The sequence below is a fragment of the Microcebus murinus genome, chromosome 16 (assembly GCF_040939455.1).
Source record: "Microcebus murinus isolate Inina chromosome 16, M.murinus_Inina_mat1.0, whole genome shotgun sequence".
Classification (NCBI taxonomy): Eukaryota; Metazoa; Chordata; class Mammalia; order Primates; family Cheirogaleidae; genus Microcebus; species Microcebus murinus.
In genome coordinates this window covers 27,637,305-27,707,137 of record NC_134119.1, presented here as the reverse complement: position 1 = coordinate 27,707,137, position 69,833 = coordinate 27,637,305, and the positions used below count along the sequence as shown (strand labels likewise).

The window sequence follows — 69,833 nt, the reverse complement described above, 5'->3', positions numbered from 1 at the left end:
GTTTGCTCTGGGCTCAGAGAAGAGTAGGGCTCCCTGGGAGCCTCTCCCCGCTGCTGTGGTTTGAATGTGCCCCCCAAAGTTCATGTGTTAGAAACTTCATCTCCAGTGCAACAACGTTAAGATGTGGGGCCTTCAAGAGGTGATTGGGTCATGGGTGCTCTGCCCTTGCGTGTGGGTTAATGCCGTTACTGTGGGAGTGGGCTAGCTACCAGAAGATGGGTTCTGATGAAAAGATGAGCTTGACCCCCTTTCCACTTGCTCCCTCTTGTGCACTCTCTTGCCCTTCTACCTCCCGCCACAGGATCACGCTGCATGAAGGTCCCTGCCAGATGCCAGCGCCATGCTCTTGGACTTCCCAGCCCCAGAACCCATGAGCGAAATAAATTTCTGTTCATTGTAAATTACCCAGTCTCTGATAGTCTGTGATTGCATGGACTGAGACACCCTCCCTTGCCCCAGTTCAAGGCAAACAGGCCCCAGGAAGCCCACGTTTGTGAGGGCCATCTGTGTGTCTCCCAGACCCTTTAGGGACTTCCTGACAGCCAGCTGTCACAGGGCACTTCCTAGCATGAGGGGCTGCTCTGGGCACTTTTCATGGACCATCTCAGAGGAGACCTCACAGAAACCCTTTGAGACAGGTGTTAGTGTCACCTTTTTGCAGGTGGGGAAACCGAGGCACAGAAAGGCTTCTAGAGTCACACAGGTAGTAAGTGGTGGAGTCAAGATTTGAGCCCAGGTCTGAATCCCTGAGCTTTCTGCTTAAGAGGTGGTTAAAGCTGTGACCCCCTCCAAAGCCAGATCGCCAGGGGTCACGGCTGGGCTCTGCCCCTTTGCTCCCCGTGCCTCAGTTTCCTCATCTGGAAAATGGGAGTGAGAGGACCTTTCCTATCAGATGGTTGTGAGGATTGAGTGAGGGGCTGCGTCTACAGTGACAGGCAATCCATAGTCCACAACAGCTCGCTCTACTCCTACCGGATCACTGCTTCTCTGAGCGCCGAGTGCTTCTCCCGTGTGTCTTTTCTGTCTTATTTCTCTCTCTTGCTCTCTGCCATCTCTTCTGAGGCATATCTGTCTTGCTTTGAAAAGCTTCTCTTTGTCACTTTCCTCTCTTTCTCATTCCCTTCTGGGTCCTAAATCCTGGCTCTGAGTTTCTGTGCTGCAGAAACTTAAGCGGAGTACGGGCAGCCCTCTTGACCGTGGAGACCCCCAAACCTTCCTCTCTAGAAAATTCTCCTGGGGGACTCACTAAATGCAGGGTCCCGTCCACTGTAGAGATTCGGATCCTATAGGTCCAGGGTAGGGTCAGAGAATGTGCATTTTAGCCACTCCCCTCCCCTCCACAATGTCTTACCCCCACCTCCCCGGGGGCCAGGCTGGCTCTCCCAGTAGACTTTGAGACGCACCATATTTTTCCTCAGTTTCCTCATCTGTAAAATGGAGGTAAACAGAATAATTTGTCTGGAAAACAAACACATTCATTTTTCTGTCTTGGCATGTCTGTGATTTCTTTTGTCTCTGCCTTTCCCCTCCTCTGTTCCTGCTGTTTTCCTATTTTGTCCTATCTTCCTTCTCCCCACGCCCTCCCTGGAAGTGGACCCAGCTCAGAGCTGAAATGGAAAACTTGAACAAGTGTGGCCCTTCTGGAGGCCCCAAGACCAACCAAATGGCCTGTCTAGTTCCTCCCGCCCGCACCCCGGCAGTCCCCCAAGACCCAGCCTCCCCACCCTGCAGCCCCCTCGGCAGCAGAGCCCAGAGAAGATGGGGCATCCATTGTGCAGGAATGGCCCTGCTGCTATGGAAACCAGCGCTCAGGAAACGCTCAGAGATGATCCATTCCGGGGAGCCGCTTGGCCTTGGGGGAGGGGAAGAGACCAAACCGAGCCTTGGCCGTTGCCCTCCCATTACCGGCCATGTGACGCTGGGCAAGTCACTTAACCTCTCTGAGCCCCGCTCTCTCTCCCGGCCTGGGAGCAGCAGCCCCCATTAGCGGTGGGTGATAGCGGCGGCCTCCGATGACTGAACGGCACGCTGCGGCTTTCAAGCCTGAAGACACGCCAAATTGCCGTTTGCTTTCATTACCGCGGGCTGGAAATATTCTAGTGCCAGCTTGCTGCAAGACCCCGCGCCACCAAGGGCCACCAAACGATTTCCATGATAGAATTCCCTCTTGCAGAGGCGCAGGGTCCAATCTGAGCCACCATCTGAGACACACACACGCTCTCTCACATGCGGCAGCTACTGAGCTAATCTTTCCGCACGCCCACCTGACCCTGGTTGAGAAATGCTCGCACTGCGGTTCCTCCGCGAGGAAGAGAAGGAGAAGTGAACACAATGTCTGGTGATTACTCCATCAGCAGCGCCCAGTGCTCTGCAGCTGCAGGGCTTATCCGATGGTGCGTTTCCCTCCCCAAGTCTCCCAGGGCATTTCCCCTCCAAGATGCAGCCCAGGGTTCCTCATGCTCCTAGGCCTCAGTTCAAGTTCAAGGGCCTGAACTCTGATGCCCCCCAGCACCGGCCTGCCCTGTCCTCTCGCTCCCTGACATCACCCCTCTGGACTTGCGAGAGCAGCCCTGCGAAGGCGGGGCCTGTGTCTGTCGTTGCAGCCACTGGGCACCCGGTGCCTGGCTCAGCGCCTGGCACCCTGGGAGGCTGGGGAAGCAGCGGCTAAGGGCACAGGCTGCACGAGGGCTGGGAACTGCCTGCCACCCACCCCAAGGGGCATCGGGTGTGGCCCTCACCCTGTGGTGCCTCAGCTCCTCACACACTGGAGCACACGGCACACACATACACTCTCAAACTCACTCGCACACAGTAACATACACACGCCACGCTCCCCCCCATGGACACATACACCACGGTGTAAACGAGCGCCAATCCCCTGGGCGGCTGGCCATCCCATGAACGAGCCATGCACTTTCATGCCTCCTCGCCTTTGCTCATGCAGCTCCCTCTACCAAGAACCTACTTCTGCAAGTTCTTCCAGAACTCTCGGGACCCTCTGTGGCCCCCCTGTCCTCACTAATCAAATTCTTCAGAGAACACTGATCTACCCAAGATCTCGCAAGAAGTGTGCAGCTGCAGAGCCTAGGTTAGAACCCAGGCCTCCAGGGCCAGGGCCTGGGGTGGGTACACTGAGTCCAGCTGCTCCGAAGCGCATTCATGCATGTATTCAGCTAGCCAGGCGTCTGTTTGTTTGTTTTCCCAACAAACATTTATTACGCCCCAGGCAGGCTGCGCAGTGCTGGGGCCCCAGCCATGAACAAGGCCAGCGCACGGAGCCCAGAGAAGCAGACAGATGCTAAACAAGTAATTACAAGCGTGATGGATGCCACAGAGGAAAAGCAGAGGGAGCCCTGGGAGGGGACAATAGGGTGATGCCAACATCTCTCGTTCGTACAAGGTTTTGCAGCAGTCTTGCCCCAGAGGTGGTCCTCCGGCCCCCTGCGTCAGCATCCCCTGTTCAAAGCCCCCAGGCAGGCAGACTCGGCATCCCTTGGGAGAGACGGTTTCTCTTAAATCCACACCCAGGGAATCGCGTGTGAGGCTCGAGGACCATGGATTTAGAGGCCTGCGTGGGGGAGTTTGGCGGGGGTGGTAAATGTTTTCTGATCACCCACCACCTCTTGGGCTCATTCGCCTCCTGCCAGGACTCTGCGGTAGGTGGAATTAGCTCCTGTTTACGGACCAGCAAGCGAAGGGCTAGAAAAGCCCAGTGACTAGTGAATGCAGAGTGGGGATTCGAACCCAGGCCTGTCTGACTCCAAATCTCCAGGAAGGTCTTTGGAGATGGCCCAGCGCCCGGGTGCTCAGCACGCAGCCCTGCTGAATGGCCTTGCAGTTGAAGGGGAACAACCAGCCCCAAATGAGCCCAGTGTCGCTGAGGACAAGGCACCACCTGCACTTCACGGTAGAGCGTGTCAGTAACATGGTGGTGAGCAGGTCTGACAGCACAGTGAGTGGGTGTTCCGCCAGACACCTCCATTTACCAAGTGTGTGGCCTCAGGCAAGCTGTCTAACCTGTCTGGGCTCAGTTTCCCCATCTGTGAGATAGGGATGAGGTGGTTGTGGGGTGTCTCACCGCCCTGGCCTCCCTGCCTTCCCTCGCTCCGCTCCAGCCACGCTGGCCTCCCGGCTCTTCTCAAACACACCAGGCCTTGTCCCTGCTCGGCAGCTTTGCACATGCTGTTCCCTCTGCCTGAACACTCTTCCTCCATACAGCTACACGCCTCTGTGCAATGTCACCTTTTCGGAGAGACCCTCCCTGATCATGGTAGAAATTGCCCCCGTGCCACCACCCTGTGTCCGTCCTCTGTCCTCCTGCTTTATTTTTCTCCCCTGCACTGTCACCGGCTTTCCTCCCGCTCCCTGCAGGGCAATGCAAGTTGCACACTTTGTTTTGTTCACAGTTGCTTCCCCAGCCCAGGCACTTGACTAGGGCCACCCAGAGTTAACTGGCACACAGGGGCTCATGCCAGGCCTTCCGCAGACCCCCGCCAGCCCACTGGAGGTGCCCGCCCTCCACCGTGGGGGCTGGTGCTAAGTACTCCGCCCCAAGCCTGGGGACACAGCATGTCCGCAGCCATGCACACCTGCTGAGAGTGGACAATCACCCAGGGCCCTGGCCCGCAGCGAAGGCTCTGGAGAGGGGGCAGTGAATTCCCCGCCTCCTCCCAGCGCCCTGGAACTGGCAGGCAGCGAGAAACCAGATCCAGGCTTGGCAGGGGCCTGGCAGGGGCTCGGTGCCGAGGGCCAGGACCCTGCCAACCTCCCTCCCCCGAAACAGCGACCAATTGTCCCAGCGGCGCCCAAGTTTCCTGAAGACCTCCCAGCAGCCTCTCTCTCACAGGGACACCCGCTCTCAAAGGGGCCGGCAGCCTGGCTGCTTCCGGCCACGACCACGAGCGGGAGGCTGGACAGGCACGGTGGTCCCGGCCGCGCAGGAGGCCCTGGGACTTCCGAGCTGGGCAGGCACAGCCTGGTGCCAGGCGAGGACCAGGCGAGGCCGGATCCTGGGGGCAGGCCAGTCCTCCTGGCATTTGTATGCAGGTGCAGGCCCGCAGACATGAGCCGGAATCCATCAGGAGAAAATAAAACACTCAGAGAGAGCCGCCCCAGAAGACAAACTGCCACAGGGCGAAGGGAGCGGCCACCTTCGCTTGCTGGGTGCTCACGTCTCGGGCCCACTCGGAATAGGATTCACTCTGCCCCTCACAACAGGGCGATGGGACTGGGGGACTTTCGCTTCTCGGAAAAGGAAATGAGCACACGAAGGGCAAGCGGGATTTGAACCCAGTTCCTGGCAGGGCCTTGAGTACTCTGGCACACCCCAAACCTCCCTTCATGGGGTGAGGACGGGGGTCACCAGGAATCATGTTTCCATGACAATGTCTCATTAATGCCCCCCCCAGCAGCGAGTCTGAGTCCAGCTGCAGACCACCTGCCCCTGAGTGGGACGCAGGGCACTTTCTCCAAAGAACATCCCCAGGCCCAGCCCAGACCTGCTGGGGTTGGCCAACCTGCCTTTTCCACATGACCCTAGTTGATTCTGAAGCACACCTGAGTTTTAGAGCCACTGGCTTTGAGACCATTCTGTTTAGACAAAACTAGCTTTTTATTTGTCAGACGAATAGACCTTTAGAAGAGCTGCCCACATGGAATCTGGGGGTGACAATAAAAATGGCACATTAATTGAGCACTTACTGTGTACTAGGTCATCCTTCTAAGTGCTACATGCTTCTTTCACCCTCAGCAGAACTCCATAGAGGAGGTCATGTTATTTTCCCCATTTTACAGGTGAGAAAACTGAGGCACAGGGTGCTTAAGTTCCCTGTTACAAAGTTGCATGGAAAATGGCAGAGCCAGGATTTGAATCCAGGTGGAGGAGGCCCCAGAGCCTGCCCTGCTACTGCTCCCACCTCACCCCATCCTGGAGCCCACAGTCTAGCGGGAGAGGAAGAAGCATGAGCAGCTTGTAGAATTCACAGGAACATGCACTAAGTAAGGTACATGCGTGGGCTGGGGAAGCAAAGGAAAGGGCCCCCCAACCCAGAAAAGGGGGCTTATTGGAAAAGCCTTCTTAGTGGAGGCCTTTGAGAGTTGGGCTCTGACAGATGGCTAGGAGTTTGCTGGGCAGGCGTGGTGAGAATGGTGCTGCTGGCAGAGGGAAGTGATTGTGCATGGTGTGGAGGTATGTTTAGAGCAAGGCCATGTGACAGCCACGTGGGGGTGGGGGGATTGGTGACTTAGAGGCCTTAATGAAGTCCTGGCTGAGGAGTCAGACTGCACCCCAGGACAACAGAGGTGTCACCGAAGGGCGGAGGACAGAGCCCCTGCATTGGGACAGCCCGACCTGGAGCAGGGCAGGGCTGGACTGAAGTGGAGAGATTGGAGGCAGGAAGACCCATGGTTTGGGGAGGCCGGTGGGGCAGAGCCAGGGCTGTAGTAGTGAGGGACACCCTGGGACAGCCAGACAGGACCGGGGCATGGCTGCAAGATGGAAGAAGAGAGAGGCAGGAAAAGGGGTTTGTGAAAATTCTGGCAACTGGGAGGACGGGGCACACAGGTGCAGGAGCAGGTGGGGGGAGAGGGGTCCTTTCACAGACATGTTGAGTGGTGGCCCGGGGGCCTCCAGGAAGAAATCGGAGATGCCTGGGTGGGAGTCACAGGGTAAGCAGACCTTCAAGTCTGAGGCTGGGTGAGTCGTCAGGGGGAGGGGGGTCCTCAGTGCCACTCTCTCAAGTTCCATTACCCAGCCTCTGCCCATGGCAGGTGCCCACCTTCCTGAGCAACCCCTCCTGTGCCCCGCCACACCCACGCTCTCTCCTTTTCACATCCTCAAGGTGAAGGGTGGGGAGAGGACATCTGTTCCGCTCTCCTCTGAGATTCGCCCAATTGTCTGGGGGACGTCTGCCTCCTCTCTGGGTGACCCCAGCACCCGCCAGGGGCCCTGTGCATGCTCGAGGCAGTAAATGGGAAGCAGGCCAGGTGTGTTGTGGTGCTGGGGGGTCCCAGGACAGAGCTCACGACAGGACAAGCTTTGGGCGCTCTCCTACCCCCACAAGCCACCCATACTCACACATCCTCCTCGGCACAGTGTGGCTGTGAGCAGGTCGCCACCCTCTTCGTCTTCTTCGTCTGTAAATAGAGCTGCTAATATGGAGCTCTCGGGGAGCTAGGGTCTAAACAGGACCACGCAGACAAAGCCCTTGGGAAGAAGAAGGGGGTGGGGTCAAGCCCCCACCCCCCACCCCCTGCCCCCATCCACTTGAGAGCTGTGCAGCCTTCGATGTGCCTTCAGTCTCCAAGTCTGCACCATGAAAATCAGAATTGTATGTGAGCATGCGAAGAGTGAATATGCAAAATGCCTGCACACGGCGGGCCTCACTGTGCAGTGGCTGCCGAGACGCTGTGAGATTGGTGCCATGCCCGCCTGCGCTCAGCGAGCACCTCTGACCCTTCCTTCCAGGGCCCGAGCCCTGCAGGGACTGCTGGGGGTGGGGACAGTGTGCCCAGCTGGTGCCCCGGCCTCCTCTGCTGGGGCTGGAGCGGGAGGCCCGTGGGCTGGGTCGCGGAGATCTGAGCTGTGGAGCTGGCGCTGGCAACGGGAGGTATTTGCATCAGATAATGGGTAAAGTGTCTTGTTATTCCATTAACTTGTGTAGCAACGACTGCGGCAGAAGGAGGGAGAGTTGGAAACCCATGAGCAGGGCAGGGGTATGAGATCGCTGACCCCTAGCCAGCCTGGGGGCTTCTTGAAGGCACAGCAGCCTTGACAGGAGCTGCAGGGTGGTCTCTGGGCAGAGGAGTGTGGGCGTGCCTGGGCCTTGGCCTGGACGCTCAGCCCCCAACCTCAAGGCAGGGACCCAGCTGGGGGCAAAGTCCAGCAGCACATTCCTGGCTCTGCAGTGCCAGCACCTCCCTCTCTCCCCACCTACTGTTGTGCTGGGGGGTGGGGAGAGGGGTGTGCTCTGCCCATGGCCATGGTATTCCACCTCCCAAATAAAAGCGGGAGTGCTGGAGCCAGCTGGATGGGGTTTGCATCCTGCCTCCAGCCTTTGCAAGGTGGGAAGTTGTACAGGTGCTCAGCCTTGCCGGGCTTCCTATAAAATGGGATGATGTCACTATATCTCATCACTGAGACCATGTCCTCCATCCTCTGACAAATCCCACGGAGCCCCTACTACGTGCCAGGCATGTTTAGGTACTGGAGACCCAGTAGGTAACAGACTAAGTCCTACTGATGAAGTTTGCATTCCAGGTGTTGGGGCACATAAAGAAATAAATAAATAAGAACAATACTGGAAGGTGATAAGTGCTGTAAAATTGGAAGTGGGATAACCAGGGACTGGGAGGAGGGGTCTTTTAGAGAGTGATGAGGGAGGAGGTGACACTGGAACCGAGGCCCAGGTGACGTAAGCAGGCATGGGAGGGCCCTGGGTTGGGCCGGAGGAGAGGAAGGAGGCCAGAGCAGCTGAAGCAGAGTGGGCAGCGAAAACAGGACGCCCTCAGGACGGAGAGGAGGGAGGGACTGGCTGAGTTGAGTGGCGCAGAGTGGTTTGATTGAAAACACCATGGCAGTCCCAGGACATTCAGAGCAGGGGAATGGAGGACTCCCTGCACAGGAAGGGGTCAGGCAGTCACGTCGTCCAATGTGTGCAGTGACGGCATGAGCACCAGACAGGGACCCACCCAAGGTCGCCAGGCTTGTTAGGGGCAGAGTGAGAACCAGCAGCCCTATGCAACCCCGTGCTCTCCAAGCATCTGCTGAGAAACTGGCTCTGCAGTCCATTTCCTGACCCTCCTCTGGACCCCTGGGCTTCAGTAGCTACGTCCAACCTCAGCCTTTGTGCTGCCATTGCCTCTTCTCGAACCTTCCCATGCCTGCTGCAGATCACTTGGCCCCTCTCCACCCTCTTGCCTCATCTGTCCTGCAGAGGTGACCCAGGCCTCCCTGGGTCTTCAGGGTTTCCCAGAGCCGGCCGTCAGCTTGGGTCATCCCAAGGGCCAGGTCATTACCATTGCCTCCTCTCCTTCCGCAGTCCGCTTGGGAGGACTCTCAGCCTCCTGCCAGGAGAGGCTGGCACGGCTGCTAGAGCCTCACTCCACGGCGCCATGGGCGCCCAGGTAAGACTGGCCCTGGCTCCTGGCAGCCAAGCCACACAGGCTAGAACCACCTTTCCTGCTGGGACACGGCCCAGGCGGAATCCCCCTTTCTTCCTCCTGGACCAATTCGGATATGAGTCAGGGAAATTCTCATTAAGAGTTTTCCCTTCTTCCTCCCCCCTCCCCCACTACAAGGGCACAAGCAGGAGCAGCCCTGCATGGCAGAGCAGGAGAGGTGGAGCCAGTGCCAGCCGCTGCCCAGCCTGTCTCTTGCCTGGTAAGGTCACCCAGGAGTGCCAGCCAGCAGCATTCCTTCCTCTGGTCTCCGAGGGCCCGGCCCTGTGCTGGCCCCGGACTCAGAATGCCGGCTTTACACTTAACCCCAAAGCAGCCCCTGCCTCACTCGGGGCCAAGTTCAGACAAGAGGCAATCAGGGGCTTAAGTGGCTGCCAGAGAAGGCCAGCGCCTGGTTATTAAATATTAAGTGGCAAGAGCCTAGGAACATATAATTGCAAATGAGACTCTGAAGCAGCTGTTGCCAACAGCTTGGACTGGTGCTCACAGTTGGGACCAACAGGGGATTTCAAGTCACCAAGCCAGGCTGTTGGCAACTGCCCTACATTTACTGGGCACCTGTTGGGTGCCAGGCCCTGAACTGGATGCTGCAGGTAGAAAGATCGACCAGATGTGGTCCAGCTTCAAGGGGTTCCCTGTCTGGTGAAGAAAACAAAGTAAGCAAAGACTCCTGATCGCAGGTAATCCTAGGGGTGGTGTGGGCCCCAGGGAAATTCCTGGAAGCAGTTGAGGAATTGAGTCTTCAGAGGGGAAATGAGCCAACTTTGAAAGATACATTCAATCAGTTAGTCATTCAACAAACATTTTTTAATACCTACTGTGTGCCAAACAGCATAAATTCTGGGAAATAAAGTACTAAACAAGTCAAATTCTTTCTCTTTTGGCATTTACAATAGAGCGAAAGCTTGCAATTCACAAATGAATAAGGGTTTGTACCATGAAGAAGAGGTAAAGAGGAAACAGCCCATGCAAAGATTTGGAGGCACGAAGAAGTAGATCCACGGTGAGTAGGGAGTTCAGTGTGTCTGCACATGTATGGGAGGGAGAGATGGGATGGCTGGTAGCTGGAGCCTGAAAAGCTGCCAAGTTAAAGAGTTTGGGTGGGACCTGGAGGGTTTCAAAATACAGTGGAGTGTCCTCCCTCAGGGATAGTCCATGGCTCACAGGTTCCCTGGGATAGGACATAGTCTGGTGTTTTAAGCTGCCATTCCGAAACAGAGTAAGAAGAAGGAGTCACCACAGTGGACACCCTTGTGGACAGGGCTGCCTGGCTAGCTGCCCAGCCCCACCCCAGGCTGGGATCCTGAGCCCCCAGTGCTGGAGGATCTCAGAGGAGCCGAACCCCGCCCCCTACTCTCCTCGCACCTGCAGCCTGTTACACCGGCTCCTGAACTGCTGAAAACAGATCTTGGGAACATAGGCGCCTTTGTCTTCGCCAGGAATTCAGTCCCTGCAGAAGGTGGAGGGGAGGGGGAGTAATATGAGATCCCAGGCCTTTCGGGCAACAAGTCCTGGCCCAGCGAGGGAGTGAGGAAAGATTCCAGTTCAACATTCCTAAGAATGCCCCAGCTGGCTGGACCTCTCTCTCTCCACTGCCCCGTCCAAAGCCAGGGGGATGGACGAGATGAACTTTCAAGGTCATTCTCCGGCCCTGATACTATCTGAAGAAAGGCAAGAGCAGGGGGAAGGAAGAGAAGAACTGCATTTGAAGATGTTAAGATCCCAGGAGGGTTAGAATCTTGAATGTGGTCCTAAGAGCCCCAACCTGCATTAGGCTGAGATGCTAGAAATCTACAGATCTAAAATTCTGAGATTCTAGACACCTGTGATTCTAAGACTCTAACTTGATTGGGGGTAGGCAAACATCTTAGCCATCACGTCGTCCTCTTAATACAATCCACGCCTCCGGAGAGAACCCCGCACCCATAACTCCAAAGCCAAGCAGGCTTGTTTTCCCCCCTCTGCCTTTAAATTGTCTTCTCGCTGCTCGGTGTCTGCTCATCTGCACACCCCCCTCCACAGTCCCTCCTCCAAGCCTGGCAGCCACACATTTGCCATCTGCATATAACCCAGTGATTAGCACAGCCGAGCAGGAGAGGAGGGGTGCGTGCTGCCTGCCAGTCAGACGGCCTTAAGTCGACCAGGCTGCAGGGAGTCACCCCGGCTCCCTGAAAGGGCTGAGCGGGGGAGGGGAGACACACTCCTGCAGACTGGGACACACTCGGGGAGACACACAAAGGAAGGCCCGGGGCACACAGACACACAAAGACACACAGAGAGAGATGCACGGCACACACGGACATCGCGGATAGCACACACCCACACGTGTGCAGCACTCACGCACACGCAAACAAACCAAACACAGACAGACAGGCACACACCCCACAGTGACACACACCTGGACGCACAGACACGCAAAACCTCGGAGGAAGACATGCACAGCACGCATGGATATTTGCAGTGCAACACACACACACACACACCCATAGAGACACAGCCACATAGCAAAACACACCGTGTATGTACAAACACCTGCAAACAAACCCAAACAAATAGATACAGACTCAGAGTCACACAGACCGGCATGCTCCCTGGGGGCCACCAGTGCTGAGTTGTTAGCACGCCCTGCAGATGAGAGCCGTCAGAGCCGTCCTTCCCATCCCTGTCTCCCACTGCCGCTCACTCACGGGACAGTGTTTAGGGCCTACTGTGCACACAGCCTGGCACTGGGCCCCTGGGAGACCCGAGCGCTGTGACACAGTAGAGGAGTTCATTCGGGCCCTGGGAGCTCAGAGGCAGCAAGAGCACAGGTACGCACTGGGTTCAGAAAACCATTTCCAGATCTGTACAAAATGGATTGCCCAGAAAGGTAGTGAGCTCCCCACCACTGGAGGCAATCTAGCGCACCCAAGCTTTCGTGCATTCAGATGGGAGAAAATGGGTGCCAGGGGAATTGAAGGCCTTTAAAATCCCTTCAAGCCCTTATATCCTTTCTTTCTATCAATTTCCCTGGACTTCAAAACAGTAGTCTTCACAATTTTTTGTATCACATTACCTATTAGTAAAAACATTTTACACATGCACCCCCAATGTATGTATATTTGTTTATTTACAAATGCATTCTGTACATCTTTGCCTAATATGTTACATACTCCATAGAACATACACAAAAATAAAATAACTTGAAATAATGGGATAAAAATACATAGATTGCTACTTTAAAGGACAGGTAGAGTGGAAAGGAAAGTGATGTAACATTTATCGAGTGCCTCCTGTGTGCCAGACTTTTGATGTATATTATTTCTTTGACTCTTCAAAATAGCCCTGTAAAGAGGCGAGCCACTTTACAGATGAGACATTAAATGGCAGCCAGGCAGTGTCCTTTACCTCAGTCACACACCTGTAGCTGGCGGGGAAGGGGCTGAGACTTCCGTGGAGTCAGGGACAGAGCCCTTTGGTTCTGCAGGCGGCAGCTGCAGGTCGGGCGGCAGAGGGACTGTGCAATCTGCCAGGAGCCCTGAGTGACAGCCTCGAGGCTGAGCAGCAGGTACGGTGCTCAAGCCACAGGCACAGGTGGGCCAGACATGGCCGTTTCTGTCCCCTAAATCTTGCTGCTCGAAGTGGAGCCCAGAGACCAGCAACGTGGGCCGCACCTGGAAGTGTATGAGACATGTAGAATGTCGGCCCCACAGCCGACCTACTAAGTCACGGTCTGCATTTAACAAGACTAAAGTTTGAGAAGCCCTGAATTCCTCCAATTCACCTGGACTGTGACCCCACGGAGAAGCTGGGAAGAAGCAAGGCCAGCCTGAGTCGTGCTCGTGCTCGGGGCTCCCTCCTCTCCTGAGCCTGCCCAGTCCCAGGGCCATAGAGTCCCCAGGCATTTGAGGAGGCTTGCAGGGATCTGTCCACACAGCTGCCTGCAGCTCCCCGGCCTGACCCCGCAGTGGCCCCCACCCTGCTCCCAGTAAAAGCTGCGGGCCTCCCCCTGGCTGCAAGGCCCTGCGGACCTGGACCCGGCACTGCTCCCTCCCCACCTGTCTCCCCCTCACGCTTCTGTTTCCTGGCTGCCCTCGAACTCGCACCCCAGGGTCTTTGCACTGGCTGTTCCTCTCACGCAGTGTCCCTACGGCTCTCCCTCACACTTCCTTCAGGAAACTCCACTCCCCGAGCCAGACATTCCCGGAATAGAACAGCACCCCTGACTCATGAGTTCCTCCCCCTATGCCCACACCGGCATGTGAGCGCCCGAACCGTGACTGTCTCCCTTCTACCACCCAGCACAGCACCTGGCGCTCAGAAAACATCTGTTGGCTGCGGGAGGGCGGGCCACTGCCCCACCCCAGGGCCCCTCTGTGTCAGCGGCACGTGGGGCCTGCAGTGAGGACAGAGGCTTGAGACCCGGGTCAGGCTTCCTGGGGCCACCACGAGCCCTGCCCTCCTGGTCCTGCTGGGGTGGGGCCGCACCCCTGCTGGCCTGATCCCCTCCAGCCTGGCCTCTGCAATGTGCTCTCCCTGTCCCCAGCCCCCTGCAGTCCTCCCTGGGACTTCAGTGAAGACAGGGGTGCTGAACCCGGGCCTGCCGCCTCCTACATCCCTGCGGCCTATCTGTAACACTAAGGCCAACTATCTGCTCGACACCGGGGAAGAGAAACACCAAGAGGACAAACATCCGCTACTATTTTCTAACTTGGCCTGTCATGTCTGTAGGCAGTGAGACCTCAGGACACCCCTGTCCCCCTCTGCACCTCAGTCTTCTTGTCTATTCCATGGGGACAATTATTGCCTTTTTTTTTGCTGAAGACAGAATGAATGAGACTTAGTGAGAAAGGAAACTGTAAGGGTGGAATTTCAGGTTTGAACCAGCCTGGTGTTGTAGGCACTGGGGGAGGGGGTGTCAGGGGAGCATCTGGAGTAAGGAGGGGGACTAAGGGATTTGGTATCAAGAGATCCAGGTTCATGGCCCTGCGTTGCCACCCACCAGGCATGTTGCCCAGGCAGAGCCTCTGTTTGCTTATCTGTACAATGGGTACATTGTGCTGTGAGGCTCCCATGAGGTAACCTGCCAAAGGGCTCCAGAAAGAAGGCCTGGGGGGACTTCCCAGCCCACCTCCCTCTTTGCTGCAGTGGCAGTGGCAGCACGAAGGCCATGCTACCCAGAGGCCACGTCGGCTCACCAGGCCGCGGCAGGGAAAGTGGTGTGGGTTGCCTGGGCTTTCCCGGAGAGCCGAGCCGGTTCCTGCCGCGGGACGGACACTTCCTCTCGGGAACAGGAATGAAGCCAACTAGAGTCTTGGCCTCCCTGCCAGGGAAGGCAGCTGGAAGTTCCACAGGGACACCTGTTCCTCGAGGAAAGCCAGGCCAAACCGGGCCTCGGGGTGCAGGAGCCCGAACCCCTCAGAGCTGCCAGGGCCCGCAGGGACAGAGCCGCTTCCTGCTTCCTGCTGGCTCCTTCTTTCCTGAGCCCCACTCCAGGTGCGGGGGAGCAGAGGCAAAGACCCCACGTGGAGCTCAAGCCGGAGTGGAGAGAGCCTCGGCAACCGGTCAAGAACTAGACATGCTACCAAGAAAATAAAGTGGGGCAAGGGGATAGGAAGCAATGGGACCATTTTAGCTAGAGTGCTCAGGACGAGCTTCTCTGCGGGGCTGACACTGGAGCACAGACCCAAAGGAAGAGTCAGGCGGACGAGCTAGGCAGCTAGCTGGGGAAGAGGGTTCCAGGCACGGGAGCGGCAGGTGCAAAGGCCCTGAGGTGAGCGCCTGCTGGGCTTGTTCAAGGAATATTGAGAAGGTGGGTGTGGCTGGAGGGGAGTGCGGGGGAGAGTGGGGGAGGCCGGGTGGGGGGAAAGATCACATGGGGCCTTGTGGGCTGCATTGAAAACTTCGGGTTTTATTCTAAAAGATAAGAGGGAAGGCTAGTGGGAGGTGTTGATTGAAGGAGGGACAAGGTGTAGAGTTCGGGGGGAACCAGGGCCAGTGAGGAGGTGACCGCCCTAATCCAGGTGAGAAATGAAGGTGCTGGCACCAGAGCACAGTGCAGGTGGAAGGAGTGGTCGGACTCTGGGTTTGTTCTGATGGTAGAGCCACAAGGATTGGCTGACACGTCTGTGAGTGAGGACAAAGAGAAAGAGATGAGCCAAGAGGGGCCACGGTATTTTGCCTGAGAAACTGCAGGAGCAGAACTGAGATGGAGAACGTGGGACAGGAACAGGCACCAAACATCATTCTGAGCTGCCATTTGCTGGTACATATTCTCTCTCTCTGTCTCTCTCTGTCTCTCTCTCTGTCTCTCTCTCTCCCTCTCTCTCTCCTTGTTACCCATTAATCCTGTCCTCGGCCTGTTTCCAGATGGGAAGCTGAGGCTGAGACCCATCCAAGATCACCCAGCTAGTCAGGGGCAGAGCCTGGATTTGAACGCACAGCACTCAGCCACTGAGCTATACTGTCCCACCGCAACCACAGCGAGCTAGGGTCATCACTCATCAGATCCTGGTGTGCCTATGGCCTGTCAGCAGGGCCCCACAGAAGGACCTGGAAACCATGGAGCCAGCACCCCCGTGCTGATAGACACCCAGAGAGGGCACCATGGGGCGTCCCAAGCTCACAGCAGAGGCCGGAATGTGCAGAGGTTGGAAGCAGGGGCTGGGGAATGAGAGCCCATGGATTCAAAGCCTGGATCTGGAGCTCTCAAGCTGTATGCTCTTAGACAAGCCGCTTAAGCGCCCTGTGTCTCAGTTTTCTCATCTGTGCAATGGGGATAAGAAGCCCTTCAGGCCGGGGGCTTAGCAAGTGCTCCCACATTTTAGTTGTGATTGGTATTACTAGGCAGAGTCAGCACTCGAACCCAGGTCTCTCGGTGCAGGCTGAGACAGTCTGCTGTCGGCCTTTGCATCACCATCCAGGAGGGGACCCGCTCCCAGAGGTGAGGGGGGAGGCTCAGCTCAGCACAGCTGGGCTCAGCTCTGGGCGGGCGATCCTCAGAGCCTGAGACCCGTGTTTAGGGCCTGACAGTGTGGTCCCGCCCCCGAGGAGCTCAGGCGAGCCGCCTGCCTGCCTGCCAAGTTGCTTAGTCTCTGACTTTCCCGGGAAAACACTAATTACAGCAGAGCTCCCCCAGGCCCTGGCCCGGGGATCTGTCACAGCCCCTCAGCTTCGAGCGCTGGCTGCAGTCTCTGAGCAGGTGCTGTCCTGCCCTCTGCCTTCTCCTTAGGGGGACGGGCACCAGAGGAATGCACAGACCCGCCAGTGGGGATGCTGGGTGTGGGCTTGCGAATGATTCCCACCTTGGCTTGAACCGCAGTCTATTCAGCGGTTCTCAAAGCGTGGTCCCCGGACGAGCAGCCGGGGCCTCGCTAGAAATGCAAATTCTCGGAGCTTACCCAAGACCGGCTGAATCAGACACTCTCAGGGTAGGGCCCTGGCATCCGTGTTTTAACAGCCCCTCTAGGAGATGTTCATACCCGCCCAAGTTGGAGGATCACAGCTCTGATCCCTGCGCAGCTGTGGCTGAGGGGAGGGCCCGCAGGGAGGGATTGTGAAGCGGGTGGGCTGAGGCACAGGCTCAGGGGGACCCTCTTCAAATCTGGGCTCTGCCGATTCCTTACCCTGTGATCTTGAGCAAATCACTTTTTTATTTAATACACATTATCGGCAACCTGCTGTTCACTGTTGAAGGCCCTGGGGCTGCAGCTCTGAGACAAAACAGTGGTGGTAGCCAATATCTTTACATATATTAATTCATTCAATCCTTATAAGAAACCTTTTAGGTAGGTTCCTATCATCACCCCAATCTGGGCACGGGAGGCACTCGGATCGTCAAAGTAACCTGCCCCACAGCTGGGGGGGGGGGGACAGCATGCAATAAAGACACAACACTGGCAGGTCTTGACGCATGCTACGAAGACAGAGTGGGGAGGGGGGCATACTGGGGCAGGGGTGGCCTCTCAAAGTCTCAGCTTTCTCACCTGTAAACCGGGGGAATGATTAGCACCCTCTGCCAGGTGTGGTATGAATATGTCACAGGAACAAGTCTGCGAAGCATAGTAGATGCTGAACAAATGGGAACTGTCATTTCTTTGGAAAACTGTTCAAATCCTGACTGCTTCAGCCATCCACTCGCTGTGTATTCTGGAGGAGTCTCTCCATCCCTCAGTGTGCCTCAGTTTCCACAGCTATAAAATGGGAGCGATGGCAGCCACCCGGGAGAAGGGCTGTTGCGAGCCTTGGAGGGAGCCTGCCCTGCGCAAGGATCAGAGGACGGGGCGGGCTCAGCAAGGCCACCCCCAGCCCGGTCAGCAGCTTCTCTCCAGGGCAGTTGGTTCCCGGTCCGGGCTGCCCGGGAGGCCATGCTGTTTTTATTTTTATTGTTCTGGCTTCACAGCTGAGGCTTCTAACTCCAAATGGCTCTTCTTGCCCAGAAAAATAGGTCGTTGGCAGCTCCAGCCTCCTGACAGTCCCCACACAAAGGCAGCCTGGCGGGCCTGCCTGCTGACGCCAGCCCAGGGTTACGGGAAGCGGGGAGCGGAGCGTGGGCAGGGCCGGAGCTGGGGCCGCGCAGGTGCCACTGTGCCCGGGGAAGAGGGGCCCTGCTCAAGTCGCATTCTGTCTCTGGGCTCGTCTCCTCACCTCTAGAAACCCAGCAGCCTTGCTGAGGCTCCCGGGAGACGAAGACTGCCGAGGGCCCGGCACGCACAAGGGCTGCAGCTCCAGATGGGCCCCGGCCATGGCTGCTTTCACATCTGTGTCACCACTGACCCCCTGTGTCAGGGTTGTCCCTGTTGTTTCTATTTCACAGATGAAAAGACTGAGGCTCAAAACAATTTTTTTGCCCGAATGGCAGAAGTCAAATCACAAAGTCTTAGCTTAGCCCCATCCCCCTCTCCTGGTGCTCATTCAAGTCCCTCCAGCAGACCCCGGATGCCAGGCTAGGGATGCGATCTGACCTCTATGAAAGGGTCCCTCGGGCTGCTGAGTGAGGAACAGGAAGAACAAGGTGGCAACAGGCCACCCAAGTGAGAGAGGCGGAGCTTTGCTGACAGATGTGCTGGCAGATCGCCCTCTGGGAACAACAGAGAAGAGTCCAGGCTCCCATCCCCCCTCCTCAGTGAGACCTTCCCTGCCCATTTCAAACTTGCACCCCAGCCCTCTCATCAGCGCTGGGCCCCTTCCCTGCCTTATCTTCCTGTAGCACCTACCTCCATCTGACACACGGAACACGGTACTGAAGGGCTTATTTCCCCTACTAGAATGTCAGCTCCTTGAGGGCAGGGATTTTTGTTTTTCTGTTTTTTATTTTTTTACAACTGCTGCATCCCTAGTGCCTGGCACATAGTAGATGCTTAATAAATATTGTTGAGTGCATGAATGAATATGCATGAAGGCAGTTCGATTTCAATCTAGGGTGGCCCAGACCGCCTGCTATGGGGGTGGCTGAGTCACACCAGTTATGTGCCATTATCTCTCAACATGACCTCAGGCAAGTTGTCCTTCTGCCTCAGTTTGCCCATCTGCCCATTGGTCTCAGTGACCTCTCAGCCTTGAGACTGGCCAAGGGTGCTTTTTATGTGGACAGAGAACAAGGCTCAGGGGCCCCTCTGGGGACAGGGGCAGGAGTGAGGATGAAGGGCCCCTGTGTTGGGAAGCCCTGCTGAGCGCCTTTGCCAAAGGTGCTGTGCATAAATAGCAGGTGCTTCCATTATTATCCTTCCCTAATCCCCAGTTTCCTAATCCCGGGCAGGTTTGTGTGTGTGTGTCTTGGGGAATGGTGAACAGCAGAGCCTTCTGGAAGCCCAGGGCAGGCGGCGCCTCTTCTCTGACCTCATCAGCAGCCCCTACCCCACTCCCACCCCAGATGGACTCTGGTACCAGATTTTCCCAGGAGCCTCATTGGTCACCTTCACGGTTCCAGCCAGATGGGGCCGAGGAGATGGAGACTTGCCCTGCCCCCCACCTCGGATGCCAGGATGACCCCAGAACGATCTCCTTCCTCATTGGTGCCCGAATCCACGCTGCCCTCTCCCCAGCCCACTCTCCACTCACAGTGTGGCCTTTAAAACACATAAATCAGCCCACAACCCTCCCCTGCTGAAAACCCTCCAATGGTTTCCCATCTGCAGAATAAATGCAGATAAACCGAGGCCTTCAAGGCCACCCAGCCGCCAGCTGGACCACCCTTGCCCCTCCAGCACACTTTCCTCCAGCCAAGTTGGCCTCGGGGCCTGTGTCTGTCCTGGCCTCTCTTCCTGGAACACCCTTCTCCCCAGGGCTTCACCTTTCTCTCCCTCCTGTGTGGGTCACTGTGATGCTCTCCCACATCTGACGAAATGAAAAGCCCCCTGCACTTCGACGCCGCCCAGAACCCTGTGGGTTCCCGGGGACTGTCATCAGATCCTGTACTTACTTCCCAAATGCCTACGTTGCACTTGGTACGAGCGTGGTTCTTTTTGAAGTGCGGTACAAATATCAATTCATCTAGTCCTCACAATAGCCCTTTGGTTGATATTCCTGGGGCCTCATTTCAGATGGGGAAGTTGAGGCCAAGAAGCCATAGGGTATTTGACAAGTACACACTGTTCACAACAGGTGGCCGAAGGGGAAGGGTTTGAACCCAGGGAGTCTGGCCCATGCTCTCAAGAGCTGCACCCTGCCTGCTCCCATCTGTCTCAGCACAACAGCAGGACCAGGCATTTGACCAGGAGGCGGGGCGGGGGTGGGGGCGGGGCAGGGGTGGTCACTTTTGCACAGGTCTCTAGCCTGGGAATCAGAAATTCAAATCGTATTCCAACCCCAGGCCTTGCTGTGTGGCCTTGGGCAAGTGTACTCCCTCTCTGGGCCTCAGCTCCCTCTCCATTTACAGCCTGGGCCTTCTCCCACCTTGCTACATTTATAGCCTCTTAACTGCCACCGTGTGAAGCAAAATTGGTCCTCTCCAAGCTTATTTCCAACTCAAAAACCCTCCAATTAGCAGAGGGTCTCGAGCTGCTTTCTGTACCCACAGCGCAGGGCCTTCTTTTGCCACATGCCCCCACCGCTGTCGCCCCCACCGCTGACCCGGCTGCCACGGGGACACAGTGTTCCCTCAAGAGGGGGAACACAGGCTGCTTTCTCCACGGAGGGGTTCTGTCCTCTCCAACTCCAGGCCCCTTGCCCATCCAACTCCTGTCCTCCCATCTTCCTCATTGCCTGTCATTTTCCTAGAGCCCCAGCCTTCAAGGCTCCCACTCTCCCCCTACGCCCCTGCCTGGGCCTTCCCTACCCCCTGAACCTGCCCTCCGAGACAGACCGGAACCAGGCCGAGCTCCCACCTCCCGGGGAGGCCCCTGGCCCTTCCCAGCCACAGCCCCTTCCCGCTACCTCTCCTCCCTGCGCCTCTTTCCCAGGCGGTACTGAAGTCCTTCCTACACACACGCTATTTTTGTACCATCACTCTCTTCTTCCTCTCCCCCTTCCCCCTACATTCACTTACTTCCTGCTTTTCCTTCACCTCCGCCCAGCCCTGGAAGAATCGGGCGCCTCTGGCCGGCACCCACCCCGAGAGGGCCTTCAGCTTCGGGGCTCAGGGGCAGGGCACCTCGGGGAGGGGCAAAGGCCGACACGCACCACCCCCACCCCTCCACGCCCCCTCTGCTCCGCCGCCTCCAGCCTGTCGCCCCAGGGCACGGGACTAACGGCGGCGAGTCCGGAGGCGAGGGGAGGTCGGCCGCAATTTCCCCGGTCCACCTTAAGAGGACGGTGTAGCCAGCTCGCGGCGCTGACCTTAGAAAAACAAGTTTGCGCAAAGTGGAGCGGGGGGCCCGGCCTCTGGGCAGCCCCCGGCGGCGCTTCCAGTGCCCTCCAGCCCCCGCGGGAGGCGCAGGTCCGAGCCTGGCGGGCAGCGGGAGTGCAGAGGGGGCCGGGTCGGGCCGGGGGCGAGCCGCGCGGGCTTCCGAACTGGCACACAGTCGGCGCCCGAGGCGCGTCCGGTCCCGAGCCCGAGCGGGCTGCGGCGGTTCGCGCGGCCGCCTCCGGGGGCTGCAGCGGGGGCCCGCGCGGGGGTGCAGGGCTCGGCGCGGCGCGGGGGGCGACGCTGCCCTCCGCGGCCCGGCGCGCGGCGCGCAGCCCTCGCTCCCTCCCCGGGGCGCGCTGCTGGAGGGCGCGCAGGCGGGCGCTCGCTCGCCGAGAAGGTGCCGCCGGGCCGGAGCCCCGCAGCCCCGGGCGGGCGGGAAGGCGCGAGGAGGAGGAAGAGAAGGAGGGAGGGGGCCGGGCCGCCGGGAGGGTGGGGGCAGCGGCCGGGACTGCGGGCCGGGGGCGAGCCGAGCCGCCCGCGCCGCGAGGAGCCCGGGCGGGGCAGGTGGGCAGCGGCGGGGGCGGCTCCGCGCGGCCGGGCTCGGCCGTGCTGCCCCTCGCCCTGCCCGCGCGGTCCTCTCTCCCGCGCTGTCTGTCTCGATCTGCGCGCCGCCTCGCTCACTCCTCGCTCTCGCGCTCTCCTCCTCTCTTTCTCCCCCTCGCGCCTCTCGGTGTCTCTGGCTCTCTGCCTGGCTCCCTTGGGTCTGTTTCTCTCTCCTGCCGCCTCTCCCTGGCCGCCCCTGGCTTTATTTCTCGCGCGCTTGGGGTCTCTTCCCCTCTCCGTCTCCCGATCTCTCTGGGGGGGGGGGTCTCCGAAAATCGCGGCGGTGACGGCGGCTCCTAAGCCGCTCCAGGCGCCCGTTCGGGAGAGGGGGGGAAGCCCGGCCGGGAGGGGGAGGCGGGGGGAGCCTTAGTCACTTCCCCGCTCCAGCCTGCGCCCGCCCGAGCGCGCACTCACGGCCGCTCTCCCTCCTCGCTCCGCAGCCGCGGCCCATGGAGCCCGCCGGCCCGGCCCCCGGCCGCCTCGGGCCGCTGCTCTGCCTGCTGCTCGCCGCGTCCTGCGCCTGGTCAGGTAAGCTAAGCACCCCCTGCTCCCCACCGCTGCCCTCCCCAAACTGCGGGCTCAGGCCTCTCCGACTGACACCGGCATCCACTCTGCCTATGCTGAGCAGTAATAGGGGGAGGGATGCCTGTAACCCGGGTAATGGGTACAGAAACTGAGGCCCAGAGAGGGCCAGCGATGTGCCCAAGGTCACACAGCTAAGGATAGAACCTAGGTCTCTTTGCTATGAGGGTCTGTCTCTGTGGATTCCGACTACGTGCAGTGTGCTGGGCGCTGGGACAGAGGAGATGAGTTGGTGGCCCCTGCCCAGTCCGTTGGGGGAGGCTGGCTGACGGGGGCTTTCTGAGCAGGGCGCCCTGCCTTCCCTAGCAGCTCTCTGCCTAGACTTATGCTTTCCACATGTTTGGCTTCAGGGGCGGAGGGGGAGGGGGTGAGGGCAGAGGTCCTCCCAGTGCCGCCTGGAAAGGAAGGAGACAGGCTGTTGCAATTAGGAAAGAGTGAGCTCTCCCTCTGGTGCACGGAGTAAATCGCTGTTTGTATATGGGGGGGGAGAAGAAGGGGGGGCGGTAACCCAGAGTGAGCTGCTGCGATCAACAGATCCTATGTGAAAACGGTGGATTGTCCCTGTGCTTGCCAAAGCCTCTCCCTGGATGTCTCCCTCCTTGAGGCTCTCCCGGCTCCGCTTCCTCCTGCCTTCCCCAGGCTTCCAGCTCCCTGCGGTTCAGGTGCTCTGTGGGGATGTTACCTGTGGCTCTGAGCATGTCTTTCTGTTGGCCTACATCAAACACCTGGCTGTCGCCAGCAGGCGGGCTCTGAAGGCTACTGTGTGTGTTCGCCAGTGGGTGAGGTCACCATTCCGGAGTCCTGCTTCTTAAAGGGGTTTTGCAAAAACCGCGGGTCTCCTGGGAGGGCGTGGGGTGGGCAGAGAAATGGCTTTCCAGGAGTTGGGAGGGAGAGAAGAATGGGGATCTTGTTTTTTGGCCTCTTAAAGCTGTGTTGTGGGCATAGGGGTTTCTGTACCTCCCAGCATTGAGAAGGGAGGAAAAGATGAGGTCAGTATCCAGCCCCCCCCCTTTGCATTTGCCTAGAGACTGGTAACCACCTGATAGCAGGGAGAAAGGGAGAACTAGCAAAGAGTGGGCGGAAGGAGAAGTGGGGGCCAACAGCAGCTCCCCCTTGCCCTGCAGTTCCCCTGAACCCCAGGAATCCACATAGACATCCCCCCACCCCACCCCAGTTCTTTTCAGTTACAGTTGGGTCCTTGCTAGGCGGAAGGAAGCACTGATAAATTTCATGTCTCTCCAGTGAGTGGCATCTCCTATCCACTCCTTCCTGTCTGAGCCGGCCATTTCTACCCTGCAAAAGTCCGAGTTCCTGCCCTGCCGCCCTTCCTGGCCTGGAAATGCACAAGCGTCACTTGCAAGTTCTTAATTTTCCTGAAGTAGGGAACTGGGCCCAAGTTAATTTCTAAATGTCTATTCCAGACCCTTCTCCGACCAGGAGCCTGTGGCTCAGTCCCTGGCAAATGAACGGTGACGCTGATTGACAAGTGTTCAGATGGGCAGCCTGCCTTTCCCAGGGCACTGGCTGGGAACACCAGCACCTTTCTTGTGAGCAAATCTCCCCCTTTTGCCTATAAAAACAATCTATAAAATGGTAAAGATTGGGCCATAAAACTTCCGTTCCAATCCATTCAGCATCAATAGCCTGAAAAAGTGGGAGCAGCAGAGGGGCCAAGATTAGCTTTGAAATAAATAAATCTTAGGAGGTAAAAATGAGTTTCTTGGGGAAGGGATGGGATGTGACCCTCACAGTTCAAGCCTCCCAGCATCCTTCACTCTGTTCTTCAGGGTCCTGGTCACACCCTGGACCCAGGGAATGGAATTCACCTGGTTTGGCTGAAGAATGGGGCTTTGGGACACCCCCTCTGTAGCTTCAGATATGGAATTTACGACAAAGTGGAAGAGAGACAGGATACAAGGGCAAGAAGGTGGAAGGAGGCAGTTGTCCAATTTTCTAAGAAAATGGATTTGTTCGAGTGAGAAACTCAAATGTCAGGCTTAGGAAAGCAGCCTTGGATCGAATGACTACGAGTGTCTCGGGCAGAACTGTCAGCCTGGGAGGTGTCACATGATTGCTGTGGCTTCACATGATCACTGTTTGGGGGGGAATGGGGCTGGTCATGTGGATTATCTTGGTTGGGGGAGGCAAGGGAAGAAGTTTCTAAAGATTGCTTTCAGCGCAAGTGCTGCCAAAGGGAGATTCTAAAAAGATACCAGTGAAGTCACCAACCTGTGTTTTTGGAGCCAATGTGAGGCCTGTTTCCCAAAACAGCTGCACTGGGAGCGACTCTCAGCCTGGGAGAAGGGCAAGGGCTGGGCTTGGGGACTCTGGCAGCAGGGCCGGACACTGAACCTGCTGGATGCTTGCTTGGCCCCACCTAGGCCTTGGGACCTCTGGGTCACCCCTCGGGCAGACCTCGGATGAACCGCCATTCACTCCTTTGCTCTGGTTGGGAGGAAGCCAAGCCAAGTTGGGGTTCAGGCTTTCGGGGGACAGCTGGACCCTCCAGTGAACCTCTGACCCTTTGGCAGAGGGTGGCATGCTGGTACTTTCCTAAATGGTGAAGTTAATCTCACTTCCTCTTTCTTAAGAAAGCGGGGAGGGTTCGGCTTGATGCAGTTCAGGCTCTTGGAAGGTCCGTAACGCCATGGTGTTCTCTGGGTACTTTCTGGCCACTAATTATTCTTTACCAACCCCATGGAGGCTCATGGTGTGATTCATTCCTTTACTTGCAGTCATGCAGCACGTGTGAAGTGCTGGTGTGGACCATGTGTTGAAAGAAGGGAGGAGAGCCAATGCTCACTAACTAGTTAACTGCGTTCCGGGCTGTATGCTGTGTCTGCAGCATCTCATCAGCAAAGATGAGTCAGCTCTTCTCCCCATTTTTCAGATGAGGAAAGTCGAGTTCCAAACTGGGGATGCAACTTGTCCAAGTGGTAGATGAGCTGGCATTTTGGATACTGGCCTTCCCGAGCTGGGTGGCCTGTGAGGGAAGACAGGATTACTTTGTCGGAGCTGGAGAGGGTGAGAGAAGCCCCCTCTGGGTGTAGGTGGAGGATGGTGGAAGAGTTTCTTTTCTGGGCAGAAGTTTTTTGACTGAGTCAAAAGCATTTCTCTGAGAGACCACGGTGGATGGAAGAAACACTGACAGCCCCTTGGTCCTCCCAAACGACAGCACTCGGGGAGTGATGCGGCTCCCGTAGAGCCCCCCCATTCTAGGCTGCCGAGCTCTGGAGCCCCTAGAGCTGGAATATTCCTCCCTGCATCTTCCTGGTGCCCTTTGCGACAGATGGAGAGGGGGTGTGCGAGAGGAAGGGAGTCTAAAAGTGTTGTGCGGATCCCACACGCGCTCGCTGCTTCCAATGGCTCCGTGCGACAGGTTATTTTCTTATTTGTAGTCCTGGACTGACGGAAGGTTTCCCCCCCCCCTCTCTCTTTTTAAATGTGCTCAGATTTCTGGCCTGTCAACACAGCCCAGATCATGTCACTCCCCGGCTCAAAACTGTTGAGTAGGTCCAAGTTTTCTTTAAAAAACAAAAAGCTGCAGCCAGGCCTGGGCTTCGTCCCCGACAGGCCTGATTTCCAGCCACGTGTGTTCCCACAAGCTGACCTCTTGAGATGTTGTCAGATAACTGGACTTCCTCCCTGCAGACTAGGGCTGCGCTGCCGGCTCCCCAAGCGCATAAGCACCCAAAAGACCCTGAGAAGGCCTGCAGGGTAGAAGCCCACGTTGGAGCACGTTTGCTCCAGTGTTCCCTGAACATATGAACGAGAGGCGTGTGGTTTGTAGAACGCCCATTAACATGCAGCCTAGCCCAGTTTGGTAAACACTTTTGTACAAATCCATGCCCTCAGCTCAACTCTCAGCTCTCTGAACCTGCACCCTTGCTGCTCCTGACACCCGAAATGCCCTTCCCTATACCTCCTTGTCTTCCTGTGTCCACGTCCTGAGCATCCTTCAAGGTTCAGCTCGTATTCCTCCCGCTCCAAGGGACCTCTTCCTCTTCCAAGCCTGCCCCCCAGGATTTTATCTGCTCCTTGTCTGAGGCTACTTTTTCCTTCCTCTTTGTTTTGTCACCATCTGCATGCCCTTTCACCCTTACACCTGGGTCTGCCATCTTAGCGACTAGTTTAGCCTGTCCGTGTGGAGACGCAACCTAGCCTCGTGCCGAGACAGCTCTGAGGCCCAGGGGGCCAGTCGCAGCCCTGCTCCTTGCTTGGATCATTGACCCAGGTTCTCTGTGCCTCATTTGGGCCATCTGTAAAAGGGGAGTAGCATCGACATCTCTATTTCATGGATTATGTCCATCGATGCATGTGTCATGCTTGAAGCCGCGCCTAGTGCGTAGTAGGCTTTCTCTGTGCATGTTAGCCAGTGTTGGAATCATCGTTGTTTTGTTCTGCTTTGATTTCCTCATCTATAAAATCGGGACTGGCTTTTGTAAAGCGTCTAACACAGCTCCGTGCACATAGTAGGTGCTCGGAGAACAGCAAAAGCTGCCAAGTGAGCGAATGTCCTTCAGCCGGGTGCCTTGGCCGTAGCTATTATGCTCTTGGGGGATGAACAAATTGAGCAGAAACGCAGGCGGGTCTAGCGTGATTTCATTGCCGTCCCTGGGACTGAGCGCTGTGAGCGCAGCCGGCCTCTAGGTGTCTCTGTCTGATTCCACAGGTCTGGAATGGTGGATTCCCAGACCTGGAAAGCCGCAGGGGGCCTGAGAGAGCCTCTGTCCTTTCATCCAGCGCCTCATTGTGCAGCCCAGAAAACAGAGAAAAGGATTGGCCGCGCTCACGCAGGGGCTCCATGGCAAGGCCTGGGTGGGACGCCAAGCCTCCTGTGGAAAAGGCCAAGGCTTTTTAAAACTAGGCTCTTGCTGGAAGTTTCCACTGTTCAAGCCAGAGATCTGACAAGATCCTGAATTTCGTGGGAAAATACTAAAGTAATAATAATAATAATAGGAACCATGTGGGTTTTCTGCTTACTGGGCTTGGCACTTGGAGGGTGTGATCCCCTGGTGCTCACAGCTACCCTGGGTGGTGTGCACCGCCACCATCGGACCCCAGGGAGGAAACCGAGGCTCAGAGAGGTGAAGCGACTTGCCCAGGGCCACACAGTAAATGTCAGAGGAGGATGACCGCTCAGATCAGCCTAGTCGCAGAGCCTGTGTTGTTAACTATTGTGCCATCCCTTTGACATCACTTAGCCTTGCTTGACAGATAGGGAAACTGAGGCCTGGGGATGCTGGCATCCTGCTCTCCTGGTGCTCCTCTCATGTTTCTGTGGATCAGCGCATCCTCCCAGGAGGTGGGGACAGCAGGTGTCCCCAAGATGTGTTTCCGTCCCCACACTGGAGAAGGAAGCGTGTATTTTCACAGCTGAAACTGCTTTCCTGCTGACTTCTGGTGTTCCTGGGGCTGGTCTTCCGAGGGAGCCCCCAGAGACGGATTTTCCCTGCCAGGTGTCTTACCAGGCCCTCGGTCCAGAGAGATGCAGAGCAGCCGAGGTGGAAGTCAGAAGTCACGCAGAATCGGTTCTTTGTGTCTGTTAGATTTCCTGGCACATCCATCCGGGGCGCGGGGGGTTAGATGGCCGCCGATTAGCGCCAGGAGCCCAAGGAGATCAGGCACTGGGATCGGGAGGGAGATTGCGAGTCGGCTGAGCGATGGGCCTCCCGGCCAGGAGGGACAGCCGAAGCAGAGGGAGAGCGAGGGGGTGGCGCTGCCAGGGCCACCCTTCTCTGATGCCCCATCCTTCAGGCTGCCTGTCAGCGCACAATGTGCTTGGCACACGCTGAGCCGTGAACACATGTTTTCTCTTCCTTATCTTTTTATTTTGGAAAATTTCAAACATATGCAAAGTAAGAATGATGTAACAGATTCCAGCTCCGACACGGATCCTCTGTGTGCCATTCTCGGGGAGTTTCGTAGAGCACATGCCGCTCTGATGTACATCCCTTCGTGTGCACTGCTGTCTGATTCTTCCAACAAGCCAGAGGCATGGAGTCCTTCTTCCCCACTTTACAGATTGGAAACTGAGGCTTCCTGAGGTCAAACTGGGTTCACCCCAAGGCCACAGCGCCAGTGAGAGTTACAGCCAGGATCCAAGCCTTGGTTTACTCTTAACCACTTTGTGGTTGTCATTAGTGTCATTTTAATAATAAATATTCATTCAACAAATATTTTTTAGCATCTACCATGTGCCAGGGGTAGCTGTAGGTGTTTGGGGGATATACGAACATGAACAAAACACACGAAAACACCTGCTCTCAATAGAGCTGGCATTCCAGTGAGGAAGAGTAAACACACACAAGTAAACAAATTATGTCAGGTGGTGCTGGGAAGAAAACTAAAGCAGGACGAGGAAATAGACAAGGTGGGGTGGGGACAGACCTGGATAAAACTGAGGGAACAGCCACAGGAATATCAAGGGAAGAGCTTTCCATGCAGGAGGAACAGCATGTGCAAAGGCCCTGAGGCAGCAGCCAGCTTGCTATGTTCCAGGAATAGCAAGGAAGCCAGTGTGGCTAGAGCAAAAGGAGACAGGGGTGGGGGAGTTAGGGAGGTCAGGGCCAGACCAAGCGGGGTCTGGTTTGTTGAGCACCTGACATTGAACATGCCTGGCCACGTGACAGGAGCACTATACGTTACCGTATTTAATTCTCACCACTGCTCTGGGAGGTGGGAACAATGATTATACCCATTGGGCAGAAGAGGAAACTGAGACTCAGAGAGGTAAAGTGACTTGCGCAAGGTCACGTGGCTTTTAAGTGCAGAGCTAGGATTTGAGCCCAGGCCGTAACTGCGGCAGCATCCCCGTCACCGCTCTCCCTGTCCACCTTGCCTCCCCCGGTCCCTTCACCCATAGCAGCCGGAGTGAATCAAGTCATCCTTCCCCCTGCTCCAAACCTTCCCGCGGTTCCCACTGCCCTAGGAATAAAATCAAAGTGCCTACCGTGTGGCACTTTCTGGACCACATCTGTCGCTCCAACCTCCTCTCTAACCTCCCTGTCCTTCCTCCATGGGCTTCAGCCTTGGCAGCCTTCATTCTGGCCCTCTCTGCACCAGCTGCCTCCTCACCTCAGGGCCTTTGCACGTGCTTTTCTCTCCTACTGGACCCCCTTCCCTGGCCTCTGCTTCCTCCAGGTTTGGGCTGCTGTCTCACATCCTCAGAGGCTTCCTATCCACTCCCCTCCGAAAGAGTTTCCCCTCATGATTCTCAGTCATTGTGCCAAATTTGTTTGTGTCCTATAGTGCTCCTACGTATTTCTGTATTTCTTTGTTTCGTTATTTCAGCCCTGCCCCCCCACTAGGATATAAGCTACATGAGAGTAGGGACTATGGCTAGGTTATTCACTGCTGGGCTTCCCAGGACCTTAGCACAGGGCCTGGCGCACAGTAGGTAGGTTAATTCATGTTGGTTGAAGGGAGGAACAAGGTTGGTACTAAAATCCCCCTTGTAAAGAGGAGGCTCAGAGCTGTGAAGTTGCACAGGCAAAGCCTGTGCCTTGACTGCCACGTGGTCCCACCTCTGTGGCTGGGGCCGGGGACCTTTCCCCAAATCCCTGCCCCTTGCACTGTCACGGGGGCCCTAAAACATCGGGAAGCACGAAGACATCAGTGCCAGGTGGGGTGGGGGGAGGTGGCCAAGAAACTCCAGAATTTGTACTTAAAATTCCGGCGACACGAAACTGCTTGCCCTGCTTTAGACACCATGATGAATGAGCAGGCGCTGCGCACCGCGCGACGTGACACAATTAGCGCTGCACCCTTGGCCGGGGTTTGGTTTGGAGGGCACAGCTCAGGGTCAGCCCCCCCGGGGGTCGTGGTTGCAGAGGCGTCTGGTGCAGGCGGTGAGGCCGGGCAGAGGCGGAGTCAGGCCACTCAGCAGCCCCGCGCCCTTGGCCACACGGCTGCTCCCCGAGCCTCGTCCGGTCGCCTGTGAAATGGGGGTGGTGACAGCCTGTCTTGCCGGGTGCCCGCGGAGGCTCGGTGAGGCCTGTCGTGCTCTGGGCAGTGTCGGTGCTCATTAGCCATCGTTACCGTTCCTGTTGTTGCTGTGCTGTCATCGTTGTGTGGTTTGGGGCCGGAACAAGCAGGGGGAGTCCCCACTCTGTCGTTTACCAGCAGGGAGATCTGAAACTCACTACTCTGCCACTTCCTGCCTCAGTTTCCCCTGCTGTGAAGCGGAGGCTTGGTTTGGTTGCTCTCCTGCAGGTCCCTTCCGGCTCTGGCACTCCCGCCCGACGCCCGTCTTGCCCCTGGTCTTGGTGACTCCCCACCCTCCTTCTCTGGCAGGAGAGGCCGTGGAGGGAGCACTGTGGAGGGAGCACCGCGTTGGACCACGAGCCTGACCTGGAACGCGGCCCATGTCTTCCCCACCCTGAGCCTCGGTGTCCCCTTCTGCAAAATGGGAACACTACCACTGTTTCCTCCCAAAGGGGGACGATTGAGGGTTAAGGGAACTAAGAGCCGTGAAAAGTGCTTTTCCGAGCTGCAAAAAGCTCTATAAAAGGAATCAGTGAATAGTGTCAGCTTGGGGAAAAATCCCTTCAGTCCGGAGACTGTCTGCTGTCGGCAGCAGAGTGTGCTGAAACCTTGGCAAATGTCGTTTAATAAATGCGTGTCGCTTTTAAGGGGGCCTTTATCTCTGCTGGGAAAATGCGTGCGCGTTCTTGGCAGCCGGAGCTTCCAGAAGCCTGAGCTGGAAGGGACCCGTCGCAGGGAGACGCGATCCCACGTGCTGGCTGCGGGCTCCGGTGTTTGAATCCCACCTCTGCCGCTTACCTGCCTCTCTGGGCTCAGCTTCCTCACCTGTAGGAAGGGACCGGTGACGGCAGCCGGCACTTGCTGCGCTGGGCTGTCGTGAGGGCTAAACGAGAGCTTCCCGGTGTCTGGGTGATCGTGCATCGCTCCCGTGAAAGCCCGGCCGGGCAGCACCAGGGCCCGTCTCGGGGGGATGGCTGGAGCCTGGAGGTTGGGAGGACACCAGCTGGCTTCTCAGCCTCTCTAGCCCTCACTGCAGGCCTCAGTTTCTTCCTCTGTAAAATGGGAAGGCGGGAAGGAGGTCCGTAGGCGGAGGAGGCACCCGTCCATAGAAGGTGGGTGCCGTCAGTGTCCTCTGCCTGCTCGCCCAGCCCCTTCTGGTCCCGAGGCCTGTTAAGCACGAAGCGTGTTTGTTTGGAGCTCACATAGACTGACGGTTCTCTCCTCGCTGCTCTGCAGGCAGGGTCACAGGGCGGGCGTCGCTCCATCGCCTCCTGCTTCTGTCTAAACCCAGAACAGGCTCTTGAGGGCCTCTGGCTGTCCTTGCCAGCAGGGTGCTGGGCCCGCTCACAAGCCCCTTTCTGGAGTGGCCTCGTGCACACGTGGGGCAGAGCTGGTCCCGCCTCGGAGAGGATCCCGAACCTCTCAGGCTGAAGGACGTGATCATCTGTCACCCCCTTCACCTTACATACCCGTGGTGACAGCTGCCCGCACTGAGTACTTACTCCGTGCCAGGCTGGTCAGCCCGTTTCATCCTCAGCGTCCTCAGCGTCATTGTCATTGTCCTTATCATCATTCCCATTCTACAGAGCAGGAGCCCGAGTCCAGGGGCTTAAGACATTTCCTGGAGTCTCGGGGGTAGCGGAGTTGGAATCCAAATCAAAACATACCTTCGACAAGCCTGGGGAACAAAATTCAGTCCCTGCTGTCACAGGACATATAGGTAAGTCTAGGGCAGGGAAATGGACACTAAAAAAGTTAAGAAGAAAATGCACAGTATGGCAGGTGGAGAGGTACATAGAAACATAAAGCTGGTGAGGGACATCGAGGGGCACAGCGTTCTAGACCAGGTACCCAGGGATGGCCTCTCAGATAGGCCTGAAGGCGGTGAGGGAGCCAGACCCGCAGACGTCCAGGGCACGCGCAGACGTCCAGGGCACGAGAGTGTCCGGCAGAGCGATGGCAGGTGGCCCTCTGGGGAGCGGAGAGTCTGGCGTGGTGGAGGAAGAGCAAAGCCGTGGAGCCACAGGACCACCGTAAGGATTCTGGGTCTCATTCTTGAGTGCAGTGGGGGAGTGTTTTGAGCAAAGGAGGGATGTCCCCTGACTTAGGGTCAGAGGCTCCTCTGGCTGCAGGGGACATGGGTCGCAGAGAGGGGATGCGGAGGCGAGGAGGCCAGTGCGGAAGCCCCGCCAGGGTACAGGTGAGGTGCTGGGGCGGGGCTGGGGAGGGAGGGGCTCAGAGTCTGGCCGGGCCTTGGAAGTCGAGCCGGCAGGATGCACTAAGAGACGTGCTGAGGGCTCGGGAGGAAGAGGAGTCGAGGAAGTAGTTCTCGGTCCAGCACTTCTGACCACTGAGCACTGGCCTTGGGGAGGGAGAGGGTTGTATCTCCTGTTTACGGGGGAGGAAACGGAGGCTTAGAGGACAGCGAGTCTGCCAAGTCACCCTGCTCGGGATCAGACATACAGGTCTTCTGGCCCCAGAGCCCGAGCTCCAGACCGTCCCGGCGCCCTGGGAGTTTACCTGCTCTGGGGGGTGGTGGGGAGGCACTAGGGTCTGTCCTTTCCCTGCAAGGATGTGGTACAGCGCCCGGTTCTCTGTGTGGCCTGGAGCAGGGGCGAGGGAGAGAGCACCCGAACTTGCTGGGCCCAGCCCCCAGCTTGTGTGGACCCACTGGGTCCGCATTCTTACCAGCTGCAGTGCAGGTAGCAATACAGGGGTACCCACCATGGCACCTGGGTCATCTCCACCCAGTGGGTTTGTCTGGTGGTGCCAGCTGAATGCTCTTAGTGATGGCCTGCTCTTCAGATGGGCAGCCAAAACCATCTTTCAGGGTGCTAGATTAGCCCAGTCCCAGGCTAGCCCCATCCCAGCTTGCTCACAGCCAATGAGCATGTTCCACGGACTTTCCCCTGGTCCCAAGATTGTGCAGGGCCCTTTGTCTCACCTCTGTGTCTTTGCTCACATGGTAGTTCCCTCCTCCTGGAATGCCTTCCTTCACCCTGGCTTCTGTCAGCCTTCAGGACCCAGCTCAGGGGCCACCACCTCCAGGAAGTCTTTCTGGATCTCACCCTCTTTTAAGATGCCATTCTAAACCTCTTGCAACACCGATCACCCTGTGTGTGGTCATTGCGTTGTCTAGCCTGCCCCACAGACTAAGGCATTCTCGAGGACAGAGGCCTGTCTTACTCAGCTCTGTGTTCTGTGGCATCTAGGATGGGACCTAGAAGAGTAAGGTTTGAGAGGGCATGAGTGAATCATTCTGACTCCAGAGGGAAGTCACTATCTAGCCATGGCTGTTGAGCCCTGAGCTCCCCACTTGGGAACTGTGGAGTACACATAGCCATCCACTGGTACAGTCTCCTCCAGGAATCCAGCCCTGGGTACCTCCTGCCTGGGTCGTGAGCCCCAGCAGGGCAGTTCTGGCTGGCCTGTCCCCCGAGGTGCCCTGTGGCTGGCACATAGTAAGCAGGTGCTCCGGAAAGGTTAGCACCTCCTATCAAGGGCAGGAGCCTGGGCCAGGTGCCACGCAGTGCCTTGCGCACCAGGAGCCCATGGTAGAGTGGAGGGAAGTGTCTCTGTCACCCCTCCTCCTCCTCCTCTCACCACTCTGTGCGTGGAAACTCACACGGCAGCGGCATCCGTGCCAGGCGCGTTTCCAGCTGGTCACACTCCCAAACACTGGCGTAAGGACACACGGGGTGCACACAGTGGTCCCCACACGTAGCTGTCTGCTCTGTGTCAGTGCACATGCCCTCACGATCACACTCACACGTGCATCACTCTGTCGCACATGTGCCCACCCGGCACACACCCGGCACACACCCGACACACACACACACGTGCATGCCGCTCCTACACCCTCCCACCTTCCCACACACGCCCCAGCCACCCACAGTGCAGACGCTCCTGCTCCTGTACGCAGTTCACACCCCGCACCCGTGCTCTCTCCCCCCATTCAGACTCGCTCCTGTGCTGCTCTCTGACATGTTCCCGCGCACACACCATCTCTTTCACACGCTCACACTGCACACGGCCCCCTGTGCCTGCCCATGTGTGTTCGTGTGTGGTACTCCGCACATCCACGCGTGTATGTACACACTGCTGTTTCACTCTGTGTGTGTACTCTTTCACGCATACTCAGCACACTCATGTTCACATGTTTTGTGCACTCATGCACGATGTCCTGTGTGTATGCTTTCTGCACACTCTAGTGCACTCATGGTCGTGTATTATAGGCGTATTTGCACGCTCCTGTACTACGTGCTCTTGCACACAGCATTAAATCACAACGCAGAAGATACAGGGGGCAGCACCGGATGAGGAGCTACTGCCTGCGAGTGTGGAGTGATAAACTGCAGCCCCCTGAGGATGGCAAATAATGATCGTGGTTAGGGAAGGGGGAGGCGGGTGTCATTGCAGCCACCTTAGAATGCTCAGCCCCAGGCAGGCACTGCCAGAGCCTCCCAGGCCCCAGGGCTCCTTGAGTTTGTGGAGACCAGAGGGGTGGCACATCCCCGTGGCTCCTGTGCTGGTGGCCGACTGCTTCTGGGGGACAGGCAAGCTCCCATGCAGTGGCAGGGAGCACCCGCCGGGGTGAGTCTGGCTCTTGGGAACTGTACTTGTCAGCTTCGTTCTATCCACGCGGGTGAGGCAGGCCCCTGGAGGCTCACACCCAGGGATCGCCTGGCCCTGCCTCCCTCCCGCAAGCTTCGCTTCTAACTTGATTTGTTTTTTCCATTAGAAAAGCATCTATGCTTATTTTTTCACTTCTTATGAAAATCGTTTTCATCTTTTCTTAATCTCAGAAGCCACACATGAACATTCCTTTTAAAAAGTGAATACATTTGTCTAACCCCAGTGGTCTGTTCCCAGCCCCCATCTTACCGCATCTCTCAGTGGCATTTGACACAGCCACTGATCACACCCTCCTGGGCCAATTCAAGGAACAGAAAGGAGACAGTGGGGGCAGCGGGTCAGGGAGGGTCAGAGATGGGGTTAGAGGTGCCAGCAGGAACCATTTGCCTAGGGGCTTGTGTTCATTCCAAATGTAACCATTTGAGTGATTTCTTCAAAGTCTATGTCCACCCCTAGCGTGCAAACTCCAGGAGGCTGGGGACACAGCCATTCCACAGGGCACACAGCCCAGGGCCTGGCACATGGGAGGATCCAGTGATTCGTCACTGACCACTCCACGCCATGGGCTCCACTTGTCCTTGGACACTAGCTCCTCTTACAACAAAGGCGCAGTTGCCACCTTACCACACCCACTGTGCTGCCTTCTCCCCTTAGAAAACGTATTCACGTGTTTTGTTTTATTGCTTTTGTTTTATTTTATTTCCAAAAGCAATAAATGTTAGCTGCAAAAAGACTTCAATATATGTAACATATTACTTATTATTATATAAAGTAATAAGAAAACATGCCCTCCCCCATACCACCCCAGTCCTCTTTCCCAAATGTAACAGACTGCAACATTGCAGTGTTTATCTTATCATCCTAGACCTTTTTCTCTAGACGTGCAATTGGTCAGTCAGCCAGCAAATATTTATTGAGCATCTACTCTGAGCAAGCACAGTATCAGGAGCTGGGAAATAGCAGTGAACAAAACAGACAGAATCCCCGGAGTTTTTCAAATCATAGACACATCTGTAGCATACGTATTACATGTATCAGTTTTCTTAAACTAAAGGAGATACTGTACATGTTCTTAAGTTTTCATCCAGTTTGGAGAATCTGAAAAGTACCCAAAGTAGAAGGAAAAAAAAAAAGAAAAACCCATCAGTTTTAGATTCGTGATCCCAAAAGAGTTGCATTTGATGGCTTTGGATAGTACCTTGCAGTTGCTTATATATAGTTTTATTTTACAAAGTATGATCATACAGGAAAGTACAGTTTTCCCTTCGTCTTTGTTTCTTATACAAGTAATGCAAACTAAACATAAACAAAAGCAAAATTCTATGTAGATCTTACCGCTCAAAATTAATCATGGATAATCCTCAATGCCACTTTTGCCCCCAAAACTAGAAGTTTGGGGTCACACTGAATCTGTTACTTGGCAACTGACTCCGATCTTGTAACACATTTCCACTGTAATTCCACACCATCCTTTCCATAGCTGTAGACTTGGCCGTCAAGTGGATTTACCATAATGGGGTCAACCCATCTCCTTTCCCTGGATTTTAGGAAACCTTCAATTTCTCATTTTTATAAGAGCGCTTAGATTAATAAAGCAAACTGTTTGCACATATCCTCAGTTATCTGAAGGTATGATTTCACATTGTTTTTCTTCACTCATATTTTAACTACATCAAAATGTTGATTGCAGTTACCTTGGATGATATTTTATGAGATTATTGCTTTGTTTTTATACTTTTTTGTTTTCTCTAAATGCCTTGCAATGAACAGGTTTTATTTGCATAACCACGATATTATTTAAAATTACACCATGCAAATTTCTATATTACCACGGTTTTTATGGTAATGACTTGTTATGGCTGCCTGTAATTCCACGTGGGGGATAGGCCGTAATTCACTTAACCATCCCCTATCATCGGCCGTTCGGGTCTCTTTCCAACTTCGGAAAGATCGTTATGCAGGAATGTCACTCCACATCTAGGGTTATATCCTTGTGGAACAGCCCAGCACAGGCTGGTGAACAGATTTCACACCTTTGGTTCATCCTGCCAAACTGCTTTCCCCGAAAGGATGTTCCAATTTCCACTCCCACCAGCAGTGCGTGGGAATAGCTGCCCCGCCGTCCTCCTCTCGCGGAGACAGTCCAGGCCCCTGGACAGCCTCGCCCTGCCAGGAAGGAAGGAGAGAGGAGGAAGCGGTTTGGTCAGCAATGCCAGCGCCATGACCCCAGGCCCAGAACTGCAGGAGTGATTTTTAACAAGCCCGTTTCCCAGAACAGAACCTGCCGAGAAGAAGAAAAGCAAGCAAGCGAGAAAAAAAGTCTCTGCTGGAAAAAAAACACACACATACACAGATTAAAATAATATTTGGCACTTACGTCGCACTTTTAAAATTCTTCAAACGCTTTATAAACACTAGCTAATTAATTAAGCTGCCTAAATCTGGCTGCACTTGGTGGAGAGAGCTTGAGAGGAGCTAAAAAAAAAAAAAAAAATGGGGGAGCCAGCCCTACACAACTCCAGATTTTATTGTCGCCTGCCCGGGGTGTGATTACAGGCCTCCGGCTGCACCACAAGAATAGCCCTGCTCCGACATGCCGCACGCCTGACTCCGCAGCCGCCCCGCCTCCCCTCCCTCGCTGCTGACTCACGCACAGCCCTGGGTGGCGGTATTGATAAGGATGGGAACTGCCAGCGGGCTGGGCCCGGGCTCCAGCCTGCACCCTCTCCTGGACTTGTGGGTAGTAGCTCCAGTTAACAGATGGACCAAGAGACTCAGAGAGGACATTTGCCCAGGGTCACGGAGCACGTGAAATCATTCCTTCCTTCCTCGGTTAATGCATTCCTTCAGCACGTGTTAATATTTATGGAGGAGCCAGTGTATGCCCGACACCGTTCCAGGCAGGAGGTTGGAAAAAGTCCCTTGTGGATCCTATATCCTTCCTTAGGAAGATGATGATCCAGAGAAAATCAAATATATAAATAATACAGCTAGGTGATACTAGTAGGAATGGGACTGAAATTTAAGCAGCACCACGGTCCTCGGGACTGTGCTGAGGGTGGACGCTGGAACCCCACTTTATGGATGGTGGAATGGGGACCCTAGGAGGGTGGGGACCCGCGCTGTTGCCCAGGCCTGTGCCTCCCCCAAGCGGCATTTCCAGTTGGTCCAATCTCCCATGCTGAAATGCAGACCCATCCGGAATGTTCAGTGCTGCTGGCGCTGCCGCTGGTGCCCCAGGGTGGCCACCTGCCTCTGAGGGCCTTTCACACACCTGGCCACCAGCCCACCCCTGTCAGCCTGGCTGACGCTGGCCGAGCCCCTGCCCACCGAGGGCTCTGGTTTCTTCCTGTGCCATGAGGGTCAGGCACGCTGCAGCTGGCACTCGGAGACTCCACTCACCTGCGTGAGAACCGGGCCCTAAGGGAGACCCCTGGCCAGCGTCAGAGCTGGGTGAGACTGGGAAGGGGGAAGAGGCAGGGCAATGGGAAGATGGCCCTGGGACTGCCACGGTGAGGGCAGACTGGGGTCTGTGAACCTCTCGTTCCTTGGGTGCCCCACCCCTGCCAGCAGAGTGGTGCCAGGCCACAGGCTGGTGGGCAAATTCGCAGGGTCTCTCCTGCCCAGCCAGAGCTGGAGGGGCTGCTCGGGGCATCTGCTGTAGCCCTGCCTGATACACAAGGCAAAGCTGGCCCAGCTCAGGGTGGGACACGGCCACACCGAGGGTCAGTGCAGAGCCCATCTGGGGCCCCTGTGTACCAGGCTGCCGCTCCTGCCTCACCCTGCTCTCCCCGTCTCTGTCTCTCTCACTCCGTCGCTCTCTCCATGTGTATGTGTTTCTCTGACGTCTTTATGATCTGTCTTTCTTTTTTTGTCCCCTGTACCTCCGCCGTGTTCAGGATCTGGGCGCTGGCTGCCTCGCTCTGAGCTGTTCCCACTCGGCCCCGAGCATCTGCAGCGTGTCTCATGGCAGCCTCATCCTGCCCGTCGTCTTCCTGGCCGTGGTCTCCCCAGTCTGGCTCCCCGGGGTCCCTGTCTCATGTGCCCCTGTGGCCTCTGATTTGGGGCTCGGGCCCCTCCCCAGGGCCAACCTCTAGGACTCCTTCCAGCTGCCCGGCCAGGAGCCCCTGAGGCCGGGGCTGGGTCCAGCGCTGTGTGTCCCCATCACCCAGTGGGGACATCAGTGCTCACAGGGGCATCAGCGAGGGTCGGTGGGAGCGAAGTCTGGGCAGCAGCCCCCTCCCAGTTTATTCATTATCTGTGTAACAACAGTCCCCCGTGCCCAGCTCCGTACCTGTGACCTCGTTGTCTGAACAAAGCAGAGGCCTAGGGCTGTTCCACCCATCCTGTAGGTAAGGAAGTAGCAAGGCAGTTCCATCCAGGTCCGATAACTCCGAAGACCAGACGCTTCTTTCTGCCACTGGCCTGGCCTGGCCTGGGCTTGTGTGGACCTCTCGGGGATCCCCCGAGGTGGGGTCGTAGTCAGTATCCCACCGATGAGGAAACCGAGGCTGAGAGCAGTACAGGGACCTGCCCAAACTCAGGGCAGCTCTAACATTTCCGCGGCACGTGCCAGTTGCCGCACACTCTCGCAGGAGTACCCGCTGGATCTTGTCAGTCACCTGAGTGTGCCCCAGGGTCACACGGCTGAGAGCCACTGAGCCAGGACTCCCATGCTCTCCTGCCTTCCCGCTGCCCAGCACAGCTTCCCCACTCGGGGCCACCGACTGGGCCAGGCTGGACCCCGAATCTGAGGCCTGGTAGAGCCCCACACCCTCGCGCCTACCGCCGAGCCTTTGCCCGGCCTGTTCCTCTGCCAGAAACACGGGTAGGTTCAGATTGGGATTCCAGGGTCCAGCTATGACTCTTCCATAGAGGGCTCAGCCACTCAAAGCCACACTAGTTATGTAACTTAGCCCTGTGTGCCTCAGTTTCCTCGTTTGAACACAGTCTGATGTTACAGGATGGTTGTGAGGGTTGAATGAAGTGACACACGCGGTATGCCATGCTCAAGGCCCACCCAGGGTGTGCACACGGTCAGTGAAAGTCGGTGTTGATAAATGCTTGAGCAACGCACAGGATGACACAAGGAGGAATAAACGGCTGCTCTGTGTGTCCCTGCAGGGGCGGCAGGAGAGGAGGAGCTGCAGGTGCTCCAACCTGACAAGTCGGTGTCGGTCGCAGCTGGAGAGTCGGCCACTCTGCGCTGCACCGTGACCAGCCTGGTCCCCGTGGGGCCCATCGAGTGGTTCAGGGGGACTGGGCCAGGCCGAGAATTAGTCTACAGACAAAAAGACCCCCAGTCCTCCCGGGTAACGCCTCCTACAGAAGGCACGAAGAGGAACAACACGGACTTCTCCATCCGCATCAGCAACATCACCCCAGCGGACGCCGGCACCTACTACTGCGTGAAGTTCCAGAGAGCATCTCCTCACAACAGGGAGCTGAAGTCTGGCCCAGGCACCGAGCTGTCTGTGAGTGGTGAGTGCAGCGCGGCCCCTTTGTCCTGCGGGCTGGGCCAGTGAGTCAACACTAACGCCCCCAGTCTGCGAGCCGCACTCAGGTGTGCTGGTGCGTCCTCATGCTCATGGTCTGATGTCACCCTCTGCTACGCAGCAGGGACGCTGAGGCTGGGGACGTCATGCTCCTTGCTCCAGGCTGGCGGCTGGGGACGGGCAGGAAGGGCTGAAGGGCTCTGCCTGGCCTCACCGCCCCCGCCCTCCCTTCCCAGTCTGGCCCAGCCCTGTGGTTCCCCGGAGGAGGGAACTGACACAGTGAGTGACTTGCCAGTCCCAGGCCACACCTCGCCCGCTGCCTCCAGACAGCGCTGTCCCGCTCAGGGTGGCCGAGTCTCCTCTTCATGCAGCAGACACTGGCCGAGCACCTACTATGCGCCGGCTGCGCCCGGCTGCGTGGAAATAGCAGTGAGCCCGCGCCAGTGCTCCTCCCCGGGAAGCGCAATCCCTCCCTTCCCATGAGGAGAAACCGTCCGGGGCAGGGCGGGGGAGGGTCTGGTTTCCGTTATTTGGTCGTCTGAAACATGTCACTGGGAAGGCCCCTCAGAGGCGCAGGCCCACTGTGGACCCGGTGCCCTGTGGGAGGAGGTGCGGGGGCGGGCGTTCGCTGTGGGTCTGCGCAGAGAACTCTCGGGTGACTCAAGGGCTGGCTCACATGTCACAGAAAGCTTCGAGTAGAGCTGGGTCGTCTCAGAATGTCCCCCACCCCAGGGAAGACGTCCCACATGTGGTGACTTAGGGGTTCCCCTGTCGAAGCAGCAAAGATGCTCATTCTGGGTTTCCTGCCAGAGGCCTGGGATCCTCGTCTGTCTCCTGCGTCCTGGAATGTCAGCACAGGCCGGACCTTCAGGCCACCCAGCCCAGCCCCCTCTGCAGAAGGGGACCCTGAGGCGAAAAGATGACAGAGGCCTTGCCCAGGCTCACAGGGGCCGTTAGTGACGGGATGGGGACCACAGCCCAGATCTGACTCCAGGCAGCCTCCCTCCTGGCCTGGGGAGTGGCTCTGCTGTGTGGCGTTGCAGACACTCCATGGTAGCGACATGTCAGAATGTACTTTATACTCTTCTACGATGGATGTTACGTTGTCCCCGTCCTCGGGCTGGGTGGATGGCCCTGCGCACCCGCTGTCCTGCTCAGGCGCACCGTGCCCACCGGCAGTGGCCTTGCTAGGTCAGAGGCCGTGTGCGTTTTCACTCATGTGGCTATTACAATACTTTCTGTTGGATGTCGTGGCATTCAGGTTTCCCCAGAACCCCGGACGCAGGCAGGAAGGCGGCTCTACCCTGAGTTGGCAGGTGCTGCCGTAGGAGACACAAGTTCCCGATGGCGCCCTGCCCGGCCATCCCGGCCAGGAGGTGCTCAGCGTGGCTCAGAGCTGCCGCCTCCCTAGGGGCTCAGCGCCTCGGCCCTGCCGGCGGCCCCACGGGTGCCCTGGTGAGACGGGGGAGGCGGCGGGGCCAGGGAGCGGCAGCTGTGCCAGGTGCTGTCTCCTCACCTGCCATTTTCTCCTGGACCCAGTGCTGCGGGGGAGGGGCCAGTGCTGCCCCTTTTTCAGATGAGGACACTGAGGCTCAGAGAGGGACCTGACCCGAGAGCAGAGACGAGAGCCAAGCTTTCAACCCCGCCAGCCTGACCCGCAGCCCGGACTCTGCAGCTGGCAGCCGTGCCGGCCAGGGCGTGGGTAGAGGCTGCAGCCTTCTCCACCTGAGCCCTGCGTCTGCGGCTCTGCAGCAATGAGCGCGGGAAACAGCCCAGGTCCTGCGAGGGCGGGAGGGGCTGCGAGCCCCTCGGGAAGGTCCTGCAGCCGCCACGTGATACACGGGAGCTGCTCCCGCGGGACCCGGCTCGGCAGGTGGAGCCCTCGGGCCCCTTCCCTGCAGCACCGGGCAGCGGGTCCCTCTGCAGCCGCAGCCCCGGCCACGCGCTGCTGGCGCTGGCACTAAGGACGAGGAGGTGAGGCCTGTCCTAGAGGGGCCCGTGGGGGCGAGAGTTTACATCCTCCCCTGGGCTGCCAGGAGCCACCGTCCCCCGTTTCTGGCCACAGGACACCCAGGCCTGGCCCCCAGGTGGGGGCTTCTCCCCAGCGGTGTGTAAGTCCATATGTCAGAGGGAGAAGGCGGGGGTCGTGTCAGGGCACTTGCTCTGCTGACAGATGTGAAGGCTTGGGAGGTCAGGACATGCCCACTGGGACACATGGGGACAAGGACACAGTGCTGTCATTTCAGCCTCGGTTTTCTCATCTGTAAAACGGTGACGATCATGGACTCCTGTAGGAGAGTGGAAAGGGTGTGAGGTCCTCTCTGTAGATCTCCGGGCACATCGTAGGCACCCCCAAATCTAGGGGTCCTTTCAAGGTTGTGTGACCTTGGCGACCCGGCTCCCTTTGCTGAGCCTCAGTTTCCCCACATGTAGAATGTGAATGATTGTCCCAAACCTTCCAGATGTCACGGGGGTACAGTGAGCCGGGGAGAGAAGAGACCTCAGTGAGCGGTGGGGGCATCTTCCCGAGGTTGTGTGGTCTTGGGCAGGTCTTAGCTTCCCTGGAGTCCTCAGTTTCCCCATCTGTGACATGTGATGGTCATGTCACCCTTGGGGGTTCTGTGGGGACTGGAGGGGATGTGTGCAGAGCCCCGGGTCGTGACGTTGGGGTCATTATGAGCATCCATGGCGCCATGGCTAGGAGAACGGGCTGGAGCCCAAAGCCTGGGCCACGCCCCAGCTCTGCCCCCGCCCAGCCTGTGACCTCAGAGGAGGCCCTGCACCATAGTGGGCCTCGTGTCCTCACCTGTGGGTGACAACAGCGACCCACAGAGCAGGGCAGGGCCCGAACGAGTCAAATCCATCAAGTGCTCAGGGCAGCGCCCGGCGAGCAGTAAACGTTCAGTGACCGTGTGCCGCATTACGCCGGAGCCCTGAGACTGGGACGGGTCCCCTTCCTCTCCAGGCCTCGAGGATAACGGGACGGGCCGTGGTCGGGTGGCTGTCACTCTGGGCTGCTCTTTAGAATCACCTGGGAAACTGAACGAAAACAATCCCCAGACTCAGGCTCTACCCTAGAAACGCCAACGTAGGTGGTGTGGCAGGGCCCGGGCATCTGGCGTTTTAGTGACTCCAAAGACTGACATGCAGCCAGGGCTGAGGACCCCTGAGAGAGGCCCTGAGGTCACAGAGGACAAGCCGGGTCCCCTTCCCAGAACACATGTCCTCCATGGTGCCAGGTGTGAGAACAGCTGTTCCAGGTGTGGGGCTGCAGAACTGCACGTGCTGGGACAGCTCTTTGGAGGCCACAGCGGCCTGGCCAGGACCCCCAAGGAGCAGGCGCGGGGCCCTGGGAGGGAGCCCGGACGAAAGTCCTGCTCGGACCCAGCCTCGGTGGGGGGAACCTGCCCGTCTTGGAAATGCCCGAGTCCACACTGGCACTGGAATCCCGCACGCTCCCGGTTCAGCCCCGGAGCCTCCCTGCCACGACACGGCAGGGTGTCCCTGAGGACTCTGTTCCCTCCTCCCTCCAAAATGCGTCCGGCTCGTGTCAATGGGATCTTGTCCGTGTTTTGACAGCCAATTGGCCAACCTCGTTTCCCGAGGGGATTGTTCAGGAAAGTGGGGAGACTCTCACGCGCTGGTTTCTGTCCGGCCACTGTTTGGTTTCGTGGCAGCTGCGGGGAGCAGGACTTGGGACTTTACTTGGTGTTTCCGCTCTGCTTTCTTCTGATGCCTAAAGAATAAAGGTGTAGTTTCAGAGCCAGTGGGGACCAGGTCTCATGATAACAGTCATAGGAGTTCTTTATTAAGCACCTACTGTATGCCAGGCTCTGTGTTTGCATTTGTCCTCACTCATCTTGCCAGGGTGGGGTTTTTATCCACTTTGGGCCCTTGGCCAGCCGGGCCCCTCTCTGAGTGTCATCCTAAAGGTGCTCAGACGAGGACCCCTCTCAGGCATGGGGGAGGATCACAGAGCTGGGGGCACAGAAGGGGCAGCTGGTGTCAGGCTCCCAAGGAGAACTGATGACACCTTCCCATCCATTTAGGGACATCCAGGCTGCTGTGTCTTTATGATGTGACTTCCTCAAGTGACAGCCTCCTTACTGTGCCCTCAAAACGTTTGATGGGTGTTGGGGAGCAAGTGAATGTTTACAAATGCAAATATGTGTAATGTGCACTTCCTGGAGACTTGGAGACTGCTGTAGAAGGTGCAGGGTGACAATTAGCAATTTGGAGACACTCTTAGGACCCATGGGGTGGGGGAGAAACTGCCCTTGTTGTTCTGAGTCACCCATCTGTGTGCTTTCAGGACAGAAAGTGCTTTTGCCTGCTTAGGTTTCTTGATTCTCTGTCTCTTATAATTAGTTAACAATTAAGAAATTAAACACCTTCAACTTTCTCAGCATTCCATGATCTTTGTTTTCCATCTAAATCTGACCCAAAAGAAGACCACAGGGTTAGAAAAGCATCACTTTGCTCTCTCCCTTTCAAATTCAGGGCATGACACAAATAGACCCTTCTGGAATATTTGTGGAAAGAATGAAAAATATAGATTAAATTCATAAATACCTTAAGGGAGAACTCTGCATATAAGTGGAGTCCGGGTTAAAGATAGGCCTGTGGTTACTTTTGTGAAGCATCTTCTGTGATTTATCCAAAGCAAAACTGCCTCCATTGCCTCAGTTAATCCTCCCTGCACCCGGGGAAGGAGAAATGCTGCTGTCCCATTTCACAGGCCACCCCTCTCATGGGCTGGCCAGCTGGTGCCAGCTCTCACGGCAGTGCCACTTTGCCACTTGTTCCTGGCGCTGACTTCTATGATCACTCTCTGGGGTTGGGAGGCGTCCGGGGAGGCCGGCTAGGAACAGTTAATACCAAGGGTGAGACCAATCAGTAACCTTGTTCCCGTGCCGAGAGGGGTGGAAATCACCCTGTGCAGAGAGAGGGCTTTGAACTCAGGCCTGGAACTCCCTCTGGGCCCTGCCCCTCCTCCCTGTGTGTCCTCCCTGGTCTCTCCCCTCTGGGAGCCTTGCCCCCTGCTGTGTAGAGTGAGGACAAGGACACCCCCCACCAGCGTGATCAGAAGCACTAAGAAATACCGTCCCTGAAGGTCCTTGACGGCGTCCCACACTTACCGTTTGTGACGGTCATTGCAATCATGTCTCCTGTTTGTAAATGCTCTTTTTTAGCCAAACCCTCCGTCCCTGTGGTCACGGGCCCTGCAGCAAGGGTCACAGCTGACCAGACGGTGAACTTCACCTGCGAGTCCCACGGCTTCTCCCCACGAGACGTCAGCCTGAGGTGGTTCAAAAACGGCAATGAGCTCCCAGACGCCCAGACCGACGTGGACCCTGAAGGGAAGCGCGTCTCCTACCGCGTGCGCAGCACGGCCAGGGTGGCGCTGAGCCCCAGAGACGTCCACTCGCAGGTCATCTGCGAGGTGGCCCACAGCACCTTGCAGGGGGCCCCTCTCCGCGGGACTGCCAACTTGTCTGAGACCATCCGAGGTAGAGCCCCGCCCAGCCCCCCGCCCTCACTTGCCTGCCAGGCCTGCTCCCCGCCCAGCTCTTGCTCTGGGGCTTAAACTGCCTGGACCCTAATTCCCACCTTCCCGCCCACCCACCACGTGCCTGGGTGTGCCGCTCTCTTACTCTCGCTCTGATGGCGCCTGCAGGTGAACGCCCACCGCGTGCCGAGCACCCGCCTGGCAGGTGCGTTTGTCTCACCAATAGCAGCTGCAGTTACCGAGCGCCGGCTGTGAGCCAGGCCCCGTGCGTTTGGCAATTTCATCTATTTTGCCACAGTTGCGACATTCTGACTGCGTGCTGGGTTGTGCGTGTTGATTTCACTCATTATCGCCCTAATGGTGCTACCAGTCCTTGACCACCTACTGTGTGCCCAGCATTGAACTTAGTACTTTCACTCATATGCAGAGAGTACCTTCCATGTTTGAGCACCTACTGCATGCCGGCCACTGTCCCGGGGGGTGCCCGGGCCCTGGTGGTGGGAGCTGAGTCACCTAGCCCGTCCCCTGTGGTCTGCTTGTGCCGTGAGGTCAGCGCTTCTGCCCTGTGCTGTTTCAGTTCTGCCCACCTTGGAGGTCACCCAACAGCCCACGATGGCAGGGAGCCCAGTGAACATCACCTGCCGGGTGACAAGGTTCTACCCCCGGAGCCTACAGCTGACCTGGTTGGAGAACGGAAACGTGTCCCGAACAGAAATGGCCTCGACCCCCATAGAGAACAAGGACGGGACCTACAGCTGGACCAGCTGGCTCGCGGTGAACTCATCTGCCCACAGGGAGGACGTGAAGCTCACCTGCCAGGTGGAGCATGACGGGCAGCCGCCGGTCAGCAAAAGCCACGTCCTGGTGGTCTCCACCCACCAGAAGGAGCAGGGCGCAGGTGCCACCCCTGGTGAGGCTCCACTGTAGTTGACCCAGCTCTTTTTACATTTTATCTCAATTTTATCCTGTTTTTTAAATGTTAAAAGTAGTGTGTGTGCTTATTATAGAATAATCTGGAAGTCTGTAAACATAAGGCAGAATTTTAAAGTCAGATCAGTTCCCCCAAATTCCACACTCCACCAGTCACCACTGGTATGAGTTTGGTGCACATGTGGTATCTGTTGACATAAATATATATTACGTGAGGAGAGAAGGGAGGGAGGGAGATGACCTGTTCATGCCTCTTGCCTTCTTCACCTGACAGTCATTATGCCCCTGTTTCTTGTTGGCCTACCCCCTCCTCCCTGCTCTTTCTGACTCTGCTTGGTTTGCCAGCTGCCACTGTGAGTCTGCTCCCCTGGGAGTGGGGTGGGGCAGTCAGGGTGTTTGCAGCTTGTCTCAACTGCAGTCATTACTGCAGTGAAGGCCGGGCACAGTGGCTCATGCCTGTAATTCCAGCACTTTGGGAGTCCACGGTGGGAGGATCCCATGAGACCAGGAGTTCAGGACCAGCCTGGGAAACATAGCAAGATCCTGTCTCTACCAAAAATTTTAAAAACTAGCTGGGCATGGCAGTGTGTGCCCGTAGTCCCAGCTACTTGGGAGGCTGAGGCAAGAGGATCGGTGAAGCCCAGGAGTTTGAGGTTGTTGTGATCTGTGATCATGCCACTGCACTCTAGCCTGGGCGACAGAGTGAGACCCTGTCTCAACAAAACAAAAACATTAACAACCGAAATACTGGAGTGGACAACCTTGTGCATATTCCATCCTGCAATCAACTATTTCTGTGGGTGGGACCATCTCCCAAGGAGCTTTTCTAGGCCAAACACATACTCATTTACAGCGAAAACACTGCTGTCTCCTGAGAACATGAGGTGTCATTTCCTCAGCCCCCTCCAGTGTGTTGTCGGTGTGTATCTCTCTTTGTTCAAATGGCAGCCCCTGGTTGGCATTTCAGTGCCACCCTGGAATGTTCCATCACCTGTCATCGGCATGGCTGGTGCCTTGTACTTAGTAGAGACCCTTGAATGGGATTGAACAGAGGACATTTCCTTCCTCGATGCACCCTCAGGGGGCTCTAAAGAAGCCCAGGGTCGTGTCTAAGTGGCCCTTTGACTTCACCGAGGCTGGGTTTTCTTTGCATCAGGAGACAGGGCGTGTGGATTTCCACTCTGGCTTTGTCACACACTTGCTGTGTGACTTTGGGCAAGTCGGTGCCCCGCTCTGGGCCTCCGCCTGTTTGTGGCAGTGTTTGAGGAGATGAGCTTTGTGACCCTGCAGCTCTGAGTGTCAGCTGGAAGGGTCATGACGGTCTTGTCCAGCATTTGCTGGTGCCCAGCAGACACTCAGCAAATACTTTGAGAGGCGATGAGAGCATTGGCTGGCTGGTTGGCTGGTTGGTTGTTTAGTTAGGTAGGTAATCCTCAGAGTGAGGCAGTGGGGTAGAGATTGCTGTTGGCTCCAGTAACAGAAGAGGATGCCAGGGTAGGGGTGAGGCTTAACTGATGTGTCCAAGGTCACACGGCTAGTCAGGGGCATTGATTTGAACCCACATTTCAGCCCCTAACTACCACCGTGCTGTAGTCGGGGAGCCCCCGCCTGCGTCCTGGGCCAGCCACAGGCTGTGCTGGCTCAGAGCCCCTGTGCCCACTCCTGAGCTCAGCGTGCACGGCCCAGGTCCCGGACCCAGGTCGGGGATCAGCCCTGCGCTCTGCAGAGCCTGGCAGCCGGCAGGCACATCCCCCAGTCCTCGCTGTCCCTCCTTGCCCCACCCTGGGTGACACCCAGCTGCTGACTCAGAGTTTCAGGTGGATCTGTGCTGCCCCTGTGGCCGCTCTGCGGCTCACTCCAGATGGGAAGGAACGTGTTTCTCTTCCTCAGGAGAGAGACTGCTGCTCGCAGCCTGCAGCTGTGCTTCCTCTGTGGCTGCCAGCAGCAGGTATTTTCCCTCCTGGCGCCACAGCGTGGCTTTCGTGCCGCTCGTGGATGGCCCTCGGGGGCAAGCGTGTGCAGACCATGCGTGTGCCGTGTGGCTCGAGACATCGAGGAGGCCCAGCCAGATGTTCTCGGTTAACGACGCCTGCTCAGTGGTGAAAAGGAGCGGCGGGTTTGGGTTTTCTCTGTTCTTAATCTGCATACGTGAAGCCGCTGTTCCGTGTGGTCCCCAGGCGTGTCTAACAGCAAGGACTGGAGCATCTACATCGTGGTGAGCGTCGTGTGCGCCTTGCTGGTGGCGCTGCTGGTCGCGGCCCTCTTCCTCTTCCGGATCAGACAGAATAAAGGTGGGCACCTTCCCCTCCTTCTCCCTGAGCGTTTGCCCCTCGACTGCCCTTCTCGGGGGAGAGGCCACTAGGAGCTTCGGCCTACAGTAGCTTAAACCAAAGGACATCAGTGACTTCCAGTAGCAAGTCCAGGGCGGGGGCAGCAGCTTCACCAGGTTGGAGTCTGGGTGTGTCACTCCTTGGCATTTCCCTCGTGGTTATAAGAGAGTCGTCACTGCCCCGGACCCCATGTCCTCCCAGGGCCACCGCTCGGCAGGGAAGCAGGGCGCTGCCAAGGCGGCAAGAGGGAACTTGGGGACCCTGGTTAGTGGTCTCAGGGAGGAAACCGTCTTCCCCAGGAGCCGCCTGGAGGGTCTGCCTTCCTCTTACACGCGCAGGTCAGGTGCGCAGCCTGGACAGGAGGCTGGAGGGAAGGGATGATGACTGAGTGGGTGACCGCATGGAAGGTGTTAGGAAAGTGCCTGGCATACAGCAAGTGCTCAGGGATTGCCAGCTCCTGTTGTCGGTATTGTATGTGAGCCCAGAAACATGAGCCACCGCCCTGGAAGGTCCCCCTCCCAGTGGCAAGGTGTCATAACCTTTGACTGCACAGCCTGAGGGCACAGGTTCAAACCCAAGACTCATGTCCCCCTTGTTTGTGTGTGTGCACCGTGTGTGTGTCTGTGTGTGTTGGGGGGCCTAGGGGGTGTTTCTGTGGCAAGGACTCAGGCTTTGATGTCAGACAAACCAGGGTTTCAGACCCTTGATGTATACTCGAAACCGGGCGTCCTCAAACTACGGCCTGCGGGCCGCCTAGCACATTCATCCGGCCCTCTAGGTGTTTCTGCTGCCTCTGCCTGTCCTGCTTAGCAGCCGACTCGTCCCAGGCCCACAGTGCACATTTTCAACGGTCTGGGGGACAGGGACCTGGCCCCCTGTTTAAAAAGTTTGAGGACCCCTGCTCTAAACAGTCAGTTTGGCCTCCACAAGCCTCAGTGCCTCATCTATAAAATAGGTTTGGCAATACCTATCTTGGAGAATAGTTATGAGACCCAGATAAGCTCATGTGAAATAGCAAGTCTGATAACATTCTAGAACCTTGATAAATACATACTCTCTTTCCTGCTCTTGGAGGAGAAAATTTTCAGCTGGTATTTCTGAAACCTTTTACTATGAGCAATAGAAATACATTTCACATCTCAACCCAACACACACACACACACACTCACACACACATGCACCTTTATATATAAAATTGAAACACTGGTATTTTCTTTTTCATCATATGCTATTCTGTTTTCTATTTAAAATGCTGGTTGTCAGCCACTGTGAGCCACAGCCTGCGCAGTGCCATCCTGGGCTGCCCTTCTGCAGCCGGGCGCACAGCTGAGCTTGACAGGCGTGTCCTGCAGCAGCCACTCGTCCCTTCTGTGCTGCCTCCACCTCTGCCCCCAAGTCCCTCCCTCCCGGGCTGGCTGCAGGGACTCTGCTGGGAGGGGCTGGCCTCAGGCTCCCATCCAGGAGGGCTGGTGTCAGGCCCTGCCTCTGCAGGTCTGCAGGGTGTCCCACCTGGAGTGCTACCCAGTGGATTCCCTGAAGTTCTCGCAGAGCCCTACCCAGGAAGGCCCCTCCTTAGGGTGGGGAATCAGGTCTCTTGCCCACCAAGGGGGCCAAGCCAGCCTGTGGGCTGTGGGATGGGGCATTCATGGTGGCTGTTGGTGAACTCTTAGCCCTGGGCTCCAAGCTAGGATCCTGGCACATGTGAGCTCACTACTGTGGGGTTAGGTGCTGCAGAGGAGGAGTGGGGTTTGGAGAGCTGCCCACGCTGGTGAAGGCCGCCCAGCCTGAGTGGCGGGTCCGTGTGCAGAGCCCAGCTCCCAGGCACAGGCCCAGTGACAGGGACAGCTAGCACTCACTCAGCAATTCTGACACTGCTCACAGGGATTTACCTGTAGTAACACAGTCAGTCCTCACCACAGGCCTCGTGGGTGATATTACTAACCCCATTTTACAGATGCGAAGACTGAGCCTTGAAAAAGTTACAAAGCTTGCTCAGGGGCTGACAGTTAGTAGATGGTAGAGCCCAGATTCAAACCCAGGGACCACTTTCAGGGGCCACTCTGGAGGTCACCTCCCTCCACCCTAATCAGATGCTCCGTCTCCCGCTCTGGGCCCTGGAGGGGTCCTGCCATCCTCCACCTCTCAGGACTCACAGTGCAGTGTCCTGATTTCAGCTCAGCACTTGCCAGCTGTGTGAGCCAAGCTCAAACGGTCCCTTTGGTGTAAGGTGGGGGTGATGGGCATCCTGTCCCTGCATCCCCAGAGACGACTTATGTCCATCACTTTGTACCCTTGTCAGCTTCCACTCAGATGTCAGATTCAGAGCTGCAGCCTCCCGGCCGGCCCGGGCTCACCTGAAGACCCGGTGTCTGCCCAGACACCGAGCGTTAACCTGGCAGCGAGAACCCTCACGCCGCGGCAGCCTCCTGCCCGTAACAGTGCATGTTGATTTTTAATTACAATTTTACAGCAAAATGGGAGTCAATGGCTGGTGAACCCTGGAGGCTTCTCTGTGGGTTGCCCCATATCACAGGTTTAAAGCCTCTGAACCAGAGGAACGCTTTCTTTCCTCCCAAGATCCTTTTTTGGAAAGTGGCGATATAAATAAATGGATATTCAGCCCAACACTGCAAGTTATAGAAGCTCAAAGAGGGCAATGGACCCACCCAGGGTCACACAGCAAGTGAGTTGGTGGCAGACCTGAGGTTCGCACCTGATCCCCGACTCTCAGCCCTGCTAGAATCTGTTCTCTGCAGTGCAGGGCCCAGACTGGAGGGTCTCCGCAGAGGTTTGTGGTTGAATGGAGGTGAGGCTGAGACAGGGAGGGCAGTTGGTCCCTCCCAGGCTAAAGGCTACTTTTGGAGCCTTGGCAATTCCCGGAAGTAGGAAAGCAGGAAGGCCTAGCCCGCCCCTCAGGGGCTTCCTTGGTGGGAGAGAGTGGACCACCCCACCGCATGGGTGTGGGCCTTCCTGTGGTGCCAAGGATCTGATTGCATTAATTCCTCCCCACATCCCTGGAGGCAAACCTTTGCCTCCCCAAAAAGTTACATAAGAAAACTGCGCTGCTGCTTAAACAACTGACTTTTGTTTCTTTTCTCTTTCAGCCAAGGGTTCCACTTCTTCTACCAGGTAAGTGCGTCTCGGGCCCAGGACGCTGTTGCAGTAGCATTCGGTGGCTTGACAGCCCGGAAACGCGCAGTCCATACCCACTGACCCTCTCGAGTGCCTTTCGGCTTTCCTAGTTCTTTCACAACCGACTCGCGCCAGGTTTGTCTCTAATCGCTGTCCCACGGTCTGCGGCTGAGACCTCCAGAGAGCTCTGTCCCCACGACATCCTGCCCCCCCTCCAGATGCACGCTCCCAGATCCGAGTTGTATACTTTGCTCTTTCCTTTGTTTAGTAAATATTTATGAGTACCTTGTTGTGGCACCGCCCTGGGAGTGCCGGGGTCAGCAGCCTGGAACCTGTGCCCTCCCGAAGCTCACCGCTGGGCAGAGGCCCAGCAGGGACTTTCCGTCACAGCCGGTATGTTCGCTTGCGGTGATCTGCTGCTGGTCCCTGCTGTGCGGGTCAGCCGGTGACACAGCAGCGAGCAGGAGCCAGCCAGGTCCTCGTGGGTCTCAGATGCCAGTGAGGGGAGCAGGCAGCTGGCGTGGAACCATCGATAACGTCGGGCGCAGCAAAGGGGTGGAGGGGGATGGGGGTGAGGTCTATCTCAGGCAGAGGAAGGGGCCACTCCTGCAGAGGCGATGATAGGAACAGGGACCTGAAGCGGGGGGGGGGGGGGGGGGGGGCTGTGGTGGGAGGAGCAGGCAGGCAAAGGGCCTGGGGCGGGATGTGCACAAAGGAACAGACGAGGCCTGTGTGCTGGGCTAGATGGACGGAGGGGAGGGCAGGAGACAAGCTCGGGGAGACGCAGGTCCTCGCTCCCTTTGCAGAAGCCCAGGCAGCCAGATGTGTCACGAATCTTTTGGTAAAAAGGCTTTTTCCGCTTTTAGGAAGGGCTTTGATTTGCACCCCCAGCAGAGCAGGGGCAGCGGCCCCGCATCTGCCGTGTGACTGTACCTGCGTGGGACGTGTGGACGTGCCAAGGGTGATAAATAAATAACACTATAAATAGCTTCGTGTTGGTTCAGGTCAGGTTTTGCCACCACATGGTTGTGTCGATGTCTTGATCTTTTTTAGCGCTGTCTGGATTTCAGAATCACAGAGCAGGGACGGAGGCTCTGGGGTGGGGCTGGTGGTCGGGGCTGTGGCTGTCGGAGGCACTCGGGGTCTTGCCCGCAGTGGGATGGTGAGCCCAGGATAGACGCGATCTGGCTTTTGTTTGGAAGTGTCACCCTGGCTGCGTGTGGAGCCCAGGCTTAGGAGTGAGGGTGGAGGCAGAGAGGCCGGTGCAGAGGCTACTGCAGGGGTCCAAGCAGGAGAGGACGGTGGCCTGGGCCAAGGTAGGGGGTGGGCTGAGAGAGAGTCAGATTCTGGGTGTCTTTTGAAGGTGGAGCTGAGAGGCCTTGCAGATGGATTGGATTTAAAGTCAAGGACAGCCTCAAGGTTGGGGCAGTGGGGTGCTGTGTCCTGCATTGGGGTGGAAGGGATGGTCGTGGTGACGTTGCAGATACCAGGCAAAGCGGTTGCACGTGGTGGAGCGCCTCCCCTGCAGAGGGGGCTCTGGGAAGCATCGGGTGTCCTCCTCCCGCCCAGCAGCCTGGTCTGAGCCCTGCCCAACCTCCCCGACCCTCCTCCCTTAGCGAGCAGAGCTGCCACCCCAGCAGGACCAGGCTCTTCACCGCCTCCCAGGGAATCGTGTTTTCCTACAGTCATGCCTGTGCCTGTCGCACTCCCACACCTCGAACACTCTTGCAAGGACAGGATTCGTTTCCATCCTTTGCCAAAAAACCTGCAGTGGCTCCCTGGGGCCCTCAAGATAAAGTCCAAATGCCTGTTCCCTACTGACTTGAACAGTTTCTCTTCTGGCCACCCCCGTCCTCGAGTATGGTGGCTCAGCCACTCTGTGCTCCCTTCCCTCCTCCCACTTGCTGGCCCTTGCTCTCCCTCCTCCTCGCCCTGGTGCACTGGCCTCTCCCCTGCTCACGTACCACTAGGGTGCCATAGCTCCAGGGCAGTGGGCACAGTGGGCTCTGCAAAGGGCACCCACTGGAGCTATGCGACACGGTGGCCAGAGCGGGCCCCTCCTTTCACCCGGGCACCCCGGCTCTTCCTTCTGAGCTCAGCTGGGCATCCCCTCATGGTGAGGGGGCTTCTTGTGAGCCCACCTGGTGTGTTCAAGGTGTCTCTGCACCTGTCCCCATTTTATAATCCACCCCTCTTAGGGCAGGCGCTGTGTCCCTCATGTTCACTGCTACTAGCTGCTGAACTTGGCACCACGCCTGGGTTGGAATGGGTGCTCGGTAAAGGTGTGTTAAATGAATGAATGAATGAATGAATGAATGCCATCCCAGACTGCTGCAGCACTCCCAGTCTCTTCCTTCTCTGAGTCCCTCAAACACTTCAGCTCAGTGGCTGCACAGCCCCAAATCTAGAAGGACCTGCTTTTTTGTTTTGTTTTGTCTCTCTCTCTCTTTTTTTTTTTTTTTTTTCACTTCTCCTATCTCCCCAATTAGACAGTGAGTTTCTGGAAGAAAAGGATGTTGTCAGTAATAGTAATGACAGTGGCAGCAGCAGCAGCCACCATTTATTGAGCACTTACTGTGCTCCTGGCACGGGCTGCGCCTTTGCATATGTTAGCCCATTTGTGATTTTAACTACTGCAAAATCCCCGTGGTTTATTTACCATCCCTGTTTTATAGAACGGTGGCTCTCAAACTGGAGTGTGTCGCAGAAGCCCCGGAGGGCTTGTTAAAGCGCGTTGCTGAGCCCCACCCTCGGTGCCTCTGATGCAGAATCTGTATCACTAACAAGTTCTCGGGCGGCGCTGATGCCGTTGTTCCCAGGGGTTATTATTGTCCCTGTCGTATGGTTGGGGAAACTGAGGCCCAGAGAAGTCGTGTGACATTCCCAAGGCCCCGCAGCTGGAAGGTTCGGGAGCTACGGCCCCAGCCTCGGTCTCTCCGGCACCGACACTGGCGCTCTTCCTCACTGCTCACGGCAAGCGCTACTTGCTACCTGTTTCTTCTTCCCCAGAGAAGCCAACCGTTTTCTGCCTGTTTTTCAGTTTTCCAGTGTGAGCCTACCAAGGGAGCCATGAGATCGCTTGCTCCCTTTCATCTCTCTAAACCAAAGCAATAGCGAGTGAGTGGCGGCGGTGGTTTCCCACGCAGCGGCCGGCTTCAGCCTCGGCTTGCTGGGATCAGACGCTTTGCAGAGGACATCGGTGTGGGCAACGGTGGCACTCGGGGAGGCTGCCGGGGGAGGGGGCCACTTCGAGCTCAAAGGCTTTTCAGGCTGCAGGGCCGGCGGAGGGATTGGCTCTTTCTAACTCCCTGGGTTAGGAATGTACAGGCAGAACGTTGTCTGTAATCTTCCCCAGCTCAGACAAGAGAAAAATGTGTCTGTGCTCCCTTAATTGGGCACTGGGGTTCATTCTGTCGGCCATTTGTTCGCTCATCAGACGTTCACTGCGTTTATTCTTGGAATATTTAGGGCTTCCCCGATTCTTTCGTTTATTCATGGGGACTGAGCCCAGCTTGGGGCCGGGCTTTGAGCTGGGGGCTGCAGAGGGGAGCAGAGGAGACACGGCGTGGTCTCGTGGCACTTATGAGCCAGTAGGAGAGATCCTTTCCTTCCTTCCTTCCTTCATTCAACACATGCATGCGGATGCTGGTGATGTGCCCACCCAGGAGCAGGGGTTGGGGTTTCAGCAGTGGGTGACACCAGCCCAGCTCCTCCTCACACGGTCTGCTGGGGACACCGGTTGCTGAAGATGCCGGAAGGGCAGAGAGCAATGTGGTGCAGGGCTGTGCTGGGAAGGGGACGCAGCAGAGCGGGTAGCTGGGCGTGGGGCCATCGGGGCTGCTTATCTGAGGGGGTGACGTTTAGAAGATGAGCGAGAAGGCTCCCGCCATGGAGATACCTGTAGACCAGAGCAGACCAGACAGAGGAAACGGCCAGTGCCAAGACCCCAGGGCAGGAGCAGCGGGACGTGTTCTTAGAAGATGGAGGAGGACAGGGCAGCGGGAGCAGAGCGCGGGCAGGAGAGGGACGGGGACTAGAGCGGTCGGCGGGGCAGAGCTCGGGAGCCCCACCGGTTGGGATCCAGAGATGATTTCACCATGTGGAGAGAAGGGGTTGAGTGTTCTGAGCAGAAAAGTAATGTGACGCCGTTGATGCATTCTAAATGTGGCGACTGCAGTGCAGCGGGGCAGGGAGAGGGGCCAGGAGCCCGGGGAGGAGGCTCTTCGCGTCTGGGGAGCCGGGATGGTGGAGGGGACGCAGTGGCTGGGTTGGACAGATATTTTGGAGGTGGAGCCCGCAAGCCGCCTTGTGGTGAGTTGGACAAGGGTCATGACGGAGAGAGGAGAACGGGGGTGACTCCCACATCTCCAGCCTGGCAGAGCTGTTCACTGGGACAGGAAAGACCAGGGCAGAGAGGGACATGAAAAAAGTGGGTAACCAGTTACAGTCTGAAACACTGCTTGGAGAGAGACGAACCCAATGTGGAGTTTGGGGATTCAGTGAAGGTTTCTCTGGGAAAGGGGTATTTGAAATAGCATCTGAGGGAAGAGAAGGAGTAAAGGAGATGAAGAGGCAGGAAGGACTGGGTGTGCAAAGGCCCTGTGGCAGTCTGGCATTCATTCCCAGTCACTTTTTGAGCACCTGTGCCCATGCAGTGAGGAAGCATGGCAGACAGCAGTGCACAGCAGATATGCAAATCTGCAGGGACCTCTGAGATTGCCACAAAGGGGCAGCCCCGCCAGCCCAGCACTGCTGGAGAGGCCTTCCCAAGGAGGTGACACCATAGTTGAGTCTTGAGGGAGGCCCGAAAGTTAATCAAGAGAGAAGGTGGTCAAGGGAGTCATTCATGGCTGTTGTTGAAGCATGAAGCGCCCCCTGAAATATGTGGCAGGTGGCTAAGCGGGTGCGTGAGGGCAGGGGAGTGAAGGAGCCAGACCACGTGGGGCTCCGAGCAGGCTGATAAGTTGGACTCAAGCCAGAGAGCCAGTGGGGAGCCCCAGCAGGGCTGGAAGCCGGCGGGGTGTGGCTGGATCTGTGTGGTCACCCCTAGCAGGCGTGCCCCCGTTCCTGGAGGGCTGTTTCTGCAGCCACGTGGGGCTTGCCATGGCCCCAGCACTGCCTGTTGAGCCAGGCACTCGTGCCAAATCCATTAATAATCCAATGAGCAGTCCAAGCCCCATTGCTCACTTCTGACAGTATCCAGGCTGACGTCCCCGGCGTTGCCAGCTTGGGAATTTACACAGCTCCTGCCCGACCGGTGGCTGTGGCTTGCTCGTCACCTTAACCCTGCCCTCCCGTGAGCCAAGCCTGGCCTCCAAGGACAGAGTCAAGTGCACGAACAGCTTCTTTGATTAACCAGCGCACCCTTGGTCTCTCTCTTTTCTTTTATTAATGATAACACATAGATGTTCACAACATGGAACATTTGGAGACTATGAGAAGCTAAAATGAAGAAAAAATACCGTGCAAAGACCACCGTGGTTAGCGTTTTGCGGTGTTTCCTTCCAGTGTTACCCACACATTTTTCATAATTGAGATAATCCCACAGAGAATTCCGCTTTTTCACTTATCGTTTTAATGCAATCATTTCTAATTTTAAAAAAATACCGTCTTCTAAACCTTTTAAATCTTTATCTGTGGATTTATCCTAATTTCCTTAACCAGTCCCAATTGGCAGAGCCCTGAGATGTAAACCTCCCTCCCCCATCTCACCCATGATAAATGCCTTTGTGCTGAAAGCTTTTTCTATATTTTGAATTCCTCCAAGAGAAGCGCAAGCATGAGTCAAAGGATGAGAACACCTTCCAAGCTTTAGATTTTGCCAGCTGCTTCCCGAAAGGTTGTACTGGCTTCCCTCTCCCACCAGCAGCACATGGGAGCGCCGGTTAGTTTCGCCATACCTCCCCCAGCACCGAGTATTATAATTTTTAAAGATCCTTGCCAGTAGAGTAGGTTAAAAGAAAAAAAAAAAGAGAGAGAGAGAGTGCATTGTTTAAAATTCCTTTTTAGTGAGATTGACTCCTTTGTCCAAACATTTGATAAGCAGTTGTATTTCTGTTGTAAACCGTTCACCCTTGTCCTTTACCCATGTAGGAAGTGGGACCGAAATGTTATGCTTATCAATTTGCATGAGCACTTGAGATAGTGAGGGTATTTTTATCTGTGTGTCTCTTTCCTTTTTAGGTTGCATGAGCCGGAGAAGAACGCCAGAGAAATAACCCAGGTACAGTCCTTGGTGAGACGCCCTTCCTGGGAATCTCCATGGTGTGATTTCTTTGCATCCACCGGAACTGCAGATCCGGATCTAAATTAAGACTCTTGCGGGCAGGGGGTGGGGTGTGGAGGATCTTACATTCCTAACGTCCCCTGTGTCCCTAGTGCGGCCCATGGCACAACTCCGGGGGGCGCTGTTCACAATATGTCCTGCGTCAGTGGTGCCCTGGAGCCAGGCTGCATCCTCCCTCTGTGTGGACTGTCCCTTCCTGCCTCTGCATGTGCCCAGGACAGTCCCCTCCGCCACACCACTGTCCCCAGCCCACTGCCACCGCCTCCCTGTGGCCCGGCTCTTACAGAGAGGAACAGCCCAGCACATCCTGCCAGGGCCTCTCTTGCCTGTGCCGACGAGAAGACCCATGTCATTAATGACCTCACACCAGGGCACACTCCCTGTGGCTGGTGACGTCTGATCCAAGTTGCTGAGGCGATGCTGCAGGCTGCATGGTTTCGGACAATCCTGGCCCTGCTTATCACTGGGGACAGTGTCAGACCTCAGAGGCAGAGGGCTCTTCGGCGTCTTGTAACAAGACAGGCCTTGCTCTGAACCCAGAACGAGGGAGTGCCAGCTGCCCTTGACTTTCCCCAGGGCGTTGTCATCGTTTTAGAAGTCTCTGTTGGAGGAGTCGGGCTGGTGACGGTATTTCTGGACCCAAACGCCTCCGTCTGCTGTCCTGACCCACGGGGCACCCCACCAGCCCTGGGCACAAGCTCAGGTTGTAATTAGGAAAAACCAAACAATCTCCAGTCATGGGAGAGGGAGGCCTTCTCCTTAGTCATTTTACGTCTGGACTTCCTTCTGGAATCTTCTGGGGGAAAGAGGATGGTGAGAGGAATTGGTCACCGAAACCTGCAGGAAATTCACATTCAGCAAAGACTGACCGCACACCCGCCCTGTGCCCCGCAGTGAGCAGGACAGTCAGGCCCCTGCTCCAGTGGAGCTGGCGGTTGTGCCTCAGTTTCCCAGTGCCAGGGGCCAGTCCTAGCCAGGCAGAGAGTCTCGGCCTGTCCACGTGGGCTCCCAGACAGGAGCGAGTGGGCACACCCGGGCTCGGGACAGAGGAGCTGTGTCCTGAGAGCACAGGCTCAGAGTCTCGCAGACTGGTCTTTGCCACCTGGGTGACGTTGACCAAATCGTTTAACCTCCCTCCGCCTCAGTTTCTTCACCTGTGAAATGGAATCAATAATCCTTCCTGAGCAGGGTTGTCGCAAGGCTTGAATGGGGTGACTAGTGTGATCACGTGGCGCGTGTGGGCCCCGAGAGCTGAGATCAGCTGTTACTGTCACGCAGCAACTGGAAGCGAAGCCGTGGCAGTCGCGGGTAGCTCCACGCTGCTTCTGCCCCACAGGTGCCGCGCACAGAGGGAGCAAAGTCATAATTCACGATGGGCAATTCCAAGGCAGCAGTGGCAGGTGACGAGATTAACACAGGGGAGGTGTTGGGGTTTGCTAAGTGACTGATGATTGCTGGCGTTCATCGAACGTAAACGCTCCGTATGTGCCAGGCTCTGTTCTAGGTGTTTCGCCTCCACAATCTCATTTGATCCTCTCAGCAGCCCTGGCAATAGATACTATTATTATCCCCACTTCACAAGGGGGAAACTGAGGCCTAGAGAGCTTAAGTGAGTTGCCCAAGTCCCTCGGCTAGAGAAGGTGGAACCAGGATTCAAACCCAGGCCTTCTGACTCCAGAACATCCACCACCATGCTCCCCGGTGGTCGCGTTCTCGCACAGCCCCCGTTCTCTGCCCCCCAGTGCCAGCTCCATCCTGAGCGAGGCTGACATTGTTGCCATCCACTCTGTCATTCATTCAACGTGGGTCAAGCTGCTTCTGTGCCAGCCTTGGTGTTTGCACCCTAACAAAGGCGCAGTGCGGATCTGTTGAGTAAACTAGTAAATGAATGGAAGTCCCCACCGCGGATGCAGCAGTATCGACTCAGGCACCCAGAGGGGCACAGGCCTGGGTGGTGGGCACTGTGCTGGGGCGAGGGGCTGAGGAGGCGCAGAGCAGGGGCCCTGGGGCCAGCCAGGGGAGTGGAGGGCAGGGGAGGGCCTGGGGCAGGCCACGCTTCAGCTGACATTTACAGGGTGGGCTGGGATTTGCTACAAGAAGGGGCCGGACACTCCAGGGATGGACGTGAGACAGGGGCGAGCTGCAGGTGGCTCAGGCTGGGAAGAGGCAGGAGCAGGAGGAGGGACACTGAAGCGAAGCTGTAGGGTGACCGCAGGCATGGGGGGAGGTGGATGGGAAGGGGCAGGGCTGGAGGCAAGTGTCTTGGGCACAGAGAAGAGGGGACCTGAGTGAGGGCTGAGCCCGTGCGGGCCACAAGGAGGCAGAAGCATCCGGACCTGGTACCCCGTCCTGGTGGGCAGGCTGAGGGCCCCCCAACGACCTTCTCTCCGTCTCTTTCAGATCCAGGACACGAACGACATCACCTATGCAGACCTGAACCTGCCCAAGGGGAAGAAGTCCGCGCCGCGCGCCGCGGAGCCCAACAACCACACGGAGTACGCCAGCATCCAGGCCAGCCCGCCGCCCGCGGCCGACGACACCCTCACCTACGCCGACCTGGACATGGTCCACCTCAACCGGACCCCCAAGCAGCCGGCCCCCAAGCCCGAGCCGTCCTACTCGGAGTACGCCAGCGTCCAGGTCCAGAGGAAGTAGACGGCACCGCAGCCGGCTCTAGGGCCCGTCCCCACGGGCTTTGTTGTCCCACGTGGAGCAGCCGTGGTGAGCACAGCCAGCCCGGTTCCCGGAGGGCCGGGCCGCGCGGGCCCTGGGACCAGGTGAGGGCGGCTCTCAGCACTTCCAGGGCCCCCTCGGCCCCTCATCGCCACACATCTGGGGGCTGACGTTGCCAAACCAGCTGGGGGACCGACCTGGCCAGAGCCGCCTGGGGTCCAAGAACTCTTGTGCCTCTTTCCATCAACACGTGGGTCTCGGAGACCCTTGGCTGCCTCCTTGATGCTCCAAAGCCTGATCTTCCAGGGTGAGGAGGACAGAACCCCACCTCCACCACCGCCGCCACCCAACTGGGGCTTTTGGGGAAGACTGTCCCTTTACGCCGAACTGCCCCACCCACCCACAGAGAAGCTGGAAACAACTCTGGAACCCACGGCCCGTGACTTGGTGAGTTTGCTGCCGACGGTCCTGGCCTCCCCTGTCCCTGGGCCGGAGAGCCACAGCCCTGGAGGAGGAGGGGACCCTCCAAGGAACGCCCCTCCCCCAGAGGACCTGGCGACAAAACCCTCCTCTCCCTCGGCCTGCCGTGACTCCTGGGCCCGACTGTGACGCCCCACCTGGACCCGCCTCTCCTCTCTAGACCCGAGCTTGCTCCCCCAGCTAGCACTGAGCACCTCTCGCTGTGGACGCCTGTAAATTATTGAGAAATGTGAAACGTGCAATCTTGAAACTGAGGTGTTAGAAACTTGATCTGTGGTGTTTTCGTTTCGTTTTTTTCTTAAAACAGCAGCAGCATTATCTTGGCTCTGTCACGTGTTGACGTGCGTGGTTGGGTCTTGTGAAGTCCGAGGTTTAGCGGCTTGTCCCGGCGGGCTTTTCTCACAGCAGAAGCTGAGTCCCTCCCAGTGCGGGAGCCCTGAGCACGGCGAGAAGGGTCCGTGTGGCCGCGCTCTGGGGACGCTCAGCCTCCGCGTTGGGACCGCCGTGGCCACGTTCTCGGACCAGCCGCGGCTGGCTCTCCTGCCTTCCGTGACCCCACTGTGGTAAGTCCATCCTGCCCGGGGCTCTCTTGGCTGCCTCTTGTCCAGACCCAATGCTTCAGCCTGCTCATCTGTAAAGGGGGGAGAGTAAAGGGGACACCCCTCCCCACCACTTCTCACAAGCACTTTAGGGACGTGCGGAGGCCCCTGAGCCTGGCCATTTGCCCCACCCCTTAGCGACTGCCCCCTTCCAGATCCTTGAAGGAGGAATCTTCCATTTCTGCTCTCAAACCCTATGGGGATCAAACTGGAATGAATCACAGACAGGCAGGAGGGTGGCACAGCCGTGAAGCCGGGGCTGACCCGCCCTCTGTCCTCCCTCTGTCCCAAGAGGATGGGCAGAGGCTGTGACCCGGTCACCCTTTGATCCCCGCCCTTCCAATTGGGTGTGAGGGCCTGGCTGGGCCCAGGGCAAGCAGATGTTGCAAGCCCTGTTTATTCACTCTTAATATATAACTCGTTGGGGTGAGATGTGCGTGGCCCCCTGGCCATGAGATGCCCTAGGGGTTGATTCTTGGCTCAGGCTGTAGAAGTGACATGCTGAGCCATCCTGCCCATTCCTGGAGTTCCTGCAGGAGGAACTTTGGAGCTCAGCAGAGACCCAGCTCTCTGGGGGACGGTGACTTGGTGTTTTCCATGATGGCATCCAGGAAGGAGCTGAGCCAACAGACCATGTGCACAGCTTTGGCCGTATGAGCCAGAGCTCTTCTGGCATCTGGGAGCCACAGTGGCCGTGGCCACCTGGCTCGGGCTGTTTCCAAATTCCAAAAGATTGGCTTGTAAACCTTCTTCCTCTCTTCTGCTCAGAGACAGCACACGCGTGTGCACCCACATGCACGCACACATGCATACAGAATTGTAAAAGAATGTTTTCTTGGTGCCATTTGGATTTAATTTTATTCTAATTCTTGGAGGGGAAAATAAGGGAATGAGGCCACGGAAGACATATAGCTTTAGCTTCAGCCTGGCAACCTGGAGATTCCCCATACCTTGTGTATCGAACCCCAGGGAAAGGAAGAGGTTGAACCAACCCTGTGGAAGGAGTGTGGTTTCGGGAGTTTATTTCAAGACTGCTGGGAAGGAAACAGGCCCCGTTTTGTATATAGTTGCAACTTAAACTTTTTGGCTTGCAAAATATTTTTGTAATAAAGATTTCTGGGTAATAACGACTCCTTCAGGTGTTGAGTGTCCTTGTCTTTGTGAGCGGCATGTCCTGGGGCCTCCTCGGGGGGCTGGCGTCCACCTGTCCCCAGGCTCAGGGCTTTGAAACAATCTGCAGCGTGTGGTCCTCCCACTTAGGTTTTACGGGCTCACAAGGAGTTTATGTCAGCTTGGGACAAAAGTCCAGACAGACAACTCAGTTTGGATCCCATCTCTGCCAGGGCAGAGCTGTGGGCATTTGGACAACTCACCTCTCTGAGGCTTGGGCCCCTCGTCTGCACAAGGTGGGCAGTAATACCCCGTGAGCGTCCCCGTGGGGATTAAAGGAGGCACCAGGCACTGAGGCCAGGCCTGGCATGGGCAGGCCCTCACTAAGGGTTGGGTCCTTCCTTCCTGCCTAGCCCCGCTCAGTTGGGTCTGGTGGCTCCTCACCATCACTGGGGTCTTGGACATCTGGTTCCTTCCGGAGCCTCACTTTCCTCCTGTACCAAATGCAGAAATCTAGTGCTCGTCCTGTAATACCCTTGCCAGATGACCTATGTCACGTGCTGGTGTATAGTAGGTGTTGAATAAATGTTAGCTTCTTTGCCCTCCCTCCATTAGATTATTAATGATATTGGTGATAATTATGTAATAAAGTTCATGTATTAATATAGTAATATTTAGTGGTTACTATGTGTCAGCCTTTTACATTCACTCCTTTCAAACTTATAATTTGATGAGGTCAGTAATGTTATTAACCCCCTTTTATAGACAAGGCACAGAGAGGTGGTATGACTTATACAGCATCACACAGCTATGTTGCCCCGAATAGGATCAATGGCATAATCATAGCTCACTGTAACCTCAAGCTCCTGGGCTCAAGTGATCCTGCTGCCCCAGCCTCCCAAGTAGCTAGGACTACAGATGTTCACCATGATGCCTGGCTAATTTTTCTATTTTCAGTAGAGATGGGGTCTCTTTCTTGCTCAGGCTAATCTCAAACTCCTGAGCTCAAGCGATCCTCCCACCTCGACTTCCCAGAGTGTTAGGATTACAGGCGTGAGCCATCATGCCCAGCCTTTATTGTGGTTAATTTTGCAACCAGTGCTCAACACGTGATGTTATGAACTCACTGGTTAGGCATCAGGCACTGAAGTCAGACAGCTGGAGTTTGAGTCTCAGTAACATCCATAACAACCACCATATAACATAGGAACTTTTATACTCTGTTTTACAGCTGGGGAAACCAAGGCATAGAGAAGTCATTTCCCCATATCCCATGGCAGAGCCCGGGTTTGAAGCCAAGGAGTCTGACTCTTTCCCACCACACTGTGCTTATTGCCTCATTTAATTCTCGTAACTATCAGATGGCCATGGTTGTGCCCATTATGCAGAGAAGGAAAGATGAGGCTCCACAAGTGCATGTGATGTGGCCAATGTCACACAGTGAATCTGTAGTGAAATTGAGGCTTGAACTCAGATCCACAAGCCTACTGGGGATCACCCCTGCACCCTTGGCCTGCTCCATGTGATCAGGGAGCACCGGGGGCTCAGAGAGGTCGCCTGCCTCACAGGCCAGGGCCTTGGCTGTGGCTCTGACTGAGAACTCAGCAGGCTCCTGGCCCTCGGCCTGAGTTCAGCTCTCCGCCTCCCTCGGGGCCCAACCCGTGAAGTATGTGCAGCGCTTGCAGGAATGGGGCGTTCAAGGCACGAATCCAGGCCGAGTGGGCGGGGAAATGCCGTTCATTTTCTGGGAAGGTGGGGGATGGCGGGGGACTCGGGGGAGGTATTTCACGCAGCACCTGGGCCTGGCTTGTCCACGGCTCGGATCTCCAGGGCTGGACGCTAGCAGGCGAAACGAAAGTTGATGGGAGCTGAGTGGCCCTTTCTCTGCCCACCAGGAAATCAGTCAAGCATTTGGCATTTATCGGGCACCTCCTCGGGGTTCCTCGAGCTGCAATGGAGAAGGATCAGACTCCCTCCCTCCATGAGGACCAGCCCCAGGCCCCTGCCTTCTGCCTGAAGCTCTTGCCCACTTTACATGATAATCAGGAACACCTTCACCTGGCCTTTGGGATCTGCATGCCCAACCGGAAAAGTCCCTGGGGCTTCTAGCACATTCCCAGCAGCCAAGATTGGAATGGGGGGTTATGTATTCAATTTTTACACAAGCACATACTACAGGTCATGCACCCCTAAACTGTACAAACACTCGCTTATCTCACAGCAATTCACTTCATCCTCTTAACAAACCTGTAAGTGGGTACTATGATTATGCCCCATTTCCTACAGAAATGGAAACAGAGATTGAGCATCTTGCTCTAAGGCTGCCATCTGGGAAGTGGTGCCACTGCGGTGTGGCCCAGTAGGCACTGGCTGGGCGCGATGGGAGGCGGGGGGGAGGGGGGCTGCCGGAGGGACAGTGGGGGTGTTCAGGGCGCGCTAGACTCTGTCGCTAGCCAGGAAGCACAGCGTAGTCTCACCACCAGAGCATCAGAGCGTCAGGGCAGAACAGTCACCTGCCTGGTCACCTCGCCGGGGCTCAACCTGCCACTGCAGGGCTCCCCAGCATCCTTTATGCACCATAGCAGCGTCTTGGTTCGTTTTCTAAATACAGGATGATGACATCGAGGATGTTTTTTTAAAAAGACATGAGTCCCGGATGTTCAGAAACAGGCGAGACCTTGGCAGCAGAGGCCCGAAGAGCTGCTGCCCTGGAGGGAGGACCCGGAACGGTCGGGAGAGCGGATGTTCCGGGTCTGCCCGGGCAGTGGTTACGGGGGGGGGGGGGGGGTTTGCGTGTGCGAAAACTGGAGCTGTGCATGTCCCTGGGTATGTCATACCTCAAATGTTTAAAAAGATGGGTGCCCCGTTCTCCACGCCGCCCCAACCTTTGATGCCTGCCCCAATTTGACAGTTTTTAAAAGATGGTGTCAATGCCTTCTCTTTGGTCCCTGAACGCACCCCAGGTGAGGGGCCCAAGGAGTGTTGTTAATTTGAAAGACAGCATCCCAGGGACCAAAATAGCACATGAAACGGTGAAAGAAAAGATGCCAAACTGGGCCCGAGAACAAGGACAGCTACAAGGATAAGCCATTATCTGTCATCACTTCGTCTCCTGGGACTCCCTTCGTCACTCTGCCTCCTCCTCCACCCCGGGCATCAGAGACAGCCACACCAGAGTCCTTGCCCGGCGACCTTGGGCACACAGTGGCCTCTGAGCCTGTTTTCTCACCTGGGAAATGGGGGTGGTAGTGGTCTTCGCCTCGGGGGCTGCAGGGAGGGGCAGATGAGAGAAGGGACTTAAGACTCTTTGATTCTGGTGGTTTTCTTTCTGGTACATTTGGTAAGTTTTCCGGTGGGCCCGACTCTGCCACATATATTATACCGGGGCTGGCAGGGGCTTGATGACAGAGGTCTCTCGTAAGCCTTTTCTGCACCAGAGACCGGCTCCCGCACGTGCAGGCTGTAAGTTTAGCTCCTGCAGACAGGCGGCTCGGGCTCTTCCGGCCGAGAGTCTGCGCTGAGGGTCTCTCCGCCTCTGGGGTGGATTTGGGGGGAAAAAAGACGCTGTGCAGCAGTGTGGTGCAGACAGCAGTCACTACACACACGAGCACACGTGCACTCACACACACAATCACATGCACATTCACGCCCACTCACACATTCACACCCACACTCACACACTCACACCCACACTCACACACTCACACACTCACACATTCACACCCACACTCACACACTCACACACTCACACCCACACACACACACTCACACCCACACTCACACACTCACACATTCACACCCACACTCACACACTCACACACTCACACCCACACACACACACTCACACATTCACACCCACACTCACACACTCACACACTCACACCCACACACACATACTCACACATTCACACCCACACACACACACTCACACATTCACACCCACACACACACACTCACACATTCACACCCACACTCACACACTCACACATTCACACCCACACACACATTCACCCACATACATTCATACCCAGACACACACATACTCACTCTCACTCTCACACCTTCACATGCACACACATTCACACACACACATATTCACACACTGTCACATACACCTTCACACACACATTCACATCCACACACACATTCACACCTACACACGCATATTCATACATTACTCACATGCATTCACACGCACACACACATTCACACCTACACACGCATATTCACACTCACATTACTCACGTGCATTCACACCCACACACACATTCACACTCCCACTCTCACACCTTCACACGCGCACACACACATTCACACCCGCACACGCATATTCACACTCACAGTCTCATGTACACCTTCGCACGCACATTCACACCCACACACGCATATTCTCACTCACAGTCTCATGCACACCTTCTCACGCACATTCACATTCACACCCACACGCACAAATTCGCACTGGCGCACGTTCACACCCCACGCTCACACGTCAGGGCCAGCCCATCAGAGCAGCTCTGCAATGGGGATCTTCCCTTCTGACTGGAACCGTGTTGCCGAGTCCTCCCTCCCTCATTATCCTGAGATGACCCCCCCACCAACCCCGGGGACCCCGCCCCCGCCTGGTTTGCAAGGTCCCCTTCCTTGACCTATGGAAGGACATATCCTGTTCCTCTCCAGCCCCGACCGGACTCTGGCCAGGCTGCTCTTCCCGTGCCACCAGGTACCAGGTAGCGCCTCCTTCGCCTGCGCTGGCCTCACCGTGAGTCGCTCCTCCCGAGACTTGGTGTCCTCCCAACCAGACATGAGCCCCACAACACCAGAACGTCGTGTTCTACCGTTGGGATCCAGCCCCAGCATACGGGGGACGAAAGCCCACCACGTGCCAGACAGGATCCCTAACACTTGGATTCTTTATTTCACGGAACCTTTGCAGATGGGTGCTGTGATGTCCATTTCACAGATAAGGAAATCGAGGCCCAGAGAGGTGAAGAGATAATATTGCCTATTCAGACAACAATTATTGCTCAAGCTCTTACTGGGAAGCTTGCCCTGTGCAAAATTCTGAGGATACAATGTTGACAAAAGATGGGTCCCACCCCTATGAGCTCATGGGGTGTGAGGGTGCCAGAGCTGGCCATCGCAAGGCGGGGACCAGTGCTGCTAGGACACGGGGGTGACAAACAGGATACACACAAATACAGAATGAACCAGCATTAATGAGTCAGCCAGCAGGAGGGAAAAGCAGCTTCCAAGAGTAAATGGGTATTTACAGGCCTTGAAAAAGGAATGTGAGAATAAAATTTTCAGGTTAGATATAAATCTGGTTAATGTTCTACAAGGCAATAAAACCATACCTTTGGAATTATCTTTGCCGCCAGACAGAAGTCATTTGCTCCTCTACCAGACAAAACTCTATAAATTAGCATGTAGCTTTATAAAATCCTGGCCCTGATCAAATAGGAAGACACACTCAGGTATAGTCCCCAACAGAATTAACTAATCCCTTAGTGGGTCTTCTAAACAATACCCCAGCATGGCAACCTCCTTCTTTCGCCAGATTTCCAAGTTCAGATGCTTTTTCTCATCAGAGTAAAGTACATAGGCCTCGCTCAGCCTGCATGGAGCAGAGAAGACCTCCTGAAGAGGAAATTCCTGAACTGAGATGTAAAAAATCAGCAAGGAGCCAGTGCGGGGCAGAGGTCAGCCTTCCCTGTGTGAGCCACCCCCGCGGAGCTCTGCAGCCCCGCTTACATTGCTCCCTCCGTCACTCCCTGCACTGGCAGCACCAGCCTCCCAGTGGTTTCTGAAATGAACCACAGGACGTTTGCACATGCTCCTGCTCTGCCTGGAACACTGACTGGGTCTTTCTTGCTCATCTTCCAATCCAAAGACTGGGCCAAGTTTCTTTGGGTTTTTTGTTTGTTTGTTTGTTTGTTTTGAGACAGAGTCTCACTCTGTTGCCCGGGCTAGAGTGCTGTGGCATCAGCCTAGCTCACAGCAACCTCAAACTCCTGGGCTCAAGCAATCCTCCTGCCTCAGCCTCCCAGGTAGCTGGTACTACAGGCATGCGCCTCCATGCCTGGCTAATTTTTTCTATATATTTTTAGTTGTCCAGCTAATTTCTTTCTATTTTTTTTTTTTTAGTAGAGACGGGGTCTTGCTATTGCTCAGGCTGGTCTCAAACTCCTGAGCTCAAACGATCCTCCCACCTCGGCCTCCCAGAGTGCTGGGATTACAGGTGTGAGCCACCGCGCCCGGCCAAGTTTCTTTGTTCAGCCGTAGTGACCACGTCCAGCACTTCTGCGTTGACCTTGTGAGTCCTTGATTAGCGTCCCTCTCCTCCACTGCCCTGGTTGCTGCCTAAGGGCAAGTAGGGTGCTGGACTCCCTCACCAACGCAACTCCTATGTTCAGCGCCTAGGACGCATCCAATATATATTTGTTAGATGGATGGGAGGATGGATGGATGGATGGGAAGGGGGGAGGATGGATGGACAGGTGATGTGGGTGAGTGGGTGGGAAGGCAGGAAGGGAGCGAGGGAG

General features: G+C 56.5%; 1 protein-coding gene and 1 non-coding gene across 2 annotated transcripts; both read left to right on the top strand.

Moving 5' to 3' along the window:
• Window positions 1–20,871: 20,871 nt before the first annotated feature.
• On the top strand, window positions 20,872–63,312 carry LOC105865993 (tyrosine-protein phosphatase non-receptor type substrate 1). The gene is made up of 9 exons (XM_020281769.2): window positions 20,872–21,031; window positions 21,985–22,072; window positions 39,872–40,228; window positions 45,435–45,752; window positions 46,329–46,661; window positions 48,859–48,972; window positions 52,116–52,140; window positions 58,327–58,366; window positions 60,830–63,312. Exons 2-9 carry the CDS (start codon window positions 21,994–21,996, stop codon window positions 61,082–61,084), a joined length of 1,521 nt encoding a protein of 506 aa, XP_020137358.2. The 5' UTR covers window positions 20,872–21,031; window positions 21,985–21,993; the 3' UTR covers window positions 61,085–63,312.
• A 3,288-nt stretch (window positions 63,313–66,600) lies between these two features.
• LOC142861519 (small nucleolar RNA SNORA12) lies at window positions 66,601–66,746 on the top strand. Its single transcript, XR_012912744.1, has one exon. It is a non-coding gene; the product is annotated as a small nucleolar RNA SNORA12 (small nucleolar RNA).
• Window positions 66,747–69,833: the final 3,087 nt, after the last annotated feature.

Excerpts from the sequence above, each read along its gene's own strand:
- LOC105865993 (XM_020281769.2), top strand. The coding sequence starts at position 21,994 with ATGGAGCCCGCCGGCCCGGCCCCCGGCCGCCTCGGGCCGCTGCTCTGC. Across the intron at positions 45,753-46,328 it reads CTTGTCTGAGACCATCCGAG|TTCTGCCCACCTTGGAGGTC; the intron begins GTAGAGCCCCGC and ends GTGCTGTTTCAG. Across the intron at positions 48,973-52,115 it reads CCGGATCAGACAGAATAAAG|CCAAGGGTTCCACTTCTTCT; the intron begins GTGGGCACCTTC and ends TTTCTCTTTCAG.